Source organism: Sciurus carolinensis, chromosome 17 (genome assembly GCF_902686445.1).
Source record: "Sciurus carolinensis chromosome 17, mSciCar1.2, whole genome shotgun sequence".
Lineage (NCBI taxonomy): Eukaryota > Metazoa > Chordata > Mammalia > Rodentia > Sciuridae > Sciurus > Sciurus carolinensis.
In genome coordinates, this window is record NC_062229.1 from 8,542,308 (window position 1) to 8,604,599 (window position 62,292).

A 62,292-nucleotide genomic window follows, 5' to 3' on the forward strand; every position below is an offset into this window, starting at 1 on the left:
ATTCTATATGAATCACTAATTTCAGTTATTGATGTCAAAATTAAATATGTTCTTGGAAAACAGAAAAATTAGACTTACTCAATTTAAAGTATTTCCATTTTTCAACATATCAATCATACTTAGTATAATGACTTATCGCCCACAAATCTGTTCAATTGCAATCATCTCAGCAGTAGGAATCATTGATTTCAACCACTTAGCAGAATCAATAGATGTCTTCAGATAAAAGTAAGCTAACCAAATCTCACTTTGAATTTTTCTATTTGAGATGCCAAATGAGTGTATAAAATAGGAAAGAGACAAAAGGCATGAAGGCTGTGTACCTTAATGCAACTTGTACACACTTGTGTGTGCCCCACCTCTTTCTGAGGTAGATGCCAGGAACACTGTTCCTGTGGGAGGAAGAAAAATCTCAAGGAATGTGAAAAACAATCATGATGAATTAGTTTGGAATTCTGAATTTTTGCATCAGTATTGGTTAAAAATCCTAAAGAAGACCGTTAAGACAGGAACAGGGAAACTGGTGGCTGGTTCCACACATGAAACAAAATGAAGCGCAGACGGGGCCATTAGTGAACCCGTGGCAGAGGCTGCATCCCTGCTGGGACAGCAGGTGTGAGCCGTGGCAGAGGGAGCACAGGGCTCCCGGTTAGGATGCCACAAACACCACCCTCAAGGAGGATACCCAGTCACACCATCTGCTTTAAATGAATGGAAAGGCTTAAAGAAACACCCTCTTCTTCAGTAACTGCATTACCATATCAATTAATATAAAAATAATAAAATAGCAGCAAAATTTTCATTCAAAATGCCAATATTTCCATCAATCTGTTTTCAGTATTCTTTTACACATTCAAAGACTTTTTGAATTCTCATAGATACATACAGTTAACTTACTTTATACCATTGGTCTCAGAGTAAAACAGGAAAATAACCAAGGGAGGAGTCTATTTCAAGCATGTGTGTACTACTAATCACAATTGTTATCTGATGAAAGGGAATAGCATATGATGGGTTAATAAATGAATATCAAAAGGTCAAATAAGTATCAACTTTTAAAATTCTGTGATTTTCCAAAGTCAATTTAGAAACATTCCAGGTTAAACTTTTCCTTTCTCCAATCACGTTTCCTCTTACACTGTTCATTATACCACTGGAAGATTTGAATTTTCCCTGTGCGAGTCCCACAAGAATGAATTAAACCTAAGTGGGCAAGGCCTACTGCTACACATTGCACATGCTGCTTCACTACCAAGTCACGGGTTTGCCTGAATCCTTTCCTTGATTCTCCTCTGAACTACAAGTAACTGGTCACTTCAATCACAACGGTCACTATCATAAAGCTTGAGTTAGCAAATCATATTTAAAAAGTGGCTTCTAGGAAACCAGTAAAGGGAATCTCATCCACACTAAGCATCATGGGGCTCAGCACACAAACTTCTAAGCCTGAATGTATTCCAGGGGAGGAGGGAGAAGTGAGAAAATTTTACATCATTTTTACAGAAAAAGATGATTTCCAATAAGAAAATTTATAAAAAGTACCTCAAGAAATTATGGTAGTCATGGAGTAGGATGTACCAGAAAGGTTTCCGCATTCACTCTCTTTCCGGTTGTGTACTAGGGAGCTCATTCTTGGTGAATAGGAAATAGAAACATGGGCTACACAGGGTCAACATGAGGAAGAATCTTGGTGGGGAGAGAAAGGGTGGAAGAACCCAGGTTGAGGGACTACACCCAGCCACTGGTTGAGGTGCTGCAGACCACAGACTTCAGAGGGTCCCTTCATAATGGGTTTGGTCTGCATTGAGTGCATTCTCCCAGAGTCAGGAATAGAGGAACTTCTCCATCAAGCAGTGGTGTACTCACAGTGATATTGCAAAAATAACCATTTCCTTTAATAACTTAAATGTGAGGAATTTGTGAAAAGAAATATTGAAACTTTGCCTTTTCCACAGGTGGCAGGGCAGTGTGTCCTGTGCCCCCACACATGAGTATCCTAACAGTGAGAGGACTCACTGCCTCCCCAAGATGGTGACCTTCCTGGGCTTATCAAGATCCCCTGGGCATGGCGCTGGCCTGCACGGCCTCTCTGCCTCTCTGCACTCACAGTTGCTGTACTTGGGGTCTTCGTGAGGCACCAACACACTCCCATAGTCAAGGCCAACAACCGGACTCTCAGCTACAATCCTGCTCATCTTCCCTCACTTCTGTTTCCTCGTGCTCCCTGCTCTTCATTGGCCGTCCCACACAGCCATCTGCACCCTGCAGCCAATAGCATTTGGCATGGTGTTCTCTGTCGGCTGTTTCCACTGTCTTGGCCAAAACTGTCACTGTGATTCTGGCCTTCAAGGTCACTGCCCCAGGGAGAAGGATGAGGCGGTTGCTGGTGTCAGGGGCACCTAACTACATCATTCCCAGCTGTTCCCTGATCCAGCTGACTCTCTGTGGAGTCTGGCTGGGCACCTCTCCTCCCTTTGTGGACTCAGACACACACTCTGAACATGGTCACATTATCATCACCTGCAACAAGGGCTCGGTCACTGCCTTCTACTGTGGTCTGGGATACCTGGGCTCCCTGGCTCTGGGGACTTTCATGGTGGCCTTCCTGGCCAGGAACCTGCCTGACACCTTCAATGAAGCCAAGTTCCTGACCTTCAGCATGCTGGTGTTCTGCAGTGTCTGGCTCACCTTCCTCCCTGTGCACCACAGCACCAAGGGCAAGGTCATGGTGGCCGTGGAGGTCTTCTCCATCCTGGCCTCCGTGCTGGGCTCCTGGGCTGCATCTTTGCCCCCAAGTGCTATGTTATTTTACTGAGGCCAGGTAGGAGCTCCCTACGTGGTTTCAGAGATAAAACTCTTTGTGGGAGTAATAAACCTTCTTGAGTTTGTTTTTGAAAATCAAGTGTCAGAAGGTAAATCTACACCCTTTCAACAGGTTGATGTTGGATTTCTACATGAGATTTCTTCAATGAACCAGCAATCCACACCCATTTTCCTGCAGTAATGACAGTTGCCCTACCTGCATGTATCTCTTTTTCCCATGGACTTGCACTTGAAGTGATTTTATTCACCAAATCTGCAATGCATCCTGCAGCTCCTGCTCTATCTGTGGACTTCCCACCTGCATGTTGCCTTCCGTTTGACTCTTCACTGACTTTAGTCATACATAATTTGTCCTAAATTCTCCAGGCTGTTTGCTCTATTTTAAAAACCCCCTGTGTGTTTCTGTGATTTCTTTTTCTATCAAATATATAATATATTTTATTTACTAAGTAGAGTATGTTTTGGAAATGGCTAATATATTTCTTCTTATTTTTGTCTTTTTCAGAATCTTTGAGATCATTTTGCAGAATTTTCCTTTCATGTGTCCCTTAGAATTTTAGAGTCATTTTGTCACGGGTTGTAAGAAAACATGATTCATATTGGACTAGCAATTTATTGACTTCATACTTCATATTTGAATCCAAATTATAAATGCACAACAATTAGTTTTATTACCCTTGTCAGATAATTACATCTTTCCTTTGACCCTTTCTCTTTACCATTTGCTCATAAATATGTGCATCTCCATGATTTGCAACAGTGTATATAAATACAGGTATTTATATAGGTAACTATATTATATAAATTCATAGAGAGCACCTTTGCAATAGATTAGCTTATATGTGGATATCCTACATATTCTATGAATTAATAGAGAACAATTTTTTTCTGCTAGATTTTCAGTTTCATTATAGTGTAAAAGGAAAGCATTCTTTCTTGTACCACACTCATACCACTTCTTGCTCTTATATTTGGACTGATGGCTTGTTGGGGTGTCTTTAGGCACATGACCTTGTTTGCAGCTTTATCTCATCTCTCCCATTCATTAATCACCTTCATTCTTTTAGTGCTTATATGTAATATGTTGCCTAATAGTGTAGGTGATCATGGGATTCATCTACTTTAATATTCACTGGGAAAGTTGTCAAAATATTACCATAAAATATAGTGCACATTTTACACTTTGTGGCATATCCTTTATCCAATGAAAACATGTTCTTCCATTAAAAATTGATCAGAATTCATGAATATTTGATTGAATGGTTTCCTGGCTTCCTTGACACAATTTTTCTCCTACACCTCTCAATTTTATGAATTTCATTGATCATTGTGACTCTTTGCTCTTGAGTAAAGACTTGATTGCTCATGGGGTGCAGTTTCTTCATGAGATGATCTATTTTTTATGCACATGTTTACACCCATTGTGAATAAATCGATTGTCATTTCCATTTGTTGTACCATCCCTTTTGGATTTTTAGGAATACCTATTCAAAAGAGTGTTTCTTCTCTCTTGGCAAAAGTATCTCCTGTGGACAAAGTATGAGACGAGTTCATAAACCAATGCCTTGAGGATTCAGGAAAGAGGGAGGTGGACAGAATGACAAATGGGGAGGGTAAAGTAGTGGGAAAAATAGACATGAGACTGAACAGGTTAGATAGGTAGTGAAGTAGCAGTTGGATAGACATGACAGCTTTCTCTGTAGGTTTGGAACAAAGACAGATCCAGTGATGCCCCATAAACAATATCATACATTTAAGTGAGAACATCCAGTTTATATTAATTATAAGTAATGGAAACTCAAACATAAATTGAGTCAACAAAATGAGAATATATTCATATCTATAAATTGCAGCGTTCCATGCCCCAAGCAGAAAATTCATTGTCCTTCTTGTGCCCATTCAATCACATGCTCATTTAGTATCTCTTCACTGCACCAGGCAGAAGGGTATCAGATAAGGAGAAGAGTCCTCATGTCTGGACCAACCACTGTGATTAACCACACCTAAACTCCAGGGTTGCTACAGTGAGAAAAAGTAATTCACACCCACATACCTGGTTATTAAAAGAGTAAGAAGAGAATAATAATCTTTGGGAGAGAGCTGTAATTATCCACAGTACCCATGTTAATCTTGGAGGACTTATCCACAATATTCACACCACATGTGGAATGGCCCTGAAGGGCATCACATTGTGCTCCACACATGTTGCCTTTGTGTTTCACACAAAAATGATAATTGGATTTCAGCATGGTGGAACACACCTGTACGTCCAGAGATGTGGTTGACTGAGGCAGAAGATCTCATTGAGAGGCCAGCCTCGGCAATTTAGCAAAACCTTGTATGAAATTTAAAACAATAAAAAGACTGAGATGTGGATCAGTGGTGGAATGCCCGTGGGTTCACACCCCAGTACCAGAAAGAAGGAGAAAAGACAATTCCCACTCCTGAATCTTTGCACATTGGAAAGAAGGTAAAAGACAACAAAGAAGAGATGGAAAAGAGCAAGTGGTTCACAATTCAGGAGAAAAGAATCTCAATACAGGAAACTGAAAATGACTCATGTGGACCAGTAAACATTGAATTCCTAGGTGGATTTTAGGCTTGAAAATTTTATGAAAAATGACACAAAAATGGCCAAAACACATAAGAGTTGTTGAAAATCTTTAAATCAAACCTGAGACATGTCTTTTGATGTCCTAGAAGAGGTAACAGTGAACTCTACTTGGATTGTACTCATATATTGGAAGCCTGGTCTTTAATGGGGCCGTGTTTGATGGTACTTCATGAGGAACACTTGGGACAGGGTGTCATAGCCCTCATGAATGAGTTAAGGCAATGGAATAACCAACTTTTCCTCAGTGAGACAAATTTCCTGAGAAAAGAGACATAAAGGAGGTGTAACTTATTTTTGCTCAGGTCCAATAAGTATCAACCCAGGGTCATCTAGTGCCATTTTCCCTGTGATGAGGCAGAAAGATGTGGCAGGGCTCAGCTGTTTATCTCACAGCAGGCAGGAAGGAAAATGGATCTGGTGACAAGATATGCCCTCACAGACATGCCACCACTCATTACATTCTCCAACTGCTCCAGCATCCAGAGTTCCCTGACCTCTCCATAGCACCACCAGCTGAGAACCAGCCTTCAACACAGGAGGCCACAGGGATTTTCAACATCTCAAACACAGTTCTCTGCCCCTGGACCCAAAACACTCATGCCCATCACATTCTGAACATTTGCATTCAGTCCATCATGCAGAGTCTCCCCATAGTCTTAACATTCCAGCATTGTTCAAATGTCCAAATCCAAAGACTGCTCTGAGACTCAAAACAAACTTTAGCTGTGAGCCCCTAAAGCATTTTTAGAAGGTGCATATCTCCAACATACGATGGCATGTGATAAACATTCCATTCCTAATGGAAACCACACAATACCAATTAGAATTAGCCCAGAACAAGGCCAAAAGTCAGCAGAGCAAACATCCAATCCTTTCCCTGCAATTCTGGCATCCAGAGCATGTGGTGGTGGGATGTTGAACTCAAAGGTCTTGGGTAGCTCTGACCCTATAGACTTTCTGGCTGAAACTCATGTGGTCATTCCCTTGACCTAGCTCTGCTTGTCTTCTGTAATTTTTCTCAGCAGCAGTTCCACATTCCTGGTATCTCTTAACTCCCTGGGATCTCCTCTTTAGTATTAGCTCACGCACATCTGTATGCATCACCCTCTCAGGATGATGTATGAATTCCCTGCAGGAATTCCTACCCTGCAACAATTTGCCTGGCCTCCCTGGCCTTTCTTGAGGTCTAGATAAAAGGTTCGATTGACCATAATACTCTCATTCCTAATGTCTTCAAAACAAGCAACATGTGGATACTGTCAAGATTTGTTGGTAAAAGGAGCAGTGAGTTGGTCCTGTCAGACCAGCGATAAGCATCCTCTGGTAACTGCATGGCGGAACATGGTAAAATGATTCCTGGGAAAACAAATTCCTAGGTGACTCTGTGGGGGCAGGACTCTCTCTTCTTACAGCAAAGTCATTCAGATAGGTCACTCATTGATATCCTAGAGCCTGTAGTTAACGGGTACAGAGATCAGTACTGAGATGCCCTCATGGTATTTTCCCTATTGTCCCAGTGCAAAGATCTCAGCTTCTTTTCAATGGCGCTAATCTTTGAAACCACACCCTACCTGACCTCCACCTTACATGTGGTCCTTTTCTGGCCAAACTGCAAGTGCTTCAGATCTTTCTCATCTGCTTTGCTTCCAATTCTTAGTGTAAATTTGGCTAAAAGTAACCAGAAACTCCCAAGCCACTGCCTGAATGCTGTTCTTCCTTGACTTTTCTTCTGCCATAATCTTCAGTCTAAAACTCCTAAACTCAGCTTCACAGAGTCTCAGGACATGGGTACAATGTAGACAAGTTCCTTGCCAGAATCTAACACAAATGGCCTCTAGTCTAATCCTCAAGACAGTCCTCATTTCCATCTAAAATCTCCTAGGCATAGTCTTTACTGTGACATTGTGGTCAGCATTCAGCTCATCCAAGCTCACACCAGAAACATCTCTTAAGTTTTATCCACAATATTCTAGCCCTTTTCTATTCTGCAACTTCAAATGGTTTATGGAAAAAGTTTGGAAAGAAAACATTGTCAAATACGATCATTTTCTGCATCTTTCAAGGTACATGGTCAGATAGTCATGGCAACAACTCCAGTCGTACCTACTTGCTGTTACCAAGATTTCGACACTGTGACATTCTACCTGAGCAAAGATAATTGAAAGAGGAGCAATTTATTTTGGAGAGCTTTCTGTCCATGAATGACAGGCTCCATTATCTCTGGGCATGTGGTCAAACAGAACTACAGGCAGAATTATGGTAGAGTAAAGCTGCTGTCCTTATGGTGACTGGGAGTCAAGAGGGCATGGGTGATGGACCTGAGACAAATGGACACTTCCAGGGGAAGCTTCCAGTTACCTCCTCCCTCCAGTTTTGTTCCACTTCCTAATGTTCTACTACCTCTCAGCAGCACCATGTGAACAACATTTGTGGAACATTCCCTTTTCACAGGCCTGCACTTCCCACCATGGGAATGAGTCATTACCAAGCAATGCCCCTCATATCTTGTCCTTTGACTGTGGCCACGTTTTCTTTTCATATCATATGCATCCATGACCATACATTATTCAGCACGTTATTACACACCATGAGGCCCTCAGATGAGCAATCTCACTTTGGGCTTTCCGCCTCCAGATGTGTGAACTAAGTGATCCTTTCCTTTTACTTATGACCCAGTTTCAGGTTTTGTGTTAAAGCAACACAAATGGGCTAACACACAGAGAATTGAAAATACCAACTGGTGTTAATGATATGAAGGAAATAGCAGTCTTTGAAAATCAATATACATGTCTTTTATTTTTTAAGTTCATCATTGACTTACCATATGATCAAGAATCATGAAAGAATATAACCACAAAAGGTTTCTATTACAAGGATCATAAAATCTTCAAGATAGCAGAAATTTGGAAATAACCGAAATGTCCATGAGCAGGAGGGTATAAAACAACATCATGGTATACGGGGTAATGGAATGCCCCTCAGCAATGGACAGGAACAGTATTATTTATGTACATGAAAGAGGTGACTTCCAAAATCACCATGTTGAGAGAGAAAGCAGACACTAGGAGAGCATGTGGTAGGGTCCCTTGTGTGTGAATGTTAAGAACAGATGAAATCAACTAGTGTGACAGGAATATGAGCAACAGTGATTTGAGTGCTGGGAACAGAGGGAAGAGGGTCAAAATGAACCATGCAATCCCTCAGGGTGATGAACACTCTTCTTTCTCTTCTTCATACATAGCCTTGATTTAATTGAGGAACACTCCTCTGTATCCAATCTGCTGAGGGCTTTTATCAAATGGTTTTGTGCACCTGTTGAGATGATCACAAGGATTGTGTTCAGAATTTAATTGGAGAGTGTAATCCATTCATACTCTGGATTATTATTGATATGAAATGACTTCTGATATTTTGTTATTTTTTTCACTTTTCTTGTGTGCTTTGGTCTCCTCTTCCTCTCTTGTGGTTCATCTTTGTGAATTGTGAATTAAGAAATTTTGATGTTTCTCTTTCATTTTTCTGAATCTTCTCTAGTAAGGACCTTTGTAATTTCTTGTGTTTTCATGATGATAATTTCTTACTTTTGCTTCTAGATTCAGTATTACCTGAAGCATTTCTTCTGAGGCTATTTTCCAGTGATGATTTCTTCCAGTATCTGCTTGTCTTGGTGAGATTCCATTTTTACTTCATTTCTAAAGCACAGTTTGCTGGGTATAGTATTCTTGGTTGGAAGTTTATGTCATTCAGGATCCTGAATGCATCATTCTACTCTCTCCTGGCTTGTCATGTTTCTGCTGAGAATCTGCTGTTAGTCTACTACAGATTCCCTTTTATGTGTCTTGAAACTTTCCTTTTGGTGTTTTGAAAATTCTCCCTTTGTTTTCAATTTTTGACCATTTGGCAGTAGGATGCCTGAGACAGGACCCTTGTTGGTCAAAGATAATTAAGGTCCATTGAGCATCTTTGACTTGGATGTCTATATTTTCCCCCAAATTTGGAAGGCTTTCAGTCATTATTACAAAAATATAGTTACACTGTGACTTTCCTCTGTTATCATTCCAAAAAACTCATTGTTCACCAAATGTTGTCCCCAAACTCTCATTGGCTCTCTTCAGTTTTCTTTGTTTAAAAAAATTTTTTTAAAATTCTGACCGGGTAATTTCAAATGACCTATTTGTAGTTGAGATGTTCATTGTTCTGCTTCTTATACTCTTCTGTTGTGGTTCTTAACTATATATTTGATTTCATTGAGTTTTTCCAGTTCCAATATTTTAGTTTGCTGCTTTTTATGACATATCTCTTTTCTCCATTTCCATTCAAATGATGTATTGTTTCAATCTTGTGATTGAATTGTGGATGATCTCTCATATTTCATTGTTTTTTCTTAAAAATAGTGTTTTGCTTATTTTCTCAAGCAATTCATTCATACCCCTTTCTAAAGAATATGTTGCTAGAAAGTTATTGTCATGGTACCTTGGTTTTTCTTGATTTTGTTCCTAAAAATGTATTTGTGTGTCTAATGTACCAATTACATCTACTAATTTTTTTTTGTATCAGGAATTAAACCCATGGTGCCTAAACACTGAACCATATCCCTGCCCTTTTTTATTTTTATTTTAAGGCAGGTTTGCCTTAAGTTGCTTAGGGCCTCACCAAGTTTCTGAATCTGGAATCAAATTAGTAATCCTCCTGTTCAGCCTCCCATGTTCTGAGATTACAGTGTGCACCACTATACCCATCTATTCTCCCAGTTTTATATAATGACTGTTGTAGTAAAAGTCCATCCTGTACTTGTGATCTGAGGTTTCAGTTGGGTGGACTAAGTTGTACTTGGTTCCATGTGAGCACAGTAGTGCTGTCCCCAGGTACCTTCCCCAACAGTGACCAACATTAGCTATGCCTGTGGTGACTCACTAGTCCCAACTGACGTGGATTGTGTGATTATTTTATGGGTTGGGATGTAGTTTCCTGGACATGGTGGCAACCCATGGTGTGACATTCACATCTCCAGGTGCAGGTTGCTGTCAGTTTGGGTGGATCACTTGGTTGAGCTCACTCTAGCAGGCCTGGGCACATTAAGTACACAGTGTGAGAAAGTAGAGGCAGGATGTCTTGATTGAGGTGTCTGAGGCCTGTGGATTGGCAGAGATGAGCCCATGGCACAGGCAGGCTCCATTCAGTGCCCGAGTACTGTGAGTTTGTCCTCATGGAGGTTCCGGAGGCCAAGTAGCTGAGATCAAGCTGGTTAGCTACTTGCATAAGACACAAGAGGGAGAGAAATGTCCTCCCAGCTGCTTCTTGGCACATTTTCAGACCAAATCATGTGGAGTATGCTTCTCAGGTGTTATGGAGGCCATAAGTGGGTCAGCAGAGCTGCCAGGAAGATCAATGAGACTAAGGGATGGTTGGAAGATGGTATAAAGCTTTCTGGGCCATGAGTGCATGAACTCAGTGAAGGAGTTTCTCACTGGGCCACAGAATGCTAAGCTCCTCAAGGTGAACTTCTGGTATGCTGTTCATGGGCTGCAAGTGTCTGGACAGGTCACCTGCGTAATGCAGGAGGTATGGCAGTCCTCCTCACATACTTTGCAAGGTTGAAATTGAGTAGTCTGAAGCCCAAGCTAGAGGGAAAAAGCCCTGTGGATGCTTCCTACATCATCGGTCAGGGAGGTCCTAAGTGGACACTGTAGCACAGGGCTTAGCTAGCAGAGGGTGCAACATGAACTGCATCCTTTCTCTTTGAAAATGCAGCAGTGTGGACCCCTCAGTAGCTCCTACCAACTGAACTGAGATCCTCTGAAGTCCAAAGACATCTAAACAAGAACACTTCTGGAGTCTCAGCACAGAGCAGGTATTGCTTGGTCCTCCAGCTGACCCGTCTTCCACCGTTGAAATGCCATTTTTGATCAGGATTGATCTGAAGTGCAGAGATGGGACAGGGATGCCATGTGCTTTCTTCCTCAACTCACAAAGCGCTGCAGCGTCGCTGTGACCTCCTTCCTCCACTCCAGTTTTCACCCTCAATTGGGGAACAACAGCTATTGGCTCCTCTTCGTGGTCTTTATTTGTAAAGGGAAGCACACCTGGATTCACTCTCTCACCTTCTGACATGACTTCAAAGGCAGGACATCTGAGTTTCAGCAAATACACTGAAAACACACAGTGAATCTCTTTTAATAAATGACTCTGAGCAAGCTTTAACCCAAATACAGATTTGGATCTTTGTTTTAAACACTAAACAAAAATAAAACTCAAGTGTGCAGGGGACGCACCCTAATGGTGGCTGCACCCTCGTGGCAACCTCCTCCTTATACGTGGCACTGCCTGGTCCACCAAAGTTTACCTGGACTTCTTCGTACTTCCACTCTCCCCCGAAACCTGAGTTCTTACCCAGCAACTCCCTGTTTGGCATGCTCATCTCCACCCTCTACTGTCAGGGATTGGTTAGCAGCAGTTCTGTGAACGTGATCAGCTCGCGGCTGCCATTTAGTCCTCTGGGACTTTCCCCTGTGTGAATCCCCCATGTCTTGCTGACCTTTAAGCTAATTGGTTCCCACCTAGCCCCCACCCTACATAAAAGCTGTGTAACTTCCTCAATAAATGAGTTCCTGCTGTGCTTCCTGCGCTGACAGACCTCCCGGCTCTGGTGGGTTTCCATTGCCATCGACACTCATCATCCTGCTGGGCCCTGTATTCTCCTCAGGTAGACCCTGAGGAGATACATCAGACCTTGTTGCTCGACAGGGAGCACAAGTGAATTAAAGCACTCTAAACAAACAAACAAAAAAACTCAAGTGATTTAAAGACTGAACTTAAACTTACTGGAGTCAAACCTGGGGGTATAGCTCCATGACATGGGTCTGGGAAAAGGCATTTAGGATGTGATCCACCCCAAAATCCACCAAAAACATAAATATGAAAATGAGATTGCTTCAAATTGAAAAGTTTCTACATAGCAAAGGAAATAATCACCAGAGTGAGATACAGCACACAGCTTGAGAAAATATATGGCCTATCACAATATTATGACCTTGTCATTGCAGCATTATGATTAGCATAGTGACTGGATTCAATGTGGTATATTCCCACATACAAGGACACAATTTTGGTAGATTCCATTCCCCAGTAGCTCTCCTCACTCCATGGTACATCTTTCTCAACTCCACCCGTGTCCACCCATCTCCTGTCTGATTTCTTGAGGTCATTTCTTAACGTTTTTTCTCTCTTTCACCTATGAGATAAAACTTTTCCTCAGTCTAGCTTGTTTCACTCAACATGATACTCTCTATTTCCATCCATTTTCTTCCAAATGACATAGTTCATTCTTCTTTATAGCTGAACAAAACTCCATTGGCTCAGTATGCCACCTTTTCCTCATCCATTCATAGGTTGCTAGACAATTCTATATTTGCTCCATAACCTGGCTATTGTGAATTGCATGGGTATGCTTGCATCACTAGAGTATGCTGACTTTACTTCTTTTGGAAAAACACTGAAGAGGGCTATAACTGGGTCATATGAAGTTCCATTCTTAGTCTTTGGAGGAACGACCACTCTAAATCCATAGTGACTGTCTTCATATACAATTGCCCAGCAACATCACATAACTATCCTTTATCTCCCATGTCTTTGCCAGCATTTATTATTATTACATAATCCTGAACTGCTAATAATAATCTCAATGTAGTTTCCTTGCAATTCCCTGATTGCTAAGGATGTTCTTAAGGTTGTTGAATATGTCCTCAGATATTTGTTGAAATTTTTAACACCTTGTTTTGACAAAAGTTTAGTTCATTTGCTCATTTATTGATTGTGTTATTGGGGATGTTAAATTTTTTGAGTTCTCTATATATTCTGGATATTAATCCCCTCTCAGAGAGTAGCAAGAAAGATTTTCTCCCAGTCTCCCATTTTGTGGGCTCTCTTAACAGTCTTGTTTCCTGTGCTGTGCACAACCTTTTTAATTTGTTGCCATCCACTCTTAATTCTTGGTATGATTTCTTGAGCTTTATGAGTCCTTTTGAGGAAGTCAATGCCTACACCTCTGTATTGGAATGTTGACCCTATATTTTCTTCTAGGAGTTGCAGTTTCTGGTCTGATTACTGGTACTTTGATCCTTTTTTATTTGACTTTTGTTCAGGATGATAGGGATCTGGTTTCCTTCTTCCACATGTAGATATCAAATTTCCCCAATGGCTTTTTTTTTAAATGATGTGTTTTCTTCCATTCATGTTTTCCCTGCCCTTGTCAATGATCAGATGACTATTTCAGTGTGGGTTTTTCACTGTGCATTCTACCCTCATACACTGGTACACATTGTGTCTGAATGCCAGCGCCACTCAGTCTTTGACACTACAACTCTGTGGTCTAATTTGAAATCAGGCATTGAGATGTGCCCATCATTGTTTTTATAGCCTTAGGATTTCTTTGGCTATTCTAGGAATTTTGTTGTACCATATGAATTTTTTGACTGTTCTTCTACTTCTGTGAAACAGGTCATTAGTATTTTGATGGGGACTGTATTAAACATAAATAACACTTTTGTTAATATGGTCACTTTAGCAATGTTAATTCTGCCTGTCCACAAACTTGGTAGTTCTTCCACCTCCTAGTGCCTTCCTCTATGCCTTTTCTCACTTTCTGACATTTTCATTGGAGAGTTATTTCACCTCTTCAATTATATTAATCCCTGGGTTTCTGATTCCTCATTACTTTTTCAGTGGTTTTCATATTCGTGCTTAGAAAAACTATTGATTTTTTTGATTTTGTATCCTACTATTGTGATGAATCTCTTAGTCATTTCGAGGACATTTCTGCTAAAGTTTTTTAGACCTTCTACATACACAATCACATTATCTGTATACCTGCTTGAATTCCATCTTCTGACTGATTGTTCTTCCTAGAATTTCAAGAACTATATGGAATAAGCGTGGTGGGATGGACATCTAGGACTTGGTCTGATTTGACAGGAAATGCTTTCAGCTTTTCTCTGTTTACTAGGATGTAGACTTTGAGTTTATGAAATGTAGCCTTTATGGTGTTGAGGGAAGCCCTTCTATCCCTGGTTTCACTGGTGTTCTTCACATGACTGGTTGATGAATTCTATCAAAGGATTTTTTGCCTCTATTGAGATGATCACATGATTTTTGTCCCAAATTTGATTCATTTGATGAATTACACAGGAATTGATCTTCAAATAATGAACAATCATTGCAGCTCTGATATGAAGCCAACTTCACTACTATGTGCTATCTTATTAATATGTTCATGAATATGGTTTCCGAATATTTTCTTGAAGATTCTTATGTCTATCTTCATCTGGGATATTGATCTACAGCTTTCTTTCCGTGCATATGTCCTTGTCTGTATTTGGTGCTAGGGTGATATTGGCTCCATTGAGAAAGTTGGAATTTCCACTTTCTATTCCATGGAATAATTTGAGGAGCATTGGTATGAGTTTTTTAAGTTCTGGTAGAACACATTTGAAAATCCATCTCGTCCTGGGCTTCATTGTTGTTGTTTCTGTTTGCGGACTATTTACTCTGATTCAATCCCATTGCTTTTTATTGATCTCTTTAGATCTTCTTTATCCTCTTAGTTCAACTTTGGAGGTCATAGGGATCACAGATGAACTTAGGGAAGAAATTTAAATTTTTATTACTATAGTGTAGTTATACATAATAGTGAATTTCATTTTGACATAGCCATACATGCATAGAATATAATATGCTCCATTTAAGTTCCAGTAGTTCCTCCTTCTCTCCCTCCATCCCCCCTCTTTTTTACTGCAGGTTGTTTATAGTGACACACTGTAAATATGTTTCTAAGAGCAAAGTGTATACCTATGAATGCCTACATTAAAGAAAATAGATTCCTAATAAACCTCCTAAGATGTATCTCAATTTTCTATAAAAATAAGAACAAATCAATTAAAAGTGAGGAAGATAATTAAGATCAGAGCTGATCAGAGAATAAATAAACAATATGCAGTATTGATTTAACAGAGAGGTGGTTCTTTGAATAAAAATAAACAAGAATGGTAAAACGTCACCCAATAGAAGAAAAGGAGAGAAGACCCAAATTAAGAAAACTAGACATGAAATAAGAGACCACCACAGAAATAACTGAAATACACAGGGTTATTAGGGGCTATTTTTAAACCTACATTCCAATAAATTAAAAAATCTGGAAGAAACATACAAATTTCTAGACACATAAAACCTACCAAAACTGAACAAAGAGGAATTGAAAACCTATAAGACCTGTAATGGGTGATTAGGGTGAACCAGTTCTGTGGCCTTTCATCAGTGGTGCACCACATTTTAACATGAGTATCACCAGATTATACTAGAGGTAACTATTTCTAGCACCTAGGGACTTTATCAGAATATCAAGGGGTGAAGTGTTCCTCATGTGTCTGTAAGCAAATCTATCCTGTGCTGTCAGATGTATAAAAGTATAGCACATGTAATTAGTATGGTGCATAACACTTGATGATGTGACTCTCTTACTGATTAATGTGATTTCTATGTGATACTTTTCATCCTTCTACCTACATATTCCTTCTCCTTATGTAAAAAATGGCTCCTTGTAACATAGATTGCCATGGTCCCCTGCAGTGCCCACCTGAATCTCATGTTACTCTGTTTCCTGACAGCATCGTTTTCTCTCCTGCTTGATACTGTTGTTGGGTTCCTCATGGCTCTGGGTGCAACAGGCTGCACCACATATATACACACCACAGAGCCTCAGTACAGAGTCAGATGTACCATCTAGATATATTTAAGGACTGCCTGAGAGGTTCAAACAGCAATGAAAATGCACAACATATGTCACAGAATATATCCCAGCACACATCACTGGATTGGCAAACAGTACATATAATAAGGCATTAATACCCAAAGTGGAAAAGGAACTGAGACAATTCAATAGTAGGAAAACAAACAACCCAATGGCAAAAAATGGCAAGTGGCCTGAATAGACATTTCTCAAAACAAGACGTAGAAAGGGCCAATAGGTACATTTACAAATATTCAACAGCAATCATCATGAAAAATGCATAATAAATTGTAAGTTGTCACCTTATTCCTCATACTATGATTATTATCAAAAGCACAAATGTTGAGAAACTGTTAGTTTAGATGTAGAGATAACTCTTCCAAACTGCTGAGAGGAATATAAAGCAACACATTCATTGTGAACAACAGTGTGTTTTCCCAAAAATCTCACAATAGAACTCCCCTGTGATAAAGCACACCCACTACATTGTATATACATGCAGAGTGTGAGATCCTTATGACCAAGAGACATCCATCCCCCCACGTCCACTGCAGCACAGTGTGCAACACCCAGGAAGTAGAATCCACTGGAGTGTGCATCAGCAGAATAATGCATGATGAAGAGGCACGTTTATTATGCCCTGGGAAGTGGGATGCACCTAATCCTCCACAGAAGGAGGAGACCCTGTCACCTGTAGTCAGCAATGATGAATGAGGAGACACTGTGTTCAGTGAAATAAGCCAGGTTGAGAAACACAAGTACCCCTCACCACACTCATTCAGGGATACAAAAGTCAAACTCAGAAGCAGAGTCAGATGGTGGTGGCCAGAGGCTAAGCAGGAGGGGGCTGGGGAAATACAGGGAAAGGAAGCAAACTTTCAATTATCCAGGAGGAACAAGTTCAGGAGATCTGCTAGCATGCTCAGGACAGCTAGTGGAAAATATTTTACACTTAAAACATGCTGAGAGCAGATGTCAGTGTTTGTGTCATAAATAATAATTATGGGAGGAAATGCTTCTGTTAAATAGCTTGACATAATCATTCCTAAGCACATATATATCATCTCAAATCATCTTCTGTAAACCAAAATATACACCATTTATACTGGTCAACAACAATTTAAAATAAAAACAAAAAACAAGAAAGTACTATCAAAAAACTTTTCCAGAAACAATGGCATCAGAAGAACGTGACAGGGGAGAAAAGGGCTGTGTGTAAAAAAGCAGGGCATTGAGGCTGCATCACATGAAGCCAGGAAATGAGGAGACTGGGGCAGGGATTCTCATGAGTCAGAGCTCAGAGCATCAGGCTCAGGGGTCACTAGGTTCAGTTCTGTGAAGAGGTTGAGGTCAGCCTCCCATCCTGTCCTCAGCCCACCCTATGCACTGTCAATCATGAAGCCCGTTATTCCAGGAATACACTGAGGCCTGATGGTGCTATTAGAGGTGGTGGTCAAGGACTGTGGGAGTCGCACAGGAAGTCTTCACTGACTGACCTCCGCCCTCACCATCCTGCTAACGCATCATGTGCAAGGGCCTCCTAGGTGCTTGGTTCATTCCAACACCAGTTCATTCAGACTGGCCCAATTCCTCAGATCAGGCTTCTGACACAACCACCCCTGGTCCCTGAGGCCACATGGTTGCACCAGCCACTGTCTCAGGACCCCAGGGCCCCAATGCCTTATTGGAACCTGATGAAGTCCTAGGCCCCACAGGAGGAGTGACAAACATGTTTTTCAATTGCATTTGTCATCAAGTTGCAGGGTGTCAGGTGCAGAGCCTTGGGCACTGTTCCCCAGAGGTCCTGGATGGACTGAAGGGAAGCAGAGAAAAGACAGGGAGCCAGAGCTGCTCTGACCACAGGACACTAAGTGTGAGATCTCTGCACCAAGTCTGCCTTACTAACCTCCTTGCTCCTGGCTGTGCAGGGTCTGGTCAGCTGCTCCTGCACCCAGCAGGAAGGCATGGAGTGAGGGGATTTCCTGTGCCCTACTCAGGGACTGACCCTCCCTGCAGAGGCTGAGAGGGTAGACGTGATCCAGCTGCAGCTTCCCACCTCACACTCTGCCCAGGTCTTTGTCTCTGTTTGGGCAGAGCCAGGCATGGTGTTCTTCCTGAGCCTTCTCTTCCTGCTCCTGCAGCCTGTACACACAACACTGGTGAAAGTTAAGAATTGCTTAGGATATTTGAGGCCGACTGTCTTCAGAGATGGAGACCTGGTCCTGGGTGGGTTTTTCCCCCTTTACAACATGAACCAGGACTCAGAGATATCCCGGATATCCTTTTTACTCCAACCAAAGACTGACGTGAGAGCCACCAGGTGAGTTTCTAGACTGTGTGGGTGTATTAGGTGTGGTCATGATTTTGTGTAAGTGTACATGCTTGTGTATGTGTGTGTCTGCGTGTGCGTGTGTGTTCCTCATAGGAGTTTTGAAAACTGTGCACAGTCATGACAGAAACATAGAACAGTGAATTCTGAGATTCTTTCCTTCTCTTTTTGGTTTTATTATGTGCATTATAATTACACATTATAGTGGGATTTATTTTGAGTATTCATAAAAGCATACAATATGATTTTCTCCATTTCATTTGTCTTTTATATTTCTACAACATTCCATTTTCATCTTCTGCTCTATGATATGCCTTCCATTTTGATGAGATCTCCCCACATTTCTCTTCCTTTTTCCTGTTTACCTTCCAAGAATGAAAAAATATATGACCCTTTACCTCCTGAGTTTGTCTTATTTCACTTAATGTAAAGGTCTCAAGTTCTAACCATTTTCCTGTAAATGGCATAATTATATTTTTCTCTATGGGTGAATAAAACTCCATTGTGTCTATGAACCACATTATCTTTCTCCATTCATCCATTAATGGACAACTATGTTGCCTCCACCGTTTAGCTATTGTAAATTGTGCTGCTGTAATCATGTATATGCAGGGCCCTGTAGTAAGATGACTTAAATTCTTTAGAGTAAACACCAAGGAGTGGTGTAGCTGGGTCACTATGGTGGCTCCATACCTAGTCTTTTGAGGATCCATACTGATTTCCATAGTGTTTGTACAATTTACAGTCCCATCAACAGTGTAAAAGTGTTCCTTTGCTTCCACCTCCCCTCCAACATTCATTTTTATTCATATTCTTGAGAACTGCCATTCTGACCAGTATGAGATGAAATCTCAACATAGATTTGATTTGCATGTCCATAATTGCTAATGATGTTGAACATTCATTCAAATATTTGTTGGGAGTTTGTATTTCATCTTTTGAGAAGTACCTGCTTAATAAATTTGCACATTTATTAACTGGGTTATTTGTGGTGTTTTGGTGTAAAGTCTTTTGAGTTCTTTATACATTGTAGATATTCATCCTCTGTCAGGAGTGTAGCTAGCAAAGACGCTGTTCCATTCTGTAGGTTCTCACCATTGCTAAGCAGAATTTAATGTGATACCATCCCATTATTTCACTCTGGGCATTATTTCCTGAGCTTTAGGGTTCCTATTGAGAAAGTCATTGACTGTGCCTCTATGTTGGTGTGTTGACCCTAGGTTTTCTTCTGGAAGTTGCATATTTTCTAATGTAATTCCTTGGTCTTTTATCCATTTCGAGTTGACTTTTGCTCAGGGTGAGAAATAAGAGTCTAGTTTCCTCTTCTAAATATGGATAACAAGGTTTCCCAGCATCAGTCTTGTTAAAGACTGTCTTTTCTCCAAGGAATGTTTTCAGCATCATTGTCAGGGATCAGATGACTGTAGATATGTGGGTTTGTCTCTGTACCTTCTATTCTCTATCATTGTTCTACATATCTGCTTTTATGCCACCAATATGTGCAGCTTTTGTGACTCTAGCTCTGCAGTATAATAAAGAAGTCAGGTATTGTGATGCCTCCAGCATTGCTCTTTTGGCTTAGAATTGCTTTCAGTATTCTGGGTCTTTTTTTCTCCCCCCAAAAAAAAAGACTTTGAGAGTTTTTGTCTTGGTCTTTGAAGAAATTCATTAGTATTTCAATGGTGAGTTCATTGAAACTGTATGTTATGTTAGGTAGTATCGCATTTTAACAGTACTAATTCTATCCATGAACATGGGAGGCATTTCTATCTTCTTGTGTTTTCTTTAATTTCTTCTTTCAATGTTCTATAATTTCCATTGTAGACATCTTTAATTTCTTAGTTTTATTCTTAGGTATATCACTTTTTGAGACTTGTGAGTGTATACATTTTTAAGATATAGGATAGAATTCAGCATCTATTGAGACCACTTCTGCAGGCTGATCCCCTTGATCAAGTACTGGGACCTTTGGAGAGAGTTGAATTTTTTCCAAAAGTTGATCTCATAGATTGGGAGAATAGATTGGTGGGTATCAGAGGCTGAGTGAACAAGGACTGGTGAGGTGTGGGACAGTTGCATCAGTGGTACTCAGTTACATTTAGACAAGCTCAATTGTATGGGGTGCTATTTCACAGGAGGATGGTTACAAACAATGATAATGAGCTGTGTCCTTGAATAACTCAAAGGAAGGATTCTGCATGTTCTCATCTTGGAAAGAGAGAAACACTTGAATAGAAGTGTATACTGAACCTAAACATTAAATAATGTGTACATTCATGAAAACATCATCTGATGCCTCATAAATATGTGCACTTTTTATATTTGATCTGCCAACTAAAACAATGTTTAATTTTAAACCTTTAAATATATTTCCTTCATTTAAAAAATCAGAACAAGTAAGAGGACTAAAGATAAAAAGTATTGATTCATTCTTATTAATTTTTAATAATACAAAGATAAAAATTAAGAATGGAACAAATTCCAACAGTATAATTTGTCTGCTATATGTAACCAATATCAAATTAGTTCTACATGAACTGAAAGAATATTTTTCTCAATTATTATTATTTTTTATTGTAAAGAAATGGGTTGTTTGATTCATTCTGTTAATTTGTTTCCTCCCCCAACCCCTCCCACCCCTCTTTTCCCTCTATACAGTCCTTCCTTCCTCCATTCTTCCCACCCTCCTTAACCCTAACCCTAAACCTAACCCTAACCCTAACGCTAACCCCTCCCAGCCCCCATTATATGTCATCATCTGCTTATCAGCGAGATCATTCATCCTTTGGTTTTTTGAGATTGGCTTATCTCACTTAGCATGATATTCTCCAATTTCATCCATTTGCCTGCAAATGCCATCATTTTATCATTCTTTATGGTGGAGTAATATTCCATTGTATATATATGCCACAGTTTCTTCATCCATTAATCAATTGAAGGGCATCTAGGTTGGTTCCACAATCTGGCTATGATGAATTGAGCAACAATGAACATTGATGTGGCTGTATCTCTTTAGTATGATGATTTTAAGTCCTTTGGGTATAGGCCAAGGAGTGGGAAAGCTGGGTCAAATGGTGGTTCCATTCCATCTTCCTAAGGAATCTCCATACTGCTTTCCAGAGTGGCTGCACTAATTTGCAACCCTACCAGCAATGTATGAGTGTACCTTTTCACCCGCATGCTCGCCAACACCTATTGTTGCTTGTGTTCTTGATAATCGCCATTCTAATTGTTGTGAGATGGAATCTTAAGGTACTTTGATTTGAATTTCTCTTACTACTAGAGATGTTGAACATTTTTCATATATCTGCTGATTGCTTGTAGATCTTCTTCTGTGAAGTGTCTGTTCATTTCCTTAGCCCATTTGTTGATTGGATTATTTGTACTCTTCGTGTAGAGTTTATTGAGTTCTTTATATATTCTGGAGATTAGTGCTCTATCTGAAGTATGAGTGGCAAAGATATTCTCCGACTCTGGAGGCTCTCTGTTCACATTACTGATAGTTTCCTATGCTGAGAGAAAGCTGTTTAGTTTGAACCTACCCCAGTTGTTGATTTTTGCTTTTATTTCTTGTGCTATGGGAGTCCTGTTAAGGAAGTCTGATCCTAAGCCAACATGTTGAAGATTTGGACCTACTTTTTCTTCTATAAAATGCATGGTCTCTGGTCTGATTATGAGTTCCTTGATCCATTTTGAGTGGAGTTTTGTGCAGGGTGAGAGATAGAGGTTTAATATCATTCTGTTGCATATGATTTTCCAGTTTTCCCAGCACCATTTGTTGAAGAGGCTATCTTTTCTCCATTGCATATTTGTGGCCCCATTGTCTAGTATGAGAAAATTGTATTTATTTGGGTTTGTGTCCATCCTCTATTCTGTACCATTGATCTACCTGTCTATTTTGGTACCAATACCATGCCGTTTTTGTTACTATTACTTTGTAGTAGAGTTGAACATCTGTTATTGCGATACCCCCTCCTTCGCTCTTTCTGATAAATATTGCTTTAGCTATTCTGGGTTTCTTATTCTTCTAGATGAATTGCATAATTGCTTGCTCTATTTCTGTAATGTACATCATTGGGATTTTAATTGGAATTGCATTGAATCTGTATAGCACGTTTGGTAATATGGCCATTTTGACAATATTAATTCTGCCTATCCATGAACATAGGAGATCTTTCCAACTTCTAAGGATTTCTTTAATTTCTATCTTTAGTGTTCTGTAGTTCTCACTGTAGAGGTCTTTCACCTCTTTTGTGAGATTAATTCCCAAGTATTTTATTTTTTTTGATGCTATTGTGAATGTGGTAGTTTTCCTGACTTCTCTTTCTGAAGATTCATCACTAATGTATAAAAATGCATTGGATTTATGAGCATTGATCTTGTAACCTGCTACTTTACTTAATTCACTTAGGAGTTCTAAAAGTTTTCTGGTGGAATTTCCTGGTTCCTCTAAATATATAATCATATCATCAGCAAACAGGGATAGTTTGAGTTCTTCTTTTCCTATTCGTATCCCTTTAATTTCTTTGGTTTGTCTTATTGCTCTGGCTAGAGTTTGAAAGATGGGTTGAATAGAAGTGGTGAAAGAGGGCATCCCTGCCTTGTTCCAGTTTTTAGGGGGAACGCTTTCAGTTTTTCACCATTTAGAATGATATTGGCCATGGGCTTAGTGTAGATGACCTTTACAATGTTAAGGAATGTTCCCACTATCCCATTTTTTTCTAGTGTTTGGAGCATGAAGGGGTGCTGTATTTTATCGAATGCTTTTTCTGCATCTATTGAAATACTCATGTCATTCTTAACTTTTAATCTCTTGATATGGTGAATGACATTTATTGATTTCTGGATGTTGAACCAACCTTTCATCCCTGAGATAAAACCCACTTGATCATGGTGCACTATCTTTTGAATATATTTTTGTATGCAATTTGCTGAAATTATGTTGAGAATTCTTGCGTCGATATTCATTAAGGGTATTGGTCAGAATTTTTCTTTCCATGATGTGTCTCTGTCTGGTTTAGATATCAGGGTGATATTGGCTTCATAGAATGAGTTTGGGAGGGTTCCCTCCTCTTCTATTTCATGGAATACTTCAATGAGTATTGGAATGAGCTCTTCTTTAAAGGTTTTCTAGAACTCAGGTAAGAATCCATCTGGTCCCGGACTTTTCTTTGTTGGTAGGCTTTTGATGACCTCTTCTATTTCATTGTGAGAAAATTTTTTTTTAATTGTAAACAAATGGGATACATGTTCTTTCTCCGTACAGGGCGTAAAGGGTTACCATTTGTGTAATCATAAATTTACATAGGGTAATGTTGTTTGATTCATTCTGTTATTTTTTCCCTGCCCCCCACCCCTCCCACCCCTCTTTTCCCTCTATGCACTCCTTCCTTCCTCTATTCTTGCCCCCCTCCCTAACCCTAACTCTAACCCTAACAGTAACCCCTCCCAGCCCCCATTATGTGTCATCATCCACTTATTAGTGAGATCATTTGTCCTTTGGTTTTTTGAGATTGGCTTATCTCACTTAGCATGATATTCTCCAATTTCATCCATTTGCCTGCAAATGCCATAATTTTATCATTCTTATCGCTGAGTAATACTCCATTGTATATATATACCACAGCTTCTTTATCCATTCATCAATTTAAGGACATCTAGATTGGTTCCACAAACTGGCTATTGTGAACTGAGCAGCTATGAACATTGATATGACTGTATCTCTGTAGTATGCTGATTTTAAGTCTTTTGGGTATAGGCCAAGGAGTGGGATAGCTGTATCAAATGGTGGTTCCATTCCAAGTTTTCTAAGGAGTCTCCACACTGCTTTCCAGAGTGGCTGCACTAACTTGCAGGCCCCACCAGCAATGTATGAGTGTACCTTTCTCCCCACATCCTCGCCAACACCTGTTGTTGCTTGTATTCTTGATAATCGCCATTCTAATTTGGGTGAGATGGAATCTTAGGGTGGTTTTGATTTGCATTTCTCTTAGTACTAGAGATGTTGAACATTCTTCCATATGTTTGTTGATTGCTTGTAGATCTTCTTCTGTGAAGTGTCTATGCATTTCCTTAGCCCATTAGTCGATTGGATTATTTGCATTCTTGGTGTAGAGTTTTTTGAGTTCTTCATAGATTCTGGAGATTAGTGCTCTATCTGTAGTATGATTGGCAAACATTTTCTCCCACTCTGTAGCTCTTTCTTCACATTGCTGATAGTTTCCTTTGCTGAGAGAAAGCTTTTTAGTTTGAATCTATCCCAGTTATTGATTCTTGCTTTTATTTCTTGTGCTATTGGAGTCCTGTTGAGGAAGTCTGGTCCTAAGCCGACATGTTGAAGCTCTGGACCTACTTTTTCTTCGATAAGATGCAAGTTCTCTCGTCTGATTCTGAGGTCCTTAATCCATTTTGTGTTTAGTTTCGTGCATGGTGAGAGATATGGGTTTAGTTTCATTCTGTTGCATATGGATTTCCAATTCTCCCAGCACCATTTGTTGAAGAGGCTATCTTTTCTCCATTGCATATTTTTGGCCCCTTTGTCTTGTATGAGAAAATTGTATTTTTTGGGTTTGTTTCCGTGTCCTCTATTCTGTACCATTGATCCACCTTTCTCTTTTGGTACCAATACCATGCCGTTTTTGTTACTATTGCTTTGTAGTAGAGTTAAAATCTGGTACTGCGATACCCCTGCTTCACTCTTTCTGCCAAGGATTGCTTTAGCTATTCTGGGTTTTTTATTCTTCCAGATGAATTTCATAATTTCTTGCTCTATTTCTGTAAGGTACATCATTGGGATTTTAATTGGAATTGCATTGAATTTGTATAGTACTTTTGGTAGTATGGCCATTTTGACGATATTAATTCTTCCTATCCAAGAACATGGGAGATCTTTCCTTCTTCTAAGATTTTCTTTAATTTCTATCTTTAGGGTTCTGTAGTACTCATTGTAGAGGTCTTTCACCTCTTTTGTGAGATTGATTCCCAAGTATTTTATTTTTTTCGATGCTATTATGAATGGGGTAGTTTTCCTAATTTTTCTTTCTGAAAATTCATAACTTATGTATAAAAACGCATTAGATTTATGTGCATTGATATTATATCCCGCTACTTTACTGAATTCACTTTTGAGATCTAAAAGTTTTTTGGTGGAATTTCCTGGTTTCTCTAAGTATATAATCATATCATCAGCAAACAGGGATAGTTTGAGTTCTTCTTTTCCTATTCGTATCCCTTTAATTTCTTTGGTCTGTCTAATTGCTCTGGCTAGAGTTTCAAGGACGATATTGGAAAGAAGTGGTGAAAGAGGGCATCCCTGCCCTGTTTCAATTATTAGGGGCAATGCTTTCAGTTTTTCAACATTTAGAATAATATTAGCCATGGACTTAGCATAGATAGCCTTTACAATGTTAAGGAATGTTCCCACTATCCCTATCTTTTCTAGTGTTTTGAGCATGAAGGGATGCTGTATTTTATCAAATGCTTTTTCTTCATCTATTGAAATAATCATGTGATTCTTGACATTAAGTCTATTGATATGGTGAATTACATTTATTGATTTCCTGATGCTGAACCAACCTTGCATCCCTGGGATGAAACCCACTTGATCATGGTGCACTACCTTTTTAATATGTTTTTGTATGTGATTTGCTAAAATTTTGTTGAGAATTTTTGCGTCGATGTTCATTAAGGATATTGGTCTGAAATTTTCTTTCCTCAATGTGTCTTTAGTCTTTAGTCTTTTAGGTATCAGGGTAATATTGGCTTCATAGAATGAGTTTGGGAGGGTTCCCTCCTCTTCTATTTTATGGAATACTTTGAGAAGTATTGGAATGAGCTCTTCTTGAAGGTTTTGTAGAACTCGGCTGAGAACCCATCTGGTCCTGGACTTTTCTTTGTTGGTAGGTTTTTGATGACTTATTCTATTTCATTATTTGAAATTGGTCTATTTAAATTGTGTATGTCCTCCTCGTTCAGTTTAGGCAATTCATATGTCTCTAGAAACCTGTTGATGTCTTCAAAATTTTGTATTTTGTTGGAGTATAGATTTTCAAAATACCTTCTACTTATGTTATGTATTTCAATCGTGTCTGTTGTAATATTTCCTTGTTCATTCCGAATTTTAGTGATTTGGGTTTTCTCTCATCTTCTCTTTGTTAGTTTGGCTAAGGGTTTATCAATTTTGTTTATTTTTTCAAAGAACCAACTATGTATTTTGTCAATTTTTTCTATTGTTTCTTTTGTTTCAATTTTGTTGATTTCAGCTCTGAGTTTACCTACTTCCTGTCTTCTACTACGTTTGGTGTTGGTCTGTTCTTCTTTTTCTAGGGCTTTGAGCTGTAGTGTTAGGTCGTTTTTTTGTTGAGGTTTACTTCTTTTATTGAATGCGCTCCATGTAATAAATTTTCCTCTAAGTACTGCTTTCATAATGTCCCAGAGGTTTTGGTATGATGTGCCTTTGTTCTCATTTACTCTAAGAATTTTTTAATTTCCATGCTAATATCTTCTGTTATCCAGTCATCATATAATAGCATATTGTTTAATCAATAGGTGTTGAAGTAGTTTCTGTTTTTACTCTTTCATTTATTTCTAATTTCAATCCATATGATCTGATAGAATACAAGGTAGTGTCCCTACCTTCTTGTATTTTCTAACAGGAGCCTTGTGGCATAATGTATGTTCTATTTTAGAGAAGGATCCATGTGCTGCTGAGAAGAAAGTGTATTTCCTCTTGGTTGGATGGTTTATTCTATAAATGTCTGTTAAGTCTAAATTATTGATTGAGTTATTGAGATCTATGGTTTCTTTATTCAATTTTTGTCTGGAAGATCTGTCCAGTAGTGAGAGATGTGTGTTAAAATCACCTAGTATTATTGTGTTATGGTCTATTAGATTTCTGAATTTGAGAAGGATTTGTTTGACATACATGGATAAGGCACTGTTTGGGGCATACATATTTGTGATTGTTATGTCTTGTTGATTTATGCTTCCCTTAAGCAGTATGAAATGTCCTTCTTTATCCCTTCTGACTAACTTTGGCTTGAAGTCCACATTATCTGAAATGTGGATGGATACTCAGCTTTTTTCTGAGTCCATGTGTATGGTTTGTTTTTCCCCATCCTTTCACCTTCAGTCTATGGGTATCTCTTTCTTTGAGCTGAGTCACTTGCAGGCAGCATATTGTTGGATTTTTCTTTTTAATCCAATCTGCCAGTCTATGTCTTTTGATTGATGAGTTCAGGCTATTAATATTCAGGGTTATTATTGAGATATGATTTGTATTCCTGGTCATTTGGCTCATTTTTTAATGTTTTTTATTTTTTGATACGACTTGGTACCTCCTTTATTTGACAATTCCTTTAGGATAAATCCTCCCTTTGCTGATTTGCTTCATTTTTTCTCATCTCTTCCTCATGTAATATTTTGCTGATAATGTTCTGTAATGCTGGCTTTCTTTTTCTAAATTCTTTTAGCTTTTGTTATCATGGAAGTATTTAATTTTGTCATCAAATCTGAAGGTAAGTTTTGCTGGGTATGAAATTCTTAGTTGGCATCCATTTTCTTTCACGGCTTGGTAAATGTTGTTCCAGGCCCTTCTAACTTTTAGGGTCTGGATTAAAAAAATCTGCTGATATCTGTATTGGTTTCCCCCTTAATGTAACTTGGTTCTTTTCTCTCACAGCCTTTAAAATTCTGTCTTTATTTTGTATGCTATGTATTTTCAGTATAATGTGCCTTGGTGTGGGTCTGTTGTAGTTTTTTGTATTTGGAGTCCTATAAGCCTCTTGAACTTGATTTTCCATTTCATTCTTCAGAAATGGGAAATTTTATGATATTATTTCATTGAAGAGATTGTTCATTCCTTTGGTTTGTTTCTCTAAGCCTTCCTCAATCCCAATAATTCTTCAATTTGGCCTTTTCATGATATCCCATAGTTCTTGGAGATTCTGATCATGATTTCTTACCATCTTCTCTGTTTGGTCGACTTTGTTTTCAAGGTTAAGTATTTTTTTTTCAATATCTGAGGTTCTGTCTTCCAGGTGTTCTATCCTATTGGTTATGCTTTCTGTGGAGTTCTTAATTTGGTTTATTGTTTCCTTCATTTCAAGGATTTCTGTTTGTTTTTTTTCAATATCTCTAACTCTTTATGAAATGATCTTTTGCTTCCTGTATTTGCTCTTTTAACTGTCGATTGGTGCGATCATTCAATGCCTTCATTTGCTCTTTCATCTCATCATTCAATGCCTGCATTTGCTCTTTCATCTCATCATTTGCTTCTCTGATCTTTTTAATTATGTACATTCTGAACTCCCTTTCTGTCATTTCTTCTGCCATGCTGTCATTGGATTTTATTGATGTAACATCTAGATTTGTTTGGGGCATTTTCTTCCCATGTTTTCTCATATTGTTGAGATATCAGTTGACCACTGAGATATTGCGGATTTCCACTATTGACTTATAATGTCCCTGAAGATTTCTAGTATTACCCCTCTTATCCTTCAGTAACCTGAAGTCTTGGAGGAAGTTGATAATGCGGTGCTCCACAAGGAAGCTGCCTCTCTAGGGGTGGTGGCCTTCAGTGGCGTATATTCCCTGCTAGTGGGCAGAGGTGCCTCCACTTGTGCACCAATGGTCATCTAAGGGGAATGAGGCTGCAGACTGAGACAAGGCCTGTTTGGGCCTGTGGCTCTGGTTTTAACATCCTTGTGGGAAAACCTCACCCAGCGGGGAAGACTCACCCAATGGAGAGATCTTGCTGGTCATTTCCCCTCCTAGAGGTTCCCCTCAATTCACAACTACCACCTGGGCTGTGCAGTCTTCCTCTGCAATGTTCCCAGGGGCCCAGAACTACCTCCTGGGCCTGGGAGCCTCACCTTCACAGACGAGTCTCCTTAGGCTGCCTCTCCTCAGAGAAGCTGCTTGCAGTCCTGGAACCTTCGCCCACCCCTCAGCTTGTCTCTGTGCGGCTCTTCCACCAAGTAGCCACCTACGTCCTGGGACTCTGCTCTGCACCTAATCACCTGGCTATGCAGCCTGTCCTCTGAGCAGCCTCCTGGAGCCCTGTACAGTCATTCCGAGTCCCAGCGACCCGCCATATGCCTCTTCCTCCAGGCAACCGCCCGGTGTTCCATGCGGTCGCTCCAAGTCCAAGTGACCTGCTGCACACCTCCTCCTCCTCCTCTTCCAGGCAGCCGCCCGGAGTTCCAGTGTTGTCACTACGAGTCAAGGCAACTCACTGTGCACCTCCTCCTCCGGGCAGTCACCGGAGCTCTGGTGCAGCCACTCCTGAGTCCAAGTGTCCTGTGGTGCTTCTCCTCTTCCTCCAGGCAGCCCCCCCGCCCCAGTGTTCAGGAGCAGTTGCTCTGAGTCCAAACAGCTCACTGCATACCTCCAACTCTGGTTAGCTGCCCGGAGCCCAAGCAGGTTGCTCTGAGTCCCAGCATTGTGCTGAGTGACCTCCTCTACAATGCCCCCTGTTGTCCTGAATTCACTGCTCCAGCAGTGGGAGGGGTGTCTCGTTGGGCTACTCTACTTCACAAGTTCCCTGTCTTCCGGGACTATCGCCATGTCCCTGGATGCCTCCCCAATGGGAGAGACTCACCCTGGCGACTTTGTGTTGGTCCCAAGTCTCTCAATATCTCCACTTCTTGAATCCTGAGTCCTGGAGCTACATGGAATGTAGCCGCCCTCTAGTCCGCCATCTTGAAAACCCCCATTCTTGTTTACTTCTAAGAATTTTTTTATTTCCCTCCTGATGTCTTCTGTTATACATTCATCATATAATAGCGTATTATTTAATTTCCAGGTATTGGAAAATTTCTGTGTTTATTCGTTCATTTATTTCTAATTTCAATCCATTATGGTCTGATAGAATACAAGGTAGTATCTCTGTCTTCTTGTATTTGCTAACAGAAGCTTTGTGGCATAAGATATGGTCTATTTTAGAGAAGGATCCATGTGCTGCTGAGAAGAAAGTGTATTCATTCTTTGTCGGATGGTATATTCTATATATGTTCGTTAAGTCTAAATTGTTGATTGTGTTATTGAGATCTATGGTTTCTTCATTCAATTTTTGTTTGGAAGATCTATCCAGTGGTGAGAGAGGTGTGTTAAAATCACCTAGTATTATTGTGTTGTGGTCTATTTGATTTCTGGAATTGAGAAGGATTTGTTTGACGTACATGGATGAGCCAATGTTCGGGGCATAGATATTTATGATTGTTATATCTTGCTGATTTATGCTTCCCTTAGGCAGTATGAAATGTCCTTCTTTATCCGTTCTGACTCGTTTTGGCTTGAAGTGCACGTTATCTGAAATGAGGATGGATATTCCAGCTTTTTTGCTGTGTCCATGTGCATGGTATGTTTTTTCCCATCCTTTCACCTTTAGTCTATGGGTATCTCTTTCTATGAGATGAGTCTCTTGCAAGCAGCATATTGTTGGATTTTTCCTTTTAATCCAATCTGCCAGTCTATGTATTTTAATTGATGAGTTCAGGCCATTGACATTCAGGGTTATTACTGTTATATGATTTGTATTTGTAGTCATTTGATTCATTTTTGTTTTTTGACATGATTTGGTTTCTCCTTTATTTGGCTATTCCTTTAGGCTAGTTCCTCCTGTTGCTGATTTGCTTCATTGTTTTTCATCTCTTCCTCATGGAATATTTTGCTGAGAATGTTCTGTAATGCTGACTTTCTATTTTTTTTTTTTGTAAATTCCTTTAGCTTTTGTTTATCATGGAAGGATTTTATTTTGTCATCAAATCTGAAAGTAAGTTTTGCTGGGTTTAAGATTCTTGTTTGGCATCCATTTTCTTTCAGCGCTTGGTAAATATTTTTCCAGGCCCTTCTAGCTTTTAAGGTCTGGATTTAAAAATCTGCTGATATTTTTATTGGTTTCCCCCTGAGTGTAATTTGATTCTTTTATCTTGCAGTCTTTAATATTCTGTCTTTATTTTGTATGTTAGGTATTTTCATAATAATATGCCTTGGTGTGAGTCTGTTGTAATTTTTTATATTTGGATTTCTATAAGCCTCTTGTACCTGGTTTTCCATTTCATTCTTCATATTTGGGAAATATTCTGATGTTATTTTATTGAATAGATTGTTCATTCCTTTGGTTTGTTTCTCTAAGCCTTCCTCAAACCCAATAATTCTTAAAATGGCCTTTTCATGATATCCCATAATTCTTGTAAATTCCGTTCATGATTTCTTACCATCTTCTCTGTTTGGTCGACTTTGTTTTCAAGATTAAATATTTTTTCTTCAATGTCTGAGGTTCTGTCTTCCAGGTGTTCTATCTTATTGGTTATGCTTTCTATGGAGTTTTTAACTTGGTTTATTGTTTCCTTCATTTCAAGAATTTTTTTTTTCTTCAGTATCACTACCTTTTTATTGAAATAATCTCTTGCTTCCCGTATTTGCTCTTTTAACTGTTGATTGGTAAGATCATTTAATGCCTGCATTTTCTCTTTCATCTCTTCCTTCAATGCCTGCATTTGCTCTTTCATCTCCTCATTTGCTTCCCTGATTTCTTTTATTATGTACATTCTGAACTCCCTTTCTGACATTTCTTCTGCTTTGCTGCCTTTGGGTTTTATTGATAAAGTATCTAGGTTTGTTAGGGACATTTTCTTCCCTTGTTTTCTCATATTGGTCAGATATCAGTGGGACTCTGAGATATAGCAGATTTCCTCTTTGGTTTATAGTGTCCCTGTAGATTTCCAGTATATCGCCTCCCAGCCTTCAGTAGCCTGAAGTCTTGGAGGAACTTGATAATGCAGTGCTTCTGAGGAAAGCTGCCCCTAGCCCACTACTGGGTCCAGGGTTGGGGGCTGTCTCTGTGCGGTAAAGGTCTTACTGGGCGGGCCTGGACGAGGAGATGGCTGTATATCACGCCTGCCACCAGAGGGAGCAGGGCTTCTTGGGGAAGTACCTGGGTGCCCTGCCCTGGTCCCAGAAGCTGCCTGCAGGCTGGGACCCATTGCTGGTCCGGGCTTGTGTGTTGGCTCTGTGCAGAAAAGCTCTCACTGGGCAGCCTGCTCCAAGAAGCTGACTGTGAATCAGGCCTGCCACCAGAGGGAGCAGGGCTGCTTGGGGAAGTCCCTGGGTGCCCTGCCATGGTCCCAGAAGCTGCCTGTGGGCTGGGACTCACTGCTGGTCCGGGGCTTGGGGGTTGGCTCTGTGCAGAAAAGCTCTCACTGGGCAGCCTGCTCCAAGAAGCTGGCTGTGAATCAAGCCTGCCGCCAGAGGGAGCAGGGCTGCTTGGGGAAGTCTCTGGCTGTCCTGGCCAGGTCCCAGAAGCTGCCCCTGTGCCAGTGCCCACTGCTGGGTCTGTGTCTTGGGGGTTGGCTCTGTGCAGAAAAGCTCTCACTGAGTGGCCTGCTCCAAGAAGCTGGCTGTGGGTCAAGCCTGCCACCGGAGGGAGCAGGGCTGCTTGGGGAAGTCTCTGGCTGCCCTGTCCTGGTCCCTGAATCTGCCTGTGGGCCAGGGCGGCCACAAGGTCTGGGGGTTGGAGCTGGCTCTGCTCAAAGAAGCTGGCTGTGCATTGAACCTGCTGCTGGAGGGAGCAGGGCTGCTTGGGGAATACTCTATCTGCCCTGCCCTGCTCTGAGAAGCTGCCCCTGTCCGGGCCTGCTGCCCAGGCCAAGTTTCACCCAGTGGGAGAGACTCACCCCACAGCTCTATATTATCCCGAGTCTCTCAATGCCTCCCCTTCTTCAATCCTGGGTTCTGGAGTGACGGGAGATGCAGTCACCCTCTAGTCCGCCATCTTGGATCCTCCTTTTGTCAATTATTTATAGAAAAAACATACTTGACCATGTGTTTTAATGACAAAAAATTCCTCATCCTTAAGTAGCAATAATACAGAAAAAAATTATTGGAAAGAATGGGAAAACACATTGTAATCATAAAGAAAACATTGTCATTTGGGAACTGGTTAAAAATATTTCACAAATATTCAATTAAAGAGTTCCTACAAAATAGTATGATAAAATAGTTCATGGAAATTCACAGAATTAAACCATAAGCAACCATGGATATGAACTAAAACACCAATAACGGAAAATATTAGAATTCATAATTCATTAAATGAAGTTTTTTTTAATATTTAAATAAGGTTGCAATTTAAGATAGAAGAACTAGATCAATTAAAAACAAAGTAAAGGAAAGAAATTCATAAAGATTAAACAAAATATTAATTCTGTTAGAAAATAAGAAAGGCTATAATAAAATTCAACAACCAATGTTTTTTGACAATCTACTTAGAGAAAAGCTTCAAATGTTCAAACATAAAAGGAGAAAGGATTCTCTAAAAAGAAAGAAGAAATATTTTGAGTTGAGAATTCAGCTTGAAGAGTATAGAAATAAATTGGAAAATCAAATATTTGCTTTCAAAGAAAATATAATCAAATAAAACAGTTGTGAAAAAATGATGGAGTAGATTTCAGAAAGCATCCACTCAAAATTCCCCATGTGGAAGGGCTGTAGAGGATGCTCCTCTAAAATGTTTGAAGAATTGGCAAGTCAGGGTTTTTTTACCCTTTTGGGGACATGTGGAGTCCATAATGTGTATTGTTGTCTGCCTCTAACAAGTCTCAAGATCACAGGTTGGGAAGCCCCACAGACTTTACTAAAGGGTTTACAAAGGGGAGAGTGTGTGACCCTCACTCACGTCCCCAGAAGAGAGCACCTTACTCTCTTGTGCATGCACTGATGCACATCCCAATTATAGGACACTGAAAACCAAATCTGCTCAGTGGGTAGATTATGATCCATGTAAATGACACCTCACCCACTCACAATGCCCTGCAAGGCTCTCAGTTCACTTCCTGAGAGGGAAAGAATCACTCCAGAATCTTACAGGTGCCAGGGAACCTTCATCACACCAGCTCCATGTGAAAGCGGGAGTCCTTCATAGAGGATTGGGGGGTCTGATCCAGGTCTTGCATAGTGGAGAAGATGACTCAGAAATGCATGTTTGGATCACCTTCACACCTTGTTCCATTGTGCTTAGCTGGCTTTGGAAGAACTACCAGTATGTGCTGGCTTTCTACTTTGCCATCCAGGAGGTCAACAAGGACTCTCACTTGCTCCCCAAGCTGACCTTGGGTTTCCAAGTCTACAATGCCTTTTCCAGTGACCATTTCACCTTGTGGAGCACTCTGCATTGGCTATCTGGAAAAATGGAGCCTCTCCTAATTACAACTGCCAGAAACAGACCAAGTCTGCTGCTGTCATTGCAGGAACCACATCAGCATTCTCAGCTGAAATTGGAACCCTTCTGGAGCTCTACAAGACCCCACAGGTAGGTGCGCTGTGAACTCTGCAGACTAATTGGGATCTCCTCCAATGACAGTCCTTCACATTGAATCAAAGGGAAATTCAGCTGCTGGGCTTCCATATCCCATGAGGATAAGACACACCTCAGGAAATTGTATAGGTTGGAAGACACCTGTGTTTATCCCATCCCTTATTCCCACTATTTGAGTTGAAAAGCTCATGAGGGTCTTGCACATTGTCTTTAATGGGAGGTCACATGTCCTTTCCTAAGGGAAATACAGCTGAAAAGTTTGGTTTTCCCTGTGCTTAGAAGGAGAGAATGGGCAATATCTACAGCACTTTTGGGGATATGATGTGTCTTATCAAAGCTCATGTGTGAGAAAATGTAAGAAATTTTAGAGATTATATTACTGGGTTATAAGAGCCTTAACCTAATCAGTGTATCAATAAGCTGATAGATTAACTGGGTGGTGATGATAGGCAGCAATGGTGGTTTTTTCCACTATACTCTTCTGCCATGATGTCCTGCTTCATTGTGAAGCCAGGAAATGGAGTCACCCTGCCATGAACTAAAACTTCTGAACCCATGAGTGTGCAATGCACCTCCCATTGTTGCTGTCAGGTCTTTTGGTCACAGCAGAGAACAAGCTGACTGAAAGAGAACTCTTTCTCTTTTCTGAACAGTAATCCATTCATGATCCCTTTCCTAGAAAATTCTGACATTTCCTGTACAAGAGATAAACTCCAATACCAATTGAACTCAGAGTCATGACAATTATCTTTGCTCATTAAGTCTCATATGGACCTTTTGATCCCATGCTAAGTGAAGAAGACCAGTTTCCATCACTCTATCAGATGGCCCCCAAGGACAGCTCTCTGGCCCATGGAATGGTCTCCTTACTGCTGCATTTTGGTTGGACCTGGGTGGCACTCTTCATATCTGATGATTTGAAGGGAGAGCAGTTCCTGAGGGATTTGAAAGCAGAGCTGGTAAAGAACGGTATCTGTGTGGCCTTAACAGAAAAGCTCCCTGACACTAAGACAATGTATGGACCCAGCGACATCACCTTCATGAGTAGGATCAGAGTCTCCTCTGCAAATGTGCACATACTCCACGGTGAAGCAGGGAGCCTCATCACCGTGGACCTTGCAGCAGAATTCTTCTTAACCACAGGGAAGGTGTGGATCATGGCAGCAAAGTGGGATATCGTCACGTCGGAAATGAACCACATGCTGCACTCTGTCCATGGAAGTTTCTCATTCTCGCCTCACAAGGGGGAGATCCCTGGCTTCCAAAACTTTCTCAAGACAGTTGACCCTTCCCACTACGCTGAAGACTTTTACATCCCAAAATTGTGGTTGCACCTTTTTCATTGTTCACCTGCTGGGTCACTATGTGGAAAAATTTATAATTGTCCTGAAAATGCATCCTTCGAGATTGTGTCAGGAGTGATTGACATGTTGACCATGTCTGACTCCAGCTACTTCATCTATAATGCTGTGTATGCACTGGCCCATGTCCTCCATAACATGCTTATTCAGAAATCTGAAATGGGATCTTCAGAAGACACTGATCACCCTAGGCTTCTTCCCTGGCAGGTAAAACTCATCCAGTATCAGGTCATGCACTAGAAACTTACAGCATCTATGATTATTATACTCAAGTGTACTTTGGTCATGTTATCTCTTAAGATCAACAGAATTAGGAAAAATGGAATACAGATTTTTTTCATACTGAATGTATTACAGATAATTGTTATATACAGATAATTAGATATATACAAATACTTGTTATCTGTATCAGGAGAAATCAGCTAAAGAAGGCAGTAGCTTCCTACAATTAAATAAAGTATCAAATCAAAATACTTTTGCATGTAAGAAAAAGTTATATGAAGCACCCCAGCACAGCCCATGACAAAACAGGGCAATAATTAATAAAATCTATACATTTCCTTTCTGTGCAAAGAAGCTTAGAGAATATTGACATATTGACCCCCTTTGACAGCAGCTGCTCCACCGAAAATAAATATGTAGTGCCCCAAGTCCTCTGGGTGAAAAGAGAAATAGTTTCAACATAGTATACTGAAATGACCCTGGAGAATGAATTGGCTTTAGACATCACTATTCTCCAAAACTGGTAACAAAATTGTGGGCAGGGCCTGTGGTTCTACTTTGCGATGGCATGCCACCAATGATGTATGTCACCTCAGGATATCTCCCTAGGTCGTATGTGGGTTTTTGTTTTATTTCCATCTGGCTGATCTGAATTAAAAACCCATTCATTGAACACATTTATGAGCTCTTCTTTTCATGTACAAGGGACAAAATGTTTAAGGATATTTATCAAGTAAGTCAATTAAATTTCATTTTCATTTCAGATGTGGTTAAATACATGCATGTCAAACATTATGTCATGAAGTTTAATTTGCCATCTATTGTCTATTTTTACTAACAATATTTGATATGCCATATTGAGTTCATTTAGATGCAATTCTATAAAAATTCTATTTAACGAGATAAATTCAATGACATAATTGTGGATTATTTAGAATGGTTTGACTCTACATAACTGAAGACTAAACTATACTTGTTTAAAGAACAAGGGTTAGTTATCTTGCCCAACACAGAGTTTCAATGTTAGCATACTCTATTAAAAATAATTAGAATTTGGAGTTTCAATTTTTCTATTTCAGAGCAAAGGACACAACCTGCAATATTATGAGAGGATGAAATTTTCCCAAAAATATCTGAGTCATAGAGAGAAAACAACTCATACATGATGCTTTCTTAACCTTTCTTGAAGTAAAATTGATACATAAAGCAATGCCCATATTTAATGTAAATATACTCATGATTTTTCAGTTATGCATGCACTCATGTTACCATTACCAACAACAAATCCATGTCTGTTGCGACCTTTTCAGTGTGCAAGGATTGACTCCTATGAAGCCCTAAAGAGTTTGATTGGTCAGCGTTGCAAGAGGTCATTCCAAGGCCATGCTGGGGACATCTTCCTAGAATTGTTCTGACTGAATTCTTCCACTCAACTATTGTTTTTCCCACTTGAAATCCACGAGGTGGTGGCCACTCAAACAGGGCTGAGTCACTAACAAAGACTCCAGAATGGAGGGTGATGTAATGCAAGGACTGCTTGCTACATGTGGCTTTCCATCTTTCATTTGAATGTGCTCCTCATGTCCAAATTCTGCCTCTCCCGCAGCTACATCTGTTTTTGAAGAAAATCCAGTTTACAAACAGTGCTGGGGACCACATCTCCCTAGATGAGAAGAGCAACCACATGGCCCACTATGATATCCACAATGCTGTGAATTTCCCTGCAGGGCTTGGGCTACTTGTTAAAGTAGGAGAGTTTGTCTCCAAGAGTCCACTTGGTCAAAGCTTGGTCATCACTGAAGAGATGATAGAATGGCCCATTGGATTCACATAGGTATGATCCATTTTAGTACTGGTACAGGGGAGGGATCTGAATGGAGTCCTGAGGTGAGACTAGATGTGAGCCTTTAACTCAGCACTAAAATTACCTTTCCCAACTCAACTTCTAATATGTGGTCTTGCTTTTGCATATTTTAAGATGAAATTGACATGAAGAAAAGTTCACAAAAGCCATTATTTTTTGTTTGTGTATGTTAGGTTCAGCAACAATTGAAAGAATGAAATGAACAGAGTTAATGCATGGAGATAAAGAGATAACAATGGAGATGAATAAATACCAAATATGTCCCTCCACACATCCTGAAGCCTTTTATTAAATAAGGTCCAGATTTATTATGCTTTTATGCCCTATGACTATGAGTAAATTATGGACTCACATCTTTGTGGAGACCATTCCTATCCTCCTTTGGCATTTTAGACAATTCAACCTTCAGCATTTCTTCTACTCAGCATCCCTATGAATTGGCAAGATTTTATATCATGTTTTGACATTGGTATATTCCTACAGTGTTCCAGGAGATTTGTGTAACAATCATGATTCCCACCTCATTGCATTGTTAATTGTTAGCAGTGGTGTCCAGTGGCCATGGTGGTGCAGGCCCGTGATCTCAGTTACTTGGGAATTAGAGGCAGAAGGATCAGAACAAGTTCAAGACCAGTGTGAGCCACTCTTCAAGACCCCATAACAAAATATAAATTAAAAATGACCTAGGAATATAACACCATTTTATTATGCTTGCCTAGAATGCACAAGACCCTGGCTTCAATCCCCATTACTGAAAAAATAAAAAAACAAGCAAACAAGCACTACATGCCTGGGTTTTGATACTCACAGCAGAAGAAACCCAAGCCATGGTGGGTAATGCCCTCTCACTACTTCTCTCCTGACCTTGCTCTTTTCAGCAGTTACTTTCAACAGTCTGCCTGCTTTGCTATATTGGTTCATTTTTATCATACATAATTGTTGGGAGAAATCCTACTTCATGACTGGCAGCAGTGAAAGTTTCATATGTGTAAACTTCTAGGGAGGAGTATTCGGCTCCAGCTACCTAGGCAAGTACACAAGTGCCCCAAATTGACTCAGTGTTACCAAGGGAGTCCATATAGGAACCTGGTGCTCTGATCCCATGTGGCGCATTGTGATTGGGCAAGAAACCTATAAAATGTATAGCTGTTCCTGCAATAAACGAGCTTGTAAGCTGCTCGCCACAAGCCTGCATCCACCCATCTCCTGGAGTCTGGTTCTTGACTCCGAGGCCTTACCCTGCCTATGAACTTGCTCAAAACAAGGGAAACTACACATAATACTGGGCTTCATGATGCCTTCTTCATCCATGCCCATAACATAATTCATCAGAATCATTCCCCAGTGCTTCCCTTTCCCCTACATCTCCCACCTCCTTCTTCCTTCCTCCACTCTATGATTTCCATTCTGTTGTCATAAATATTTCTTATTTTTTTAATGAATGCATTCTAATTCCACAAGAACACTGGGTTCATTGTGGTACATTCCTACATGGACAGAGTAGACTTGGACAGAATTCATTCCCCGTACATCTTCCTGAAGATCAATGCTGGTGAGACGGTGTCCACCTGAGATTTCCCAGTACATTCCATGCCCACTGCCCCCCTCCCTGTCCATCCCCTTTCTCTTCTCTATAGTTCACCCTTCTGCTTTTGTGAGATCCTTTTTTATTCTCTCTCTTTCCCCTTATCACACATGAAAGGAAACTTTCAACCCTTGACTTCTTGACTCTGGCTTATTTCCTTTAGCATGATGTTCTCCACTTCTATCCATGTACCAACAAATGACATAATTTCATTCAATATTGTGACTGAGTAAAACTCCATCATGTTCTTCTACCACATTTATCTTTGTGTCTGTTAATGTTCACCAGGGCTGCTTCCATAATGAACTATTGTAAATTGTGGTGCTACAACCCTTACATTCAGGAGACTTTTTCATAAATACTGAGGGGTGGAGTAGGTGGGTTCTATTATGGGTTTTGAGGAATCTCTGCCCTAACGTCCACAGTAGTAGCACTAATTGTCAATTTCCCCAACAATACACACATATACTTTTTCCTCCACATGAATTCCAGTAATTAATATATGTGTGTTCTTGATGGTTGGCAGTCTAACTGAAGTGAGAAGAAATCTCAGTATCATTTTGATTTTCAAGAATGAAGGTGTGGTACAAATATTGTTTGGCATATAAGCTCTTGGAATCATCACGACATAGAAGCTTGCATCCCAGAGCTGTGCAGGAGGAGGTTAAACACAAAGAGAGAAAAGTGGGGTGTGACTGGTGATGCAGGAAAAAAACGACCAGGATCCTTAGGAATATTTGTCATAACAAAGTCAAGATAGCACATGTAATCAGATCAGGAAGGTGAGGCCCCATCGTGGTGGGAGCTGGAGGAGGATGTGCTGAGGACTACCTACCCATACCGGGATCTTTTTGGAGGGACATGGACATCCTCATAAAGCTGCTGACAATGTGCAGAATCAAGACTATTGCTTCTCTTTCCCCTCAGACTCCTCGATCTGTGTGCAGCCAGAGCTGTGGTTCAGGATTCTGGAAAGTCCCCCAGGAAGGAAGGCCTGTCTGCTGCTTTGCTTGTGTGTTTTGCCCAGAGGGACACATTTCCAACCAGACAGGTAAAGATGTATAAGGAGCCTATGGTCACTCAGTCCTCCTAACCAGTCCCAGGGGAGAGGAAACCAAGGCTGTGGGCCTCACCCTGGACAACGAAGCTCCGTGCTCTCCATCCTCCCCTCGCTCACTGACACTCTTCCCATTTTAGCACCACTGCTGCTACCCCATTAGGTGACAGCTCTTGTCAGCACTGCTCTTCCTGTTAGGCACCCCTGCAGAGCTGACCCCAGAGGCCCCTGACCTTGACAGTCAGTGCTGGTGAGATGGTGTCCACCTGAGATTTCTCAGGGCACCAGGCAGAGTCTGCCCATGCATGGAAGAGGTCGAACACCCAGAGCTCCCTGGGGGTGCACTGAGGTCTTGAACCCAACACTTTTGCCACCAAATGTTAAGTATATACAGTTTCATGAAAATATTCTATTCTATTTTGTGCCATGTCATGAATTTTGTGCTGAGTACATATACTAGTTATAATATAGCTATAATGTCAGATAATCTGACAGTACAAGAAAGGAAGAAGTGAAAATATAAAGTCACATCATCCTAACAAGAAACAATCTGGTATATGTAATGATAAATTCTATACGCATTACCAATTTCAGGAATCTATGTCAAAATTAAATATGTCATGGAAAACAGAAAATGTAGATAGACTTACTTTAAAATATTTCCATTTTTCAAGACATCAATAATATGTATTATAATGACTTGAACCCCTGCAACTTGTTCAATTGCAATCACCTTAGCAATGGGATCATTGATTTTAACCACTTAGCAGAATCAATAGATGTCTTCAGATAAAAGTAAGCTAACTAAATCTCACTTTGAATTTTTCTATTTGAGATGCCAAATGAGTATGTAAAGTAAGAAAGAGACCTAAAGGCATGAAGGCTCCATATCCATAATGCAACTCGTACACACTTGTGTGTGCGACGCATGTTTCTGAGGTAGATGCCAGGAACCCTGTTCACTGTGACAAGGAACAAAAGTCTCAAGGAATGTGAAGAACAATCACTATCAATTATTAGTCTGGAATTCGAAATTGTTGCATGAGTATTGCTTATAAAACCTAAAGAAGACCGTTAAGACAGGAACAGGGAAATTGGTGGCTGGTTCCACACATGAAAGAAAATTGAAGCACAGACGGGGCCATTAATGAACCCATGGCAGAGGCTGCATCCCTGCTGGGAGAGCAGGTGTGAGCCGTGGCAGAGGGAGCACAGGGCTCCTGGGTCAGGATGCCACACACACCACCCATCAAGGAGAGTACCCAGTTACACCGTCTGCTTTAAATGAATGGAAAGGCTTAAAGACATGCCCTGTTCTTCAGTAACTGCATTACCATATCAATTAATATAAAAACAATCACATAGCAGCAATATATTTTCATTCAAAATTCCAATATTTCCATCAATCTCTTTTCAGTTTTTTTTAACACATGCAAAGACTTTTTAAAGTCTCATAGATACATACAGGCTACTTACTTTACACCTTTGGTCTCAGAAAAAACAGGAAAATAACCAAGGGAGGAGTCTATTTCAAGCATGTGTGTACTACTAATCACAGTTGGTATCTGATGAAAGGGAATAGCATATGATGGGTAAATAAATGAATATCAAAGGTCAAATAAGTATCAACTTTTAAAATTCTGTGATTTTCCAAAGTCAATTTAGAAACATTCCAGGTTAAGCTTTTCCTTTCTCCCATCACGTTTCCTCTTGCACTGTTCATTATACCCCTGGAAGATTTGAATTTTCCCTGTGCGAGTCCCACAAGAATGAATTAAACCCTAAGTGGGCAAGGCCTACTGCTACACATTGCACATGCTGCTTCACTACCAAGTCACGGGTTTGCCTGAATCCTTTCCTTGATTCTCCTCTGAACTACAAGTAACTGGTCACTTCAATCACAACTGTCACACTCACAAGGCTTTGGTAGCAAATCATATTTGAAAAGTGGTTTCTAGAAAACCAAGTAAAAGGAATCTCATCCACACTGAGCATCAGGGGACTCAGCACACACACTCCTAAACCTGAAAGGATTCCAGGGAAGGAGGGAGAAGTGAGAAAATTGAACAAAAATATTCACAGAAAAGGATGATTTCCAAAAAGAAAATTTATAAAAAGTACCACAAGAAATTATGGTAGTCAAGGAGGTAGGATGTACCAGAAAGGTTTCCTCATTCACCTCTCTTTCTGGGTGTGACTAGGAGCTCATCCTTGGGTGAATAGTAAAGAGAAGCATGGCAAAACAGGGTTCAAAAGGAGGAAGACTCCAGGCAGGGATAGAAAGGGTGGAAGAACCCAGGTCTTGAGGACTACACCCAGTCTCTGGTTGAGGTGCTGCAGACCACAACTTCAGAGGGTCCCTTCATAGTGGGTTTGGTCTGCGTTGAGTACATTCTCCCAGAGTCAGAAATGGAGGAACTTCTCCATCAAGCAGCATGTACTCACAGTGATATTGCAAAAATAACCATTTCCTTTAATAACTTAAATGTGAGGAATTTGTGAAAAGAAATATTGAAACTTTGCCTTTTCCACAGGTACAGGGCAGTGTGTCCCATGCCCCACACACGAGTATCCTAACAGTGAGAGGACTCGCTGCCTCCCCAAGATGGTGACCTTCCTGGCTTATCAAGATCCCCTGGGCATGGCGCTGGCCTGCACGGCTCTCTGCCTCTCTGCACTCACAGCTGCTGTTCTTGGGGTCTTCGTGAGGCACCAACACACTCCCATAGTCAAGGCCAACAACCGGACTCTCAGCTACATCCTGCTCATCTCCCTCACCTTCTGTTTCCTCTGCTCCCTGCTCTTCATTGGCCGTCCCAACACAGCCACCTGCACCCTGCAGCCAATAGCATTTGGACTGGTATTCACTGTGGCAGTTTCCACTGTCTTGGCCAAAACTGTCACTGTGATCCTGGCCTTCAAGGTCACTGCCCCAGGGAGAAGGATGAGGCGGTTGCTGGTGTCAGGGGCACCTAACTACATCATTCCCAGCTGCTCCCTGATCCAGCTGACTCTCTGTGGAGTCTGGCTGGGCACCTCTCCTCCCTTTGTGGACTCAGACACACACTCTGACATGGCCACATCATCATCACCTGCAACAAGGGCTCGGTCACTGCCTTCTACTGTGGCCTGGGATACCTGGGCTCCCTGGCTCTGGGGACCTTCACGGTGGCCTTCCTGGCCAGGAACCTGCCTGACACCTTCAATGAAGCCAAGTTGCTGACCTTCAGCATGCTGCTGTTCTGCAGTGTCTGGCTCACCTTCCTCCCTGTGCCCCACAGTACCAAGGGCAAGGTCATGGTGACCGTGGAGGTCTTCTCCATCCTGGCCTCCAGTGCTGGGCTCCTGGCCTGCATCTTTGCCCCCAGGTGCTACATTATTCTCATAAGTCCTGAGGAACTGTCTGAAAGATTTGAAAGGCAGAAGAAGTTCTCTGCGCAACAGGCATTCTGACAGATAGCTGGTGCGTCTCTATTACATGTTAACAGTTCCGAGAAAGCACTGTCAAATGAAGTAATTTTGCATTCTGATCTTATGAAGTAGCTAGAGCCACTTAACTTTTTCATGAACAGGATCTGCCTTGTTTTCAAAATGAGTGATTCATGAAAGTAACCACCAGCAGCCATTTAGGCTCCTGAACAGAATGCTATCACAATGTAGCAGCTCTTCCTGAGTACGTTTCCTTAGAATTATTTGCTGTATTTCATGTATTTATTGGCCAACTTTAAAGATTAATATTTAGATAAAATATTTAATATTTAATGCTGATATCTGTTTCCTTCTCACTTCTTTTGTCATATATGTGTATATATATATTAATGTAAGTTCTGTAATGTATTCACTTTTTTATGAATCCATTTTTCCGTCAGTGAAAATCTTCTACACCTATAAATTGGAAAAACTTTTCTTTTCCATTTTTAATGTTTTTATTGGTGCACTATAGCTACACCTAATTTTTGTTCTCATTCTGACAGAATCGTACATGTATGGAATATAATTTGCTTCAGTTCAGTCCCCAGTATTTCCTGTTCCTTCCCCTATCATCTCCTCATTTCCCTACCTCTATTCTAGTCTGCTTTCTTTACATCTATGGATTTTTTTTGTTTTGAATATTTTTTATTGTTTTTTTTCCTTTTTTTTATTGTAAACAAATGGGATACATATTGTTTTTCTGTTTGTACATGGCGTAAAGGCATACCATTTGTGTAATCATAAATTTACATAGGGTAATGTTGTTTGATTCATTCTGTTATCCCTCAATTGATGAATGGATAAAGAAACTGTGGTATATATATACAATGGAATATTACTCAGCCATAAAGAATGATAAAATTATGGCATTTGCAGGCAAATGGATGAAATTGGAGAATATCATGCTGAGTGAGATAAGCCAATCTCAAAAAGTCAAAGGACAAATGATATCGCTAATAAGTGGATGATGACACATAATGGGGGGTGGGAGGGGTTAGTGTTAGTGTTAGAGTTAGGGTTAGGGAGGGGGCAAAAATGGAGGAAGGGTAAAAGTTAATGTCTCTATTTACACCTAATAGGGTATATAGAAGTGAAATATTGCACAAAAAGGATGATTATCCAATTCCCAGGTTAAGAATCAGGAATAGGCAACACAGTTCCACTTAAGGCATTAGGATCATGTAAGATAAGGGACGCAATCCTGAGGTCAGGTGTTGAAGGTCTTTAATGCCAAACTAGAAGTGAACACATGGGCTTCAACTGGAAGCGAATCCAACATACATCAAAATGTGATGTTGTACATGATAAATGGATGCAAAGTAAAAATGCAAAACCAAAGGAGTGGTATGAGACAAACTAACAAGAACCTGCACATCAAAGTAAGCAATTAACAGTGAAGAGACCACCTGCAGAAAGGGAGAAAATATTCACCAATGTTCATCTGACAAGGAATTGATATCCACGATACACAAGAAACTAAAAGAACTGAACTGCCAAAATACTAATAATCTGACTAACATGGGTAAGTGGTCTGAAAGACATTTCTCAAAATAAGATATAGAAAGGGACAATGAGAATATGAAAAAGTGATCAGTATTCCTAATTTTCAGGGAAACAAATATGAAATCCACAATGAGATATCACATTGATATCAAGGCTGCAGTTTAAATAACCATTAACAAAAAGGCAAGAATTAAGCAACATTGATGAAGGCAAAGAGGACCCTGTCCCTGGTTGGTGGGAATGTATGTTAGTACAGCCATTATGGAAAACACAATGTGGGTTCCCCCAGTGAGTAGAATAGAAATACCACAGGATCCATCCATCCCACTACCAGGCATTTAACCAAAGGTAATGAACCAGTGTCTCAAAGAGACACCTGCACTCCAATGTTGATTGAAAACTATCCTCCGAGTCAAGACAGGAATCAAGTGAGGTACCCAGGGACACAAAAATAGATAAAGAGAATGTGGTAGATACACTGGAATATTATTTAGCCATAAAAAAGAATAAAAGTGAGTCATTTGTGGTATCATGAATGACACTGGGTGACATTGTACTCAGTGAAATAAGCCAGGAACAGAAAGACAAACAACACACGTTCATGGGAGGAAGCTAAAAATGCTGATTTCTGAGAAGTACAGAGTGACACAGAGGTCAGTAGAGTCTGGAAGGTGGGAAGAAGGGAGAGAGGAAGTTGGGTATTGAGTACCAAAATCTAGTTAGATTGGCAGACTCGGAACCAGTGGTCCACAGTCCAGCAGGCAACTGCAGCTTACAACACTGTGCATATGTCACAGAGAACTAGAGAAGGGGAGGGGAAAGGTTCCCAGCACAAAAGCATGAGGAGTGACTAAGGATATGGAAATGCTGACCATTCTGGTTGTATACATATGACGAGTTATCACACTGAACCACATAATCATACACAATAATACTTTTGACAAAAAACTAAAAAAATTTAAATTAAAAAAAATGAAAGGAGAAATTAAAGAAAAGCAACCTGAAACTAAAAGAGCTCTAGATATGAAAGATTATCTTCCATTAAATCTTTGCTTTTGGATTCTCTTTTGTTGTTTTTTCCTTTAGTAACTTCTTTTAGTGCTTGAAGCCACTCAACATAACTTCTGTTTTTCTCATTTTTCTCAAGTTTTTCATGTCTTTCTCACTCTTTGATATGTTCTTGGAAAATTCCTTTCTATTATCTCCAATTTGCTATTTCTCTAATTCCAGTGTTCAGTCCCGAACCTGATATTTTTTCTATGTAATTTTATCCTTTATTTCAATTTGTACTCCTTTTGATTTCAATCTTTTAAAGTACAAACTGGTAATTTTACTCCATTTAGTTAGGTTTGCTTTCTCTTAACACATTTTATTCTCATAATGTATTTCCTATACTTTTTAAAAAATAATTTGAATATGACTGTCTGGGTGTGGTGGTACATGTTTATAATCCAAGCAGCTTGGGAGGCTGAGGCAAGGGGATCAGAAGTTCTAGGCCAGTCCCTGCAAGTTAGTGAGAAGCTGTCTCAAAATAAAAAATAAAGCTGGCTGCAGATGTGGGTCGGAGGTTGAGTGCCTCTGCATTCAATCTGTTACCAAAATATAACAATAATAATTCACATATGTATATAAACATTTATTCACACACATATTTATTATGTATATACATTATGTATATTCATTATATATATGAAATTATATAAATGTGTGTATATATATATATATATATATATATATATTATATCATGTAAATCAATTTAGAGATTGCCTGCCTTGTTTTCTTTTCTTGCCGAGTAATGTTCTCTCTCAACTGTCAGTTGCTGACCTTTCCTTTTGGTTAGCTTTCCTCATGTGAATGTCAATCATTTTCCTTTTCTTTTCTCACTTGGGCTCTGGGAGTTGAACCGAGGGCTTTGCACATGCCAGGAACTTGCTCACTGAGCTACATCTCTGGTCCTGTGCACTGGAATTCCAGTTGGCTGCCGTGAGTGAACACTTTTCTCCCTTTCTACTGGACTTGACTTCCTATCTAGTAGATCGGGCTTGCATTCATTTTTCCAGTCTCCAAAAACCTTGACCCCAGGACTAGGACTCGGGTAATTGTTGTACGAAATAGTTTTTCAAATGGCAAATCACGTGTGTACCTCATGACAATTTGAGGGACCTACTGTTGTGGGAAGCAGGCCAATCAGGAAGCAGAAGCAATGGAGGATGGAAAACTCAAACTTAATTTTCATGCTGGCAGGTCCAAAGGGGATGGGACTCCAAATCCTGTGCCCCCCCTCCCAGTTTCTCACAACAGTTACAGGCTATCTGGTGCCACAAAATTTCTAGTGTACCTGACAAAGTCCTGTGCAAGGTTTCCAGTGGGAAAAGTGAGATAAGGGGAGGAACTGGCTCTTCTCACGGTCTCCATAATATCTAGCTTTGTGTCCAAGGCGAGGAATAGGGGCATCTGCACTTCAAAGTGGAGAAATCAGACTCCCAGGGATCGTAATGTACAATCCAAGAGGTAGAGGCCTATGGTTCATTAGGTGTCCTTGTCATGGGATGACAGATCTGACTCCATGAGAATGTTATGGGCCAGACTCTAAGGGAAATGACTAAACAGACTCCATTTTGCTCTGAGGCTCCATGTTATGTAGGAAATAAGCTTCTCCCATGGGAACACCCCGCCTCTGTGCCCATCATCAGTTACTTGGTGTGACATGTTTAATAATATACAATGGCAACTCCTCTGTAGTAAAGAATTGCTCTCTTTTGATTCCTATTGCTCCTAAACAATGTACCATGTGAACAGTGATTGTGCAGATGTTAGTAAGCATTCTTTAGTTTGTACCTAGGTAAGGGTCATTTTGACCCACTTCCCCCTCTGTCAATGATCTCATGATGTTAATGTGTAATTTTGAATCATAGCAATAGCCACTTCTGATTGATGTGATTTTTGGTATAAGAACCCCTACAACCCTGTGGTCGGGGCTGTTCTCCCAACAGCCATTTTTTGGGGCATTGTGTGAGACAGTCAGTCAGCCAGCTTAATAAAGACTCTCAAATTTGGACTTCTCAGTAGTGATCAGTCTGTTCTTATTTTGCGCCCCATGACATTTGGAGGCCCCAGCAAGATCCTCGCTGCCTGGTGGGTAACCACCGCTCACCACTGACCTGGGAACTCCTGCGGAGGGGACAGTCCACAACATTGCTCCTAGGGGAAGGCCTCTGAGAGAGGTTCCTCAGCTCCAGGCTGCAGGGTCTATGGAGCTCCGCCCCAGGACTGAACTAAATTCCTTGAGAGAATCTCCTGTTTGTGCACCCCTGGGGTACCAGTAAGTCTGTTTCTGGTGGATCCACATCTGGGGACTCTGAGGAAGGATGGACACAGCAGTACTTCCCCAGTCCAGGACTGGCAAGATGTTGCTCAGTCCCTCTGGTCAGGAATCTGGAGTGGCCTCTTGTCCATGTCTTTGGTGATTTACCTGCAAATGCCATAATTGTATTCTTATTTATGACTGAGTAATAGCCTATTGTCTATATATACCACACTTTATTTATCCATTCATGTAGGGCATCTAGTTGGGTACCACAATATAGATATTATAAATTGAGCTCCTATAAACACCGACGTGGCTACATCACTGTAGTATGCTGATTTTAAGTTCTTTGGGGATAAACTGAGGAGTGGGATGACTGGGTCAAATGGTGGGTCCATTCTAAGTTTTCTGAGAAATCTCCACACTGCTTTCCAGAGTGGCTACACCAATCTGCATTCCCAGCAATGTATGAGTGGACCTTTTCCCCACATCCACACCAACACCTATTATTGCTTGTGTTTTTGTTAATAGCCATCCTAATTAGAGTGAGATGAAATCTTTGGGAGGGTTTGAATTACATTTCACTAATTGCTAGAGATGTTGAACATTTTTTCATATATTTCTTGATCAATTGTATATCTTCTTCTGTGAAGTGACTGTTCAGTTCCTTAGTCCACTTATTGATTGGGTTCTTTGTATTTTTGGTGTTAAATTTAGATTAGTGCTCTATCTGAAGTGCATGTGGTAAATATTTTCTCCCACTCTGTAGGCTTTCTCTTCATATTGATTTTTTTCATTGCTGAGAAAGAGCCTTTTAGTCTGAGTCTACCCCATTTATTGATTCTTGCTTTTATTTCTTGTGTTTGTGAGTCTTGTTAAGAGAATCTGGTCCTAAACCGACATATGGAAGACATGAGCCTAGTTATTCTATTTGGTGTAGGGTCTCTGGTCTAATTCCTAGGTCCTTGATCCATTTTGAGTTGAGTTTTGTGCAGGGTAAGAGATAGGAGTTTAATTTTATTTTGCTGCATGTGAACCTCCATTGTATGTTTTTGGCACCTTTGTCTAGTGTGAGATAACCGTATTTATGTGGGTCTATCTCTGTCTTATATTCTCTACCAGGGGTCTACCTGTCTATTTTAGTGTCAGTACCATGCAATTTAATAGATGCAACCTATTTAATTCTTTTTTAAAAATCATTTTTGTTGTAAAGAAAATGGGAAACATCTTGTTTCTCTGTTTGTACATGAAGTAGAGGCATACCATTTGTATAATCATACATTTACCTGGGGTAATAGTTTTTGATTCATTCTGTTATTTTTTTTCTCCTGGCCCATCATTCCCACCCCTCTTATCCCTCTATAGAGTCCCTTTATTTCTACTACTAGTCTTCTTGTTCTCACAAAACAAAATTTAAAAGATAACACATTTAAAATCATAAAATATATAGAAACAAGCTTAATGAATATTTGGAAGAACTGAGAAAAATGGAAGAAGACTGAAATGGAAGAATAAGGTTCATTCCTGGGTCAAAAGACACAAGAAAGTGTCAGGACTGTCAGAACTGGTCTGTGGTGCCAAGGAGTCCCCGCAAATTTTGCATGTTCTGGGGTGGACACTGTAGCTTTTGGGAGGACTTACTTCCCATGAAATTACATGCTGTCCTCTCTAAATACTGGTGACTTGGCAATTTATTTGCTTCTATTGGTTTAAACTTACTGAGAGGACCAATTAAGAGAGACAGGCAGGTGTTTTTTGTCCTCCTCAAATCCATATGTTGAAAATTAGCCCCTCAACTGATGGTATGAGGAGGTAGAGTTCTGGTGGTGACAGATTCATGAGGACTCCACCTTCATTAATAAGATTAATGCTATCAGAAACAAGACTTGGGCGGTTGCACCTACATCCAGGTGGAAACACAACAAGAGCCACCTTCCCTGCAGCAGAGAGAGTCTTTACCAGACCATGCACATGCAGCTCTTCCAGCCTGGACTTCCTTGGTTCCAGAACTGTGGATGGTAAATGTATGCTTTTTTGAACGTGAGCCCAAGGTTATTTCTTTATTGCATCCTGAATGGACTAAGATTGTGGGTATTTTGGAGTTGTTAGATAAGAAAGGTGTTCTCATGAATATGCAAGAGAAGTGAAAAAAGGAACAATAGCCATGTTTTCTTAACTATAAAGAAGATAGTGAGTTTTGATTAAGAATCATACATTACACAGCATATTTTGATTCCTAGAGCAAGAAGGAAGGACAGGTTGGCTAAGCTTGCCCCATGCCCTCCTTGAGGGGCCCTGGGAGGAAGAAAGAGTTACTGACCCAGGAATTATGACATTCTGCATTTCTAAGCAGACATGCACCACTGTGTGAAGTGTCCTGATCACCAATACACCAACACTGAGCGAACCACCTGTCTCCAAAAGCATGTGACTTTTCTGGCCTATGAGGATCCTCTGTGGAAGACTCTGGCCTGCACAGCTCTCTGCCTCTCTGCACTCACAGCTGCTGTTCTTGGGGTCTTTGTGAAGCACTAAAAAGTAACATAGTCAAGGCCAACAACCGGGCTCTCAGCTACATCCTGCTCATCTCCCTCACCTTCTGTATCCTCTGCTCCTTGCTCTTCATTGGCCATAACAACACAGCCACCTGCACCCTCCAGCCAATAACATTTGGACTGGTGTTCACTGTGGCAGTTTCCACTGTCTTGGCCAAAACTCTCACTGTGATCCTGACCTTAAAGTTTACTGCCCCAGGGAGAAGGATGAGGCAGTTGCTGGTGTCAGGGGCACCTAACTTCATCATTCCCAGCTGCTCCCTGATCCAGCTGACTCTCTGTGGAGTCTGGCTGGGCACCTCTCCTCCCTTTGTGGACTCAGACACACACTCTGAACATGGCCACATCATCATCACCTGCAACAAGGGCTCGGTCACTGCCTTCTACTCTGGCCTGGGATACCTGGGCTCCCTGGCCATGGGGACCTTCACAGTGGCCTTCCTGGCCAGGAACCTGCCTGACACCTTCAATGAAGCCAAGTTCCTGACCTTCAGCATGCTGGTGTTCTGCAGTGTCTGGCTCACCTTCCTCCCTGTGCCCCACAGCACCAAGGGCAAGGTCATGGTGGCCGTGGAGGTCTTCTCCATCCTGGCCTCCAGTGCTGGGCTCCTGGGCTGCATCTTTGCCCCAATGTGCTATATAATTCTCAAGAAACCTGATAAGATCTGTTTGAAAAAGGTCAGGGATTAACTACAATCATGGGGATATACCCATTCAGAAGTTTACTGCATGTGTGTCTATTATCATTTGTGGTTTTGAGCAAGTATGGAAAACCCCACCCTGATTTTGCCTTCTCATTCTGTGAAGTAACTGAGGTCATTATCCTCCTTATCAACAAGATCCACCTCCCTGTTGAAAGGACTAAAGCATAAAAATAACCATAACCAGCTAGAGCTCACAGGTGAATGCTCTCTCAGTGCAACAGCTATCCCTGAATGTTTAAGTAGAATTAATTTATGCCTTCTATGTGCTAACTGCCTAACACTATAAGATTCATAGTTAATAAAATGTTTAATTTTAAATGTGGATTGTTTCCTTCTCACATCCTTGGTGTCAGGTATACATTAATGTGATCTTTATAATATACTTGGTATTATTCCATATGCTTAATCAGTCATACTAAATGAGTTTATATGTGAATAATACAACATCCAAAAAATTCTTAACAAAACATCCTTGTCAAACAATTTTGAAATGCTGTCTTGGTCACACACTAAGTTCAAATACAAATGGACATACTTCTAAGAACATGTGTTCTTCCATTGAATTACTGACTCATGTTATTGAATTTGCTTTATATTTTCTTGTGACAAAACCAGACTGGGTCTGGTATTTCCAGGGAACTGATTCTTATCTACTGAGATGAAAATGATATTTAAAAAACTAACTCTTTTGAAATCTACAAATAGATGACATTTGGCACATTTGCAAAGTGGTGTAACCACCCTATCTAGTCCCCAGACATTTAGTCACATCAAGCCAAGCTCCTTGTGCATTTAACGCTGATTCCCAAGACCTATTTTCCCCTGCTTGTGCTGCTGCCAATCAGCATTCTATTTCTCTGGGTCTAATTATTCTGGGTATTTGGCATAAATAAATTTATATACCAAACAACTTATCGTTTCTCATTTTTTCATTTAGCATAATTGCCCAATTAATGTATATTGTAGCAGACATTTTACATTTCTTCATTATCCTCCTCCTCCTCCTTCTCTTTCTCCTCCTTCTGCTTCTTCATCTTCTTCCCCTTCTCCTTCCCCCACCCCTTCTCTATCCCCTTCTCCCCCTCCCTCTTTTTCTCTCCCTATCCCTCTCCCTCCCCCTCTCCTTTCTCCTCCTCTTCAGTACTGAGGATTTGAACCCAGGACCTGGGATATGGGAAGCAAAGGACTTACCACTAAGCTACAGTCAAACCACTCTTTTGGTCTTTTCATGTCATAGAATTTTAAGTGCTTAGTATTTCAACTCTAAAAGACATCAAAATGGGGATTCTACCCAATGAAATATTTGCAGGAAAAGTAATAAACAAATAAAATTTACTGGAAAGGAAGAAATAAAACTGGTTGTTTCTGATTGGAAGAATAAAGAGGTCACAGTTTATAAAGGTTTAGTTTAGTGAGGTGAATAGATTTTTGGCATTATGTGAGAAAAGGAACATGTTCTCATGCATATGCTGAATATATATGGAGTAGAAATAAGAAGCTTTCTTAATGGAGCCCTGTGGAAGGTGGGCAGTATTAATAGGAAATCATTCCTTCTAAGGCATTCTTTTATGTTGTGTCTCCAGCAAGAGAGAAGGACGGTATGGCTGAACTTGTCCAATTCTCTTCTGTAGAGAAGTATTAAGCCATTTCAATTATTTTAGTAGTGAGAATCATTTTGTCTCAGTCACTCCACAGAGCAAGCAGATAACTTCATGTAAAAATAAGCTCACTGTTCCTTTCTTGTGACAGATTTGCAACACACAATAAATGTGTGATAAAGAAGTAAAGGGGAAAAGGACTTGGGACCCACAATGCAACATGCATATACTTGTGTGTGCCAACCATGTCCCTTGATCAGAACCAGGAGCTCCCATTAATTCTATGAAAAGGAACAAGTATCTTAAAAGAAATGTGAGGAAAATCACTGTATATTATTCCAGAATCTCCTGCTGTCACATGAGTATTGACTGTAAAATCTAAATAAGATGCTTAGGAAGTTTACCCATTCTGGTGCCAATTTCTATAAATGAACTGTGCTCATGAATGTATCTGTGATCCTTGACTGCTTTCATGCTATTACAAAGCAGACCCGAGCTTTATAAGCAGGGACTTATAGTGTGCAAAGATCAGAATACTTGTGACACATCACATTTAAGAGAAGGCTTATCCACCCACGATTTCATTTTCAAATGAAAGGCACTGTTTTTCCATCACACTACTCTTCAGTAACTGTATTAATTATGTATAATTGTATAAAGCAAATAAATTTTCATCCAAAATGGAAATGTTTATAATTCAATCATTGTTGTCAGCATTTATATGGAAAATTGGATTAAAAGAATAGTCCCAGAAAATTGAAAATATACAATAAAAATTTTGTTCTATCACATACCAACCTAGATTGAAAAAAATAGCATAAATTATGGAATGATGATAAAGATAAAACTTAGAAGTTCCATGATGGTTACAGAATTTGTATCTGTCTGAGTTTGAATGGACAGAACTAAATTTTTTTCCTCGAATAAACATGATCTGTGTGGAACTGGGAGGCTCAAGCTGAGTCGGAACCCAGGTGGGGTAGACATAAGGGTTGGGGAATCCACATCCACAGGGACAGTGCCACACTATCAGCTGCACAGTCCTCCATGCTGCCATTTTCTATGGAGGCCATTGGAATGGGATTAATATTATCTGAGGTTGAAAGCATTCTTCTGACATCAGGAATATAGAAATTTCTTTAGTGTATCTTAATATTACATCCAAGGCAGTCTGGACTCACACTGATAATACAGGGCAAACATTTTCTTCAACATGGAGAAATGGAGAAGTTGTGATGAGGAAACACTGAACCTCTGCTTTTTCCCAAGATGCAGAGTGTGTCCAGTGTCCCGCACATGAGTATCCCAACACTGAGAGCAATCCCTGCCTCCCCAAGGTGGTGAACTTCCTGGTCTTCTAGGGTGCTTGGGGCATGGCACTTCTCTGCACTCACAGTTGCTATTCTTGTGGTCTTTGTGAGGAACCAACACACTCCCATAGTCAAGGCCAACACCCAGACTCTCAGCTACATCCTGTTCTTCTCCCTCCTCCCATGCTTCCTCTGCTCCCTGCTCTTCATTGGCCATCCCAACACAGCCACTGCATCCTCCAACCAATAGCATTTGAACTTGTGTTCATTGCTGCAAACAGCAATGCTGTCTCATGGTTATGGCTGTCCTTGAAATTATGATACTTACTAATTTTTATATTCTATTCATTAATTGGCAAACACTATACATAATTATATTTGATAATATATCTCATTATGCCTCCTTCATTTTCTCTTTTCTCTCTTTAGCACTTGTTATTTTATTGTTTGCAGCATAATTCATAGAATATTTGACTTCAATACAACTTAATCAGTCAAGTTCAATGTTCTTACATAGATAAACTAATGTTCAAAACCCTCTTATTAATCCTCCATTGTCCAGCTACTTAAAGGCTTCTTGATTGCACATAGTTTGCAGAACACACACAGTTGATTCTGACATTATGCCTGTTCTAATGATTTCCTGCTTCTTGTTTTTGCCTTGGCTAAAATTTGGTATTCCAATCCAATGCTTGAGAATCATTCTTTTATTAAGGCGAAATTTCCTTCACAAAATGAACCATTTAAAAAGGGAACAAGGGGCCAAGATGGCGGACTAGAGGGCGGCTGCATTTCACGTTGCTCCAGGACGCAAAATTCAAAAGAGGAGATAGTGAGAGACTTGGGACCAACGCAAGAGCCGCCGGTGAGTCTCTCCCGTTGGGGAGGCGTCCCGATGGGGCAGTAGCCCCGGAACAGCAGGGAATTTGTGAAGTGGAGTTGCTCGGCGAGACGCCCCTCCCCCCGCTGGAGTGGTAAACACGGACAACTGGGATCATCGTAGAGGAGGCAGCGCAGCACAGCGCTTGACCGAGCAGCCACTGGGGCTCCGGGTGGCTGCCTGAGGAGGGGCTGCGTGGCGAGCTGTTTGGACCCAGAGCGACCGTTCTGAACACCGGGGTTGCCCGGAAGAGGAGGAGAAGCCCGGCGGGTCGCTTGACCTAGGACTGACTGCATCAGAGCCACAGGCAGTTGCCAGAGGAGGAGCTGCGTGGCTAGCTGTTTGAACACAGAACAACTGTTCCAGAACACTGGTGGCCTGCCTGGAGGAGGAGAGCGGTTGGGACGCTTGGTCTGGGAGTGACTGCATCAGGGCCGCAGGTGGTTGCAGAGGAGGAGGCGAGTGGTGACTTGATTGGACTAAAAGCGACCGCTCCTGACACCGGTGGCCTGCCTGGAGAGGAGCGGGTGAGTCGCTTGGTCTCAGAGCCACCGCTCCTGAACACCCGGGGGGCTACCCCGAGGAGGAGGAGGAGAAACAGGGGCGGGTCACTTGGACTTGGAGTGACTGCCTGGGGCTGTGGGTGGTTGGCAGGAGGAGGAGACCCGAAGTGGGTTGTTTGGACTCCTGGTGACTGCGTCGGAGACCGGGCGGCTGTCCAGGGGAGGAGGTGTGTGGCGGGTCTCTGGGTCTCGGAGCTATTGTGCAGGGCTCCAGGTGGTGGCTCAGGGGAGGGGCTGCATAGCCAGGCTATTGGTGCAGAGCAGGGTCCCAGGAGCTAGGTGGCTTCTTGCTGGAGGAGCCGCACAGAGACGCACCTAGGGGCGGAGCGAAGTTTCCAGGGCGGCGGGCAGATTCTCTGGGAGAGGCAGCCTAAGGAGACTCGCCTGCGAAGGGTGAGGCTCCCAGGCCCAGGACTGTAGGTCCGGGCCCCTGGGATCATTGCAGAGGAAGACAGCCCAGCCCAGGTGGTAGTTGTAGATTGAGGGGAACTCTAGGAGGGCACCTGACCAGCAAGACGTCCCCACCGAGTGAGTCTTCCCGCTGGGGGAGGTTTTCCCACAGGGACGGTAAAACCAGAGACACAAGCACTAACAGGCCTTGCCTCAGCCCGCAGTGTAGTTCCCCATTGGATGACCATTGGTCAACAAGTGGAGGCACCTCTGCCCACTAGCAGGGAATATACGCCACCTGAGGGTCACCACCCCTAGAGAGGCAGCTTCTTCATGGAGCTCCGCATTTTCAACCTCCTCCAAGACTTCAGGCTATTGAAGGATAAGAGGGGATATACTAGCAATCTTCAGGGACATTATAAGTTGATAGAGGAAATCTGCAATATCTTAATGACCCACTGATTCCTGAACAATATGAGAAAACAAGGGAAGAAAATGCCCCAAACAAATCTAGATGTTACATCAATAAAATCCAACGACAGCATGGCAGAAGAAATGACAGAAAGGGAGTTCAGAATGTACATAATTAAAATGATTAGGGAAGCAAACGATGAGATGAAAGAACAAATGCAGGCATTGAACGATCGCACCAATCGACAGTTAACAGAGCAAATTCAGGAAGCAAAAGATCATTTCAATAAAGAGTTAGAGATATTGAAAAAAAACCAAACAGAAATCCTTGAAATGAAGGAAACAATAAACCAAATTAAGAACTCCATAGAAAGCATAACCAATAGGATAGAATAGCTGGAAGACAGAACTTCAGATATTGAAGACAAAATATTTAACCTCGAAAACAAAGTTGAACAAACAGAGAAGATGGTGAGAAATCATGAACAGAATCTCCAAGAACTATGGGATATCATGAAAAGGCCAAATTTGAGAATTATTGGGATTGAGGAAGGCTTAGAGAAACAAACCAAAGGAATGAACAATTCTATTTGAAGAAATAATATCAGAAAATTCCCAAATCTGAAGAATGAAATGGAAAATCAAGTCCAAGAGGCTTATAGGACTCCAAATACACAAAATTACAACAGACCCACACCAAGGCACATTATAATGAAAATACCTAACTATACAAACTAAGGACAGAATTTTAAAGGCTGTGAGAGAAAAGAACCAAATTACATTCCAGGGGAAGCCAATACAGGATATCAGCAGATTTTTAAATCCAGACCCTAAACGCTAGAAGGGCCTGGAACAACATTTTCAAGCTCGGAAAAAAATGAATGCCAACCAAGAATCTTATACCCAGCAAAACTTACCTTCAAATTTGACGATGAAATAAAATCATTCCAGGATAAACAAAATCTAAAAGAATTTACAAAAAGAAAGCCAGCATTACAGAACATTCTCAGCAAAATATTTCATGAGGAAGAGACAAAAAACAAAGAAGCAAATCAGCAAAGGAGGAATTATCCTAAAGGAACTGTCAAATAAAGGAGGAACCAAGATGTGTCAAAAATTTTAAATATGAACCAAATGACTGGGAATACAAATCATATCTCAATAATAACCTGAATGTTAATGGACTGAATTCATCAATCAAAAGACATAGACTGGCAGATTGGATTAAAAAGAAAGATCCAACAATATGTTGCCTGCAAGAGACTCACCTCATAGAAAGAGATACCCATAGACTAAAGGTGAAAGGATGGGGAAAAAACATACCATGCACATGGACTCAGCAAAAAAGCTGCAGTATCCATCCTCATTTCAGATAATGTGGACTTCAAGCCAATGTTAGTCAGAAGGGATAAAGAAGGACATTTCATACTGCTTAAGGGAAGCATAAATCAGCAAGATATAAAAATCATAAACATCTATGCCCCAAACAGTGGCTCATCCATGTATGTTAAACAAATCCTTCTCAATTTTAGAAACCAAATAGACCATAACACAATAATACTAGGTGATTTTAACACTGCCTCTTTCACCACTGGACAGATCTTCCAAACAAAAATTGAACAAAGAAAACCATAGATCTACAATAACACAATCAATAATTTAGACTTAACAGACATTTATAGAATATACCATCCAACCAAGAGCGAATACACTTTCTTCTCAGCAGCACATGGATCCTTCTCTAAAATAGACCATATATTATGCCACAAAGCTAATGTTCAGCAAATACAAGAAGATAGAGACACTACCTTGTATTCTATCAGATCATAATGGATTGAAGTTACAATTAATGAAAGAGTAAAAAACAGAAACTACTCCAACACCTGGAGATTAAACAATATGCTACTATATGATGAATGGATAACAGAAGATATTAGGAAGGAAATTAAAAATTCTAGAGGTAAACGAGAACAAAGAAACATCATATCAAAATCTCTGGGACACTATGGAAGCAGTACTTAGAGGAAGATTTATTACATGGAGCACATTTAATAAAAGACGTAAAACTCAAAAAATAAATGACCTAAACCTACAGCTCAAAGCCGTAGAAAGAGAAGAACAGACCAACACCAAAAGTAGTAGAAGACAGGAAATAGTTAAACTCAGAGCTGAAATCAACTGAAATTGAACAAAAGAAACAATACAAAAAATTGACAAAATAAATAGTTGGTTCTTCGAAAAAATAAACAAAATTGATAAACCTTTAGCCACACTAACAAAGAGAAGACGAGAGAAAACCCAAATCACTAAAATTCGGAATGAACAAGGAAATATCACAACAGACACGACTGAAATACAAAACATAATTAGAAGCTATTTTGAAAATCTATACTCCAACAAAATAGAAAATTTCGAAGACATCAACAGGTTTCTAGAGACATATGAATTGCCTAAACTGAACGAGGAGGACATACACAATTTAAATAGACCAATTTCAAGTAATGAAATAGAAGAAGTCATCAAAAGCCTACCAACAAAGAAAAGTCCAGGACCAGATGGGTTCTCAGCCGAGTTCTACAAAACTTTTAAAGAAGAGCTCATTCCAATACTTCTCAAAGTATTCCATAAAATAGAAGAGGAGGGAACTCTCCAACTCATTCTATGAAGCCAATATTACCCTGATTCCTAAACCAGACAGAGACACATCAAGGAAAGAAATTTCAGACCAATATCCTTAATGAACATCGACGCAAAAACTTCTAACAAAATTTTAGCAAATCGCATACAAAAACATATTAAAAAGATAGTGCACCATGATCAAGTGGGTTTCATCCCAGGGATGCAAGGTTGGTTCACATCAGGAAATCAATAAATGTCATTCACCATATCAATAGACTTAAAGTCAAGAATCACATGATTATTTCGATAGATGCAGAAAAAGCATTTGATAAAATACAGCACCCCTTCATGCTCAAAACACTAGAAAAAATAGGGATAGTGGGAACATTCCTTAACATTGTAAAGGCCATCTACGGCTAAACCCATGGCTAATATCATTCTAAATGGTGAAAAACTGAAAGCATTCCCTCTAAAAAACTGGAACAAGGCAGGGATGCCCTCTTTCACCACTTCTATTCAATATCGTCCTTGAAACTCTAGCCAGAGCAATTAGACAGACCAAAGAAATTAAAGGGATCCGAATAGGAAAAGAAGAACTCAAACTATCCCTATTTGCTGATGATATGATGGTATACTTAGAGGAACCAGGAAATTCCACCAGAAAACTTTTAGATCTCATAAGTGAATTCAGTAAAGTAGCGGGATATAAGATCAATGCACATAAATCTAAGGCATTTTTATACATAAGCGATGAATCTTCAGAAAGAGAAATTAGGAAAACTACCCCATTCACAATAGCTTCGAAAAAAATAAAGTATTTGGGAATCAATCTCACAAAGAGGTGAAAGATCTCTACAATGAGAACTACAGAACACTAAAGAAAGAAATTCAAGAAACCTTAGAAGATGGAAAGATCTCCCATGTTCTTGGATAGGAAGAATTAATATTGTCAAAATGGCCATACTACCAAAAGTGCTATAGAGATTCAATGCAATTCCAATTAAAATCCCAATGATGTACCTTACAGAAATAGAGAAAGCAATTATGAAATTCATGTGGAAGAATAAAAAACCCAGAATAGCTAAAGCAATCCTTGGCAGAAAGAGTGAAGCAGGGGGTATCGCAATACCAGATCTTCAACTCTACTACAAAGCAATAGTAACAAAAACGGCATGGTATTGGTACCAAAATAGAAAGGTGGATCAATGGTACAGAATAGAGGACACAGACACAAACCCAAATAAATACAATTTTCTCATACTAGACAAAGGGGCCAAAAATATGCAATGGAGAAAAGATAGCCTCTTCAACAAATGGTGCTGGGAGAATTGGAAATCCATATGCAACAGAATTAAACTAAACCCATATCTCTCACCATGCACGAAACTAAACTCAAAATGGATTAAGGATCTCGGAATCAGACCAGAGACCTTGTATCTTATAGAAGAAAAAGTAGGTCCAGAGCTTCAACATGTCGGCTTAGGATCGGACTTCCTCAACAGGACTCCCATAGCACAAGAAATAAAAGCAAGAATTAATAACTGGGATAGATTCAAACTAAAAAGCTTTCTCTCAGCAAAGGAAACTATCAGCAATGCAAAGAAAGAGCCTACAGAGTGGGAGAAAATCTTTGCCAATCATACTTCAGATAGAGCGCTAATCCCAGAATCTATAAAGAACTCAAAAAGCTCTACACCAAGAATGTAAATAATCCAATTGACAAATGGGCTAAAGAAATGAATAGACACTTCACAGAAGAAGATATACAAGCAATCAACAAACATATGGAAAAATGTTCAACATCTCTAGTAATAAGAGAAATGCAAATCAAAACCACCCTAAGATTCCATCTCACCCCAATTAGAATGGCGATTATCAAGAATACAAGCAACAACAGGTGTTGGCGAGGCTGTGGGGAGAAAGGTACACTCTTACATTGCTGGTGGGGCTGCAAATTAGTGCAGCCACTCTGGAAAGCAGTACGGAGATTCCTTAGAAAACTTGGAATGGAACCACCATTGGACCCGGCT

General features: G+C 40.4%; 1 protein-coding gene and 1 pseudogene across 1 annotated transcript; both read left to right on the plus strand.

Moving 5' to 3' along the window:
* The window catches only part of LOC124967949 (vomeronasal type-2 receptor 116-like), a 5,518-nt pseudogene extending 2,635 nt beyond the window's left edge, over positions 1–2,883 (plus strand).
* Positions 2,884–18,466: 15,583 nt separating this feature from the next.
* LOC124967950 (vomeronasal type-2 receptor 116-like) lies at positions 18,467–52,546 on the plus strand. Its single transcript, XM_047530375.1, is given in 8 exon segments — positions 18,467–18,537; positions 34,565–34,740; positions 34,743–34,859; positions 35,624–36,429; positions 38,051–38,278; positions 40,821–40,944; positions 43,485–43,873; positions 51,974–52,546. Coding segments are annotated over 8 exon segments (2,484 nt in total).
* Positions 52,547–62,292: the final 9,746 nt, after the last annotated feature.